The sequence below is a fragment of the Globicephala melas genome, chromosome 1, assembly GCF_963455315.2.
Source record: "Globicephala melas chromosome 1, mGloMel1.2, whole genome shotgun sequence".
NCBI lineage: Eukaryota > Metazoa > Chordata > Mammalia > Artiodactyla > Delphinidae > Globicephala > Globicephala melas.
Genome location: NC_083314.1, coordinates 181,092,763 through 181,159,138, shown reverse-complemented (window position 1 = coordinate 181,159,138; position 66,376 = coordinate 181,092,763). Strand labels below are relative to the sequence as shown.

Genomic DNA, 66,376 nt, shown 5'->3' with positions numbered 1-66,376 from the left:
CACGTGCTCTCTGCAGCCTCCCTGGGCCACCAGCAGATTGAGACATTGCTCTGGGGAGACACACAACTCCAAGTACAAGGTGTGAGGCTGGTGGAGGCTTTGGGATGAGCTAGGCAGGAATCAGACTCAGCGTTGACCCAGCTTCTAGGGACATTTTAATTACATAAAATTAAAACTCACTCACATTTATATTGTGCTTCAAAAGTTACCAAAAGTTCCCACAGACCTTATTGAAAGGCTGAAAATGAAAGTTTCTAATCATCAATTGATATTTTTATAACTTTTATAGAAACTATAAATACTACTGTTTAATCGTATTATTACTTACTGTTAATTTATGATGCTAACTTTTCACTATTACAAACGACACAGAGTAGGAATTTGGATGAATTTAGTTTAAAAACTAAAAAAAAACCAACTAAGACAACAAAATTCCCCCAAACACCAAACACCCAAGGAAAAAAAACACCCAAGGAAAAAAATAAAATGGCTTTAGGTGGTATTAATCTGGGGCTAATGTTATTTCTCTAGATTGTCACTGTGAACACTTTTTAAACTAAATTGCTGTCAACTTTGTTTTCCAAAAGTTTTCTCCTGGGAGCCGCTGAGGATGGAGAACACATCCTCTCCCGGTGAAAGCAGAAAGAATCTGCTTTTTAAACAGCCTTAAAAACAGCTGCTGGTTGTCAGTGGGAAGAAAGTCACCTGGCCGACTGCCCCCCTCAAGGGCAAGGCTGGGTCCCCCGGGAGCAGAAGCTGGGAAGACCACCCCCCTTAGTGGGCCCTGGGATTTCAGAATTCCCAAACTGGTTTCTGTGAGTTCGTGGTTCTCGAGAAAAGTTTTGAGAAAGAAAATATCCCTTAGAAACGGCCCCTTAGCTGTTCCATGGTGTTCTCAGCTGATGTTCCTCTCTCACCAGTGCCAGAAATTTCCCCAAAGGCCTTCTGTGTTAGTGCCATTTTGTGAAAAACTAACTAAAGCAAAGGTGTTTGCGGAGGACGGATTAGAAGGCTGAGCGGACGGGCTGCGTTTGCAGGGAAGCTGCTGCCCTCCAGTGGCCACTCTGAGGATGGCGAGGTCCGTGCCCAGGAGACCTTGGCTATCCCGTCCACCCCTCCCGTCTTTCTTATTGGTAAACTGGGATACACAGGACCCCTAAAGGTCTCCTGTAAGTTACAGGCATGTCAGGGACAAACAACACAATGCATGTTCCTGGACTACCATCCTTTCTCACACAATAAGACGTGGGATTGGTCTGGGCTATGGTCCCTCTTGCCTCTATGTCCTGCTTTTAGAATTTCAAAGCACTGTCACCCTGGATGATAGACACCCAACCGTTCCCATCTACCCTCTTGTCACCTGGGGGGCCACCTCCCCTGCCCCCGCTGAATGGACAAGGCTGGCCACTCAGATGCCCCCTCTCAGGCCTGAGTTAGCGACTTGAGGCCCAGCTCACATGAGGCCGTACTGAGGGGCTCAGGACTGGCACCTGGTAACCCCACACCTCACATAAGTGGATGTTGGAGGAGCAGACACCCTGCCCTCCCAGGGACAGCTGTGTCCAGAGAGAAGGAGGCAGGTGCTGGAGAGCAGCAGAGAAGGACCTCCAGGCCTCAGAGAGGGGGGTCAGCGTGGCTGAGGTGGGGGGTGACGATGACCTGCTGGTGACCACTGGTATGGGCTGTACTTCCTGCCCTTGGAAATCCCGCCCCCCGCCCCCCCCCACCCCCGCCCCAGGTCTTGACTGAGCAAGCATGATTGCATTTTTGTTCTCCACAAACACACAATCCCCAACTAAGACACAACACGTCTTATTTTGTTGGAGCCTCTGAAGCAACCAGGGATGCTGGAGGGCCTGGTTTATCTCCAGTTGAAGAAACTGGGACAAGATAGCGTGCTCTGACACACAGCATCTTAGTAGGGAAGCGCGAACTCGAAGTCCTGGGTTGCAACCACTTTCTTGTTGACCCGTTCGACTGTTGGAACTGACTTAGGGAACAAATCAGGAAGAAGCATGGTGTTCATTTTCCGGGGTGCAGCTCAGAAGCCTCAGCTCCACCAAGGAATACCCCTAGGCTGAGTTTTAGGGTGTCAGGACCCCAGCATCTCCCAGAAACATGGTAAATGTCCAGTTGGCTCCCGCTCCAGAGTTCCCCACCCCACTGCTGATAGCATAACAGGCTCCTGGGGGTGGAAGCTGAGAGAGAGAGAGGCCCCCCACTGCTCCAGGGTGGGCTGCTCAAGCACTGGCCCCTCTTTCAGGGGGGACGTGGGAGAAACCTGCTGATCATATCTTTCTTAGAGGCAGACACACGTGGGCAAACAGAGCCATCATTAGGCCCTGGATCAAAAATACCAGATGGGACCACTAGCCTTTGTCAAGAATGAAAGAACCCACCATCCATGGAAGGGTCCCTTGAGGCAGTGCCCCCTCCTCATGTACAACAAGGAGGGTGTCATATGTGCTTCTCACTCTGTCACCGCCTCTCCACCTGGTGAGCTCCACTTCACCCTTCAGGATGCAGTATTCGTACCCACGAGATAGGGCACCCATATCACGCACGTTTAAGAGCAAGGAACAGAGGTGAGGGGGTTAAGCCATTTGCTCCAGGTGCCTCGGGTACCAGATGGCAGAGCAAGATCTAGAGCCAGGCCTCCTTTTCCTTAGGTTAGTTTTTTTCTACTCATTTCCCACTTGAGGAGAACCACAGGGCTTCTGTCAGAAGTTTATACCATCGGAGATTTAAAATCCTTTATCGTCAACATATTGAATCCCCAAATGTGCTATCGAGCACTTGAAAGGTGGCTGGTGCAAATTGAGATGTCCTGGGGTTTCACTGACTGAGCATAAAAAATGTCAAACTATCTCATTAATAATTATTTTTATGTTGGTTACATGTTGAAATAATGTTTTAGATATGTTGGATTAAACCTAGAATATCATTAAGACTGAAAAAAAAAAACCCCACAAGCTTCTCTTTGAAAATGAAAACACTACGGGGAGTTCAAAGATTAGGCTGTTACCAGTTATTTAAATCTCAGTGTGAATTAAATGGCATAGCTCAAGCCCAGTAAATATTTGCAAGGTGAAGGACTGTGATACTTTTCCCTTGGGTTTAGAATGGTGTTTTGTTTTGTTTTGTTTTGTTTTGCGGTTCGCAGGCCTCTCACTGCTGTGGCCTCTCCCGTTGCAGAGCACAGGCTCCGGACGCGCAGGCTCAGCGGCCATGGCTCACGGGCCCAGCCGCTCCACGGCATGTGGGATCTTCCTGGACCGGGCACGAACCCGCGTCCCCTGCATCGGCAGGCGGACTCCCAACCACTGCGCCACCAGGAAGCCCCAGAATGGTGTTTTCTTCTTTTTTTCTTTTAAAGAGGTTCATAGAATGCATTTTCTAAAAATTAATTAATTAATTTACTTATGGCTGTGTTGGGTCTCCGTTTATGTGCGAGGGCTTTCTCTAGTTGTGGCAAGCGGGGGCCACTCTTCATCGCGGTGCGCGGGCCTCTCACTATCGTGGCCTCTCGTTGCGGAGCACGGGCTCCAGACGCGCAGGCTCAGTAATTGTGGCTCACGAGCCCAGTTGCTCCGCGGCATGTGGGATCCTCCCAGACCAGGGCTCGAACCCGTGTCCCCTGCATTGACAGGCGGACTCTCAACCACTGCGCCACCAGGGAAGCCCCAGAATGGTGGTTTTGATGAGGATGAAGAGGTGGGAGTAATTTGGAGTGTCACAGGCTGCTGGAGGGCTAGGATTGACTGCGTGAGGGCCTGAGGTTGTTGGCTTGAGGGTTCATGGATACAGTGATGAAAGAGGGTCTGGAAGGTGAGAAGGCGCTGGAAACTATTTTCTCTGTGGTGACCCGTGGTCTGTCGTCCAAGCCAAGGGTTTAAAGGGCTTCAGAACTGAGCCAAAGGAACCTCCACCTGAGCCTGGTGGGCCGTGAGGCCACCGTACTGAGCCTCATCTCCTTACTGGGCTCTGGATCTGAATCTAGGAACCTCTGGGGCCACAGAAGAAGGTTTGCTAGGGCATCAGTGGGGCTGTTCCTGGAAGGATGGTGGTGGTAGGGGAGGTACAAAGTGAAATGGATATGAAGACACAGCCAAGGTCAGACAGCTCAGGGGCCAAGCTCTGTGGGCAGAGGCAGGACTGTCTGTGGCTGAGGGGGCATGGCCTGGGACCTCTGAGAGCCCTGAGTGCATGGATAAACCTGTGGATCCCACCCTCCATCACAGGAAGAAGGAACCACACCTGGGATTTTGAGCACCTATATGGGCCTCAGGGGGTCTGTGGGCATTGTTAGTAAAATAAAATTAGGATGCAAGTCTTCCAAATGTGTATATAAAAATAAGCAAAGTTAATCAATATAGCAAAAGAATGGAAATTGAAAAAAGAAAATAGCAAGAACATATAAGAAGCAAAACATAAAATAAGATGCCAAAGAGCAAAACGTTGATTATAACAAATATAAATGGATTAAACTCTGATATTCAAGGGCAAAGACTCTCAGATTAGATCAAAGAACAAAAAAATCTAGAGCATGTCTAAAACATAAGACACAGAGAGGTTAAAAATACAGGGGTGAGTGCTTACATACCAGGCAAATGCAAACAGAAAGCAAGTCTTGGTTGCTTGAATGTAGAATTCAAGATTAAAAAGTATGAAATATAAGTTGAAAGAGTAGCTATAGCGTATATTTGAGATGTTGTGGTGTGATCAAGTTGGTGTTTCAACAGCACTGGCTGAGGGTGCCAGGAATACCCATTCCTGACCCAGAGCCCCCTTCCTTAGAGGTCTCTGTGAGGAGCAGCTAATTCTCTTCTTCCTCCCCAACACTCAGTCCACGCGCTTTGGGTGGGGTGGTCAGTCACGTGCTCCATCCTTGTTGGCCACAAGGATTGTTTTCAGGGATACAGGGTTCCAAGTGGCCCAATCAAAGCCAATCCCAGAATTTGGGGGAACTCAACCACAACATGCACAAAACTAAACTCAGGGTTTTCCTCCACAAAACCCAGTATCCTTCTTGTGACCCCAAACTCTAAATGGTAGCACAATGCACCCAATGAACGATGTAAAACAAAAACAAAACAAAACAGCAAACCTTTTAAACATCTCCCTCTTCCTCACCCACCATCCAATCCACTCCTAAGTCCCATTGACCTTATCTCCTAAATATCTCTTTAACTCTCTCCGGTTACCTCTATTTTCCATTGACCCCTTTCAAGTCCATCATCCCTTCCCTGGGCTACTAAAGCAGCCTCCTCATTAGTCTCCTTATTTCCACACTTGGTTGCTCAATTCCAATCCAGCTGCTGTCAAAACAACCTTTCTAAAGTGGAACGCTGACAGGGTCCAAGGGTGAGACTTGAGTGAGGGCCTTGTGTTAGGTTAGGCTCATCGGGAAGGCTTGTTAAAACACAGATTCCTGGGCTCCACTCCAGAGTTTCTGATTCAGGGGGTCTGGGGGTGGAGGCTAGAATCCGTATTTGTAACAGGCTCCCAGGTCATGCTGACGTAGCACTTGAGAATTGCTAGTGTCGCTTACCTAGTTTACCAGAAGTCTGCATTGGGGTGTGGGTCTGAATCTCCAGCGACCTGTGAAGAATTTCTCTGACTTGCTTTGTTCCTTAAGAAGCTATTTCATTCAGGACTTTTGTTTTCAGAGACAGAAAACCCAAATCAAGCGGGTTTCAGCAACAAAGGAAATCTATTGGTTCACTGAACTGAAAAATTCAGGTGAAGCACAAAAAAATTCAGGCTCGGTGGGATTCCAGCTCACACCATGTCGTCAGAACTAAGTTCATCCTCCCTCAGCCCTGCCCTCCTCCCTCTGGCCTTGTTCTCACGAAAGTGGTCCCTCAAAGTGGGCGCCAGAAGCTCCAGGATTCTGTCCTCTGGGCTCAGCAGCCAAGATGGAGAAGTTCCCAAGATGGAGAACTGGAATAGGGACCCCTATCTAAAGTGGGACCCTGGGGAGAATACCTTCAGCAAAAGGGAGAGCAGGACACAAGTCCACCCAATAGAGGGAGACAGCATCCAGGTCTCAGATCTAGGCGGAGGGTGAGAAGGTGGGCCTTGAGCAAATATTCATAAACACCAGCTGGCCCTTCCCTGGCTTCAGGGTTCAAATTCATATTATCTGTTTGTTAAAAGGACTCAAAAATAAAAACAATAGAAAAACACATACACCCAGCTAAACCAAAAAAATAAAAACCAACTAGAAACTTCAATGGCCCCTCCTGGTGCCTGACAGGAGCACACACAGAAATGTTTTGGGGACAATTGCAGATATTTGAACATGGCAGAAATATTAAATGATATGAAGGGCTTACTGATATTTGAAAAATTTTTATGTGAAATAAAAGTATTTAATAAAAATATGACTTTATTTTTAAAAGATCCATAATGAGGTATTTAGGGATGAAATTCATGATGTCTGTAATTTACTTTAAAATATATCCATGAAGAAGGAGGAGAGGAAATATGGCAAATTTGTAAGTGTTTTTTTTAAAAAAGTCATTACTGGGACGTATCTAGGAGTTTGAGGAGACTGGAGCCTTTCGAGACCTGAGAATGAGGACTAAGGGATTGTGACAGGCAGAGCGGGGAATAAGCACTGGAGTCTGGGACTCTCTTACTTGCTCACATTCTGTGTCCTCACAGGGAAGCAAAGACTCTAATTGCCAAGTCAGGAGAATCAGCAGGAGCCCTGACCCCTGTCCACTCCTGTTTCCAACCTTGGCCAATGGTGTTGACCCGTCCCTCTCAGAAACCAAAGCACACAGATCCTCCCCCATCTGGTGACCTAAGCACAGGGCCAGGGCACCAGCACCCACCAGTCTGTGCACGTACAGACTGCCAGCAAGAAAAGTCTTTCAGCTCAAAGGCCTGGACCACTCTGAAGCTCCCATCAGGATGACGGGAATGATGGTGAAAATGTTCTTGATCAGCGGGGCTCCCTTTCTGGAGCAAGGGCATGACCTAGGGTCAGACTCTGGGGACAGAAGGTGGTTGAGACAGGGGTATCTCTCTTTTTTATAAATATATATTATTTATTTATTTATGTAATGGCCGCACAGGGTCTTAGTTGCAGCATGCAGACTCTTAGTTGCGGCGTGCACGCGGGATCTAGCTCCCCGACCAGGGATCGAACCTGGGCCCCCTGCATTGTAAGTGTGGAGTCTTACCCACTGGACCACCAGGGAAGTCCCAGAGACGGTGGTATCTAACTTTGACATAAAAACGCAACAAACTGAATGACAAGGGGGAATGTAATGGGTGAGCATCCTTACGGAGATGCCGGGAAGGTGTCTATGACAGGACAATGGATGGGACAAACACAAAAGTGAGGACCATGGGGCCCACCTGCAATGAGGAAGGTTTGGGATCAATGTAGGAGGAGTGTTTTATGGCATAAAGCTGCTGACACCAGTTGCTAACATGAATACGCACGCACTTCATGCCGGCCGCTCTGCAAAGTGCTTTCAACATTGGCTTAGTTCGGGTTCCCCAGAAGCAGAGCCTGAGTCAAGGGCAAGGAGTTCATTTGGAAAGTGGAAGAAAACACGGCAAGGGAGTGGAGAAATGATCCTGGGAAGAGCAAGGAGCCCATGAAGGGTGTGTTCTGGGGCCAGCTACCAACAGGCATCTGTTGCTTTAATCCCAGAAGGGACATGAGGAAACATGTAGAACACACTCAGATGGACCTGGCGGGGGCTGTGGAAACCGGAGCATCTACACACAACCTCCATCAGCCAGCGGTGCAGGGCACCCACCACCCAGCTCTTCGGACTCACCTGGGCTCAGAAAAGTGCCTTCAGGTGAAGAGAAGGAAGGCAGACATGGACATAGAGTGTTAGCCAGAGCACGCGGAGGGTGTCTGCCCCCCACACGTTGACACATACAATCCTCTCGACAATCCTACAAGGCAGGTGCGAATACTATTATTATCCCCATTTTTCTGATGGGAAAATGAGACAGAGAAGTTAAGTAACTCACCCGAGTGCAGAGCCCGGAAGTCTGTCTCCAGAGTCCATGCTGGAATGGGCTGTCTTTGGAGGTAGTGAACTGCCTGTCAATGGAGGCATTCAAGAAGAGGTCCGATAACAACTGCAGGGATGTTGAACGAGGGATTCCTACTGGGGACAGGGACTAAGAGACAGCTAAGGCCCCTTTCAGTGTTGAAATCCAAGATCTTATCAAGAGGCAGGGGGAGTACCTGAAAATCTGGTACAGACAGACAACCTAGGAGGCTCTGATGCCAGAAGATGGGGGTGGGTGGGTGGTGGCCTAGAAGAAATCTCTGCTGAGTGGGTTTTCTAGTGGCCACCGGGCTCCACATCTTGAGGAGAACCCTGGGGAACTGCTGGAGCCCAAACCTTGCTAGCCGTGCAACAGCTCTTCCTGATGACCAGGAGCGTGTTTGCCTCAGGCAAACTCCGATCCCACTAGCACAAGGATGGATCCTCCCCACACCTCCTGGGCTCAGGGTCCTCATCTGCAAAATGATGGAGGTGATGGGACCCATCTCTGGTTCCTCTACCACCGAAGTTCTGTGATTCTGGATTCAGACAAGAAAGTGAAGGCCAAGCTTCTAGAACAGTCCAGGCACTCTTGGTGTAGCTGAGAACAGCACAGTGTGAATTACAAAAAAGCCTGGATTATGGCATAATTGCAATATAGTGAATGTTTCCTTCATTCAAGTATACAACGAATGGCAAATTAATTGTTAACCAAGTATCTATGAGAAGAGGTCCTATGAGTCCTGCTTTATACAGAATTAATTTTCAATTGCCAATATTTTCTTTGTTTTTTTGTTTGTTTTTGTTTGTTTGTTTGGCTGAGCCTTGCCATTTGTGGGATCTTAGTTCCCTGACCAGGGATTGAACCCCGGCTCTCGGCAATGAGAGCTCGGGGTCCTAACCACTGGACCACCAGGGAGTTCCCCAGTATTTTCTTTTATGCATGAAAACTGAACTGGTATGGTTCTTTAAGAGCTAGTTTTCTTTAGAGGACTTCCCACTCCTCCCTACAAACTGCCGGCCATGGCACATCAAGTCCAAGTGTAACTGCGAATTCCCAAGAGTGAGATCTGGCCATACGGGATTCCGTGCGACCTCGCCCTGAGAACTTGGCTCACTCCCTTCCTTCCCAGGAACCTTGATCTGGACATCCCTCCTTATCTGCAGAACCACCTCTTGGCAGCAACTGGGCTTACGTGTAAAGATTAGTGAGTCTGTATAAACCAAGCAAAGTACAAGAACTATTCTTCATTCTCAAACAAGACACAAGTCAAGGGCACATGGACTGACTCGGTCTGAACCCCAAAGCTCAGAACAACACGGATGAGGCTGCACGGGGAGAGGCTGCAGCTGTTACAACTTGGAGCCATGGGTCACCTGACCTCGAATCAAACCCAGTCAACAAGCATTTATTGAACACCTGCTAGAAGTGCTGAGTATGGTCAAGACTTTGCTCTCAAAGGCTGATCCATCTCCACGGGGTGGACAACAGAGGGGCTGCTGTTCCCATGCAGCTGACAAGGGGAAGAAATCCCAAGGAATTCAAGGACTTGCTTTAGGGTCAGGATGTCTATGGCAAAGTGGACTTTAGACCTCCCGATTTTCAAGGTCGCACAACTCCCCATCACATGCACAATCTCCAAGAGACAGCATGGTTTACTAATGTGAATTTTGAAAATGTTTTTATTAGCCATTTTATTTCTTATTTAAAATGCACAATCTGATGTTTTGACATCTGTACACATCCATGATATTATCCCCACAGTGAAGATAGTGAACATTTCCATCATTCCAAAATTACTCCCAAGCAACCGCTGATCTGTTTTCTGTCGCTATAGATTAGTTTGCATTTCCTACAATTTTACATAAGTGAAATAATATAGTATATACTTTTTTGTCTGGCTTCTTTCATTCAGCAGAATTACTTTGAGATCCATGCATACTGTAGCATGTGTCAACAGTCATATCTTTTCATTGCTGCATAGTATTTGACTGTATGGATATACCACAGTTTGTTTATCCATTCACCTAGGGATGCACTTTGATACTGTGTCCAGTTTGGGGCCATTACAAATAAACCTGCTTTGCACATTTGTGTACAAGCCTCTGTATGGACATACAGACATATGCTTTAATTTCTTTGGGTAAATACCTAGGAGGGAATGCTGGATCGTATGGTAGATGTATGTTTAACTTTGGAAGAGACTGGCAAACTGTCTTTGAAAGTAGCTGTACCACTTGCATTCCTAACAGCAGTGTACCAGCAAGTTTCTCTACATCCCTGTCAATACTTGATGTAGTTGGTCTTTTTAATTTTAGGCATTCTAAGAGGTAGGTAGAGGTATCTCATTGTGGTTTTAATTTGCATTTCCCTAATTACTAATAATTTAAGCATCTTTTCATGTGCTCACTTACCATCACGTGCCTTCTTTGGGGAAGTGTTTATTCAAAGCTTCTGCCCATTTAAAAACTGGAGTTGTTTGTTTTCTTATTATTCAGTTTTGAGAGTTCTTTATACATTATACTTCTAGATACAAGTCTTTCTCAGAGATATGATTTGCAAATACTTTGTGCCAGTCCACGGCTTGTCTCTTCATTTTCATGACAGTGCCTTACAAATAGCAGAAATTCTTAATTTTGTCCAATTATTATAAATTTGTCCAATTTATCAACATTTTCTTGTACGGATTGTGCTTTGGGTGTTGTTTTGTGCAACTCAAGCTCACAAATATTTATCTCTTATGTTCTATTCTAGAAGTTTAATTTAGTTTCATTTAGGCTTATCATCCATTTTGAGTTCATTTTTATATATGATGTGAAGTATGGATAAAAGTTCTTCTTCTTCTTCTTCTGCTTTTTTGTAGTTGCACCAGAACATTTGTTAGAAATACTATCCTGTCACCATTCAATTGCTTTGGTCAAAAATCAGTTGTCTATATCTAAATCCGTTTTGATTACTGTAGCTTTATAATAATTTTGACATCAGGTAATATGAGTCCTCCAACTTCATTTTTCTCAAAGTTGTTTTGGTAATTCTAGCTTCTTTGCATTTCCACATAAACTGTAGAATCAGCTTGTCAATTTCTATGCCCCTCCCAAGACATCCTGCTGGGATTTTGATTGGAATTGTGTTGAATCTATAGATCAACTTGGGGAGGATTAAGCCAACCTTGCATTCCTAAAATAAATCCCACCTGGACAGGATATATTATTGTCCTTATAACACTTTATTATATTCTATTTAAAGTTGGTTAATAATTTTCCTATCTATGCTTAGGAGGGTGTTGGTCTGTAGTTTTCTGTCTCTAGTTTGGTTTTGGTATCAGAGTAACGATAGTTTCTAAAGTGATTTAAGAAGTATTCCTTCCTCTTAATTTTCTGGAAGAGTTTGTGTCACATTGGTATGATTTCTTCCTTAAATGTTTGGTAGAATTCACCAGTAAGTCCATCTGGGCCTGGAGTTTCCTTTGTGGGGAGGTTTTTAACCATGAGTTCAATTTCTTTAGTTGATGGAGGACTATACAGGTTATCTATTTCTTATTGTGTGGCCTTTGGCACTTAGTATCTTTTGAGGAGCTTGTCTATTTCATCTAAGTTGCCAAATTATTGGCATAAAACTGTTCATAATATTCCCTTCTTATCCCATCACCTTGCTGTATTCTATTGGGTAGAAGCGAGTCACGTTTATCCAGGCTCAGACTATACGTCCACTCCTACCAATGACAAATGCACCAGACCACCTTCTATTTTACTCCAGAGGCAGCTAATGTGTTTGGATGACCCTGGGCTCACTCGGCCAACATTGTGGTGGGTGTCTCCTTTATTGTTTTGCTCTTGCAACCACCAACTGGGCCCATCACCATGAGACCTGGGCTTCCACTTCAGGACAGGCTTATCTGTGGCTCATGGGAAAGGCTGGTGGAGAAGACCTCTAGATGCGGTATGTGATCTAGGAGGGAGGAATCATCATTCTGGGGGAGAATCCTGGTGAGCTCCTGGAATTCCTGTATGAAACACCCAGGCTGGATGAGCCACAGGACCTGCTGGGGCCACATCTTGAACCTCCTGAAGATTCAGTCACTGCCACAGGGCATTGGACACATCCTTGTAAAGAGAACGAGGCCTGCGGGGGGTTGCATTCTGGGATGAGTGTGCTGAGGGGCTCGGCTAACAGATAGGTTATAACAGTAATCATAAAAATAACCCCTGACATTTGTAAAATGCTTCTTAACTTACCCAGCGTTTCCACCTGGTTTATATGAGGCAAGAATGATGAGCCTTAACTCAGGGATGCAGAAACTGAAGCTAAACAAGATTAACTTACTTGACAAAGGACCAGAATAGGCAAAAATGTTGGGGCCCCAAAAAAGATCTTAAGATGGTTTTAAACGATTTCTGTAAATTTTTTGACATGCCTCTGTTCAAAAGTTGCAGTCTGATTCCACCCACCCTCAGTGTGGGCTGGAATTAGTGACTAGTTTCTAAAGAACAGAATGTGGCAGAACTGATGCTATCTATGTGATGTTCAAAGCTAGGGGTGTGAGTGTGTATACCATTTTGTTTCTCTCTCTCCTTCCCCCACACGCAGGAATCCAGCTACCAAGGTATGAGGAAGCCCAGATCATGCGTCAGTTTCAGCCAGCATCAACCATCAGAAATGCGAGTGAACAACTCCTGCAGTTTGTACACGCTGACCAGGATTAGCCCTGCAACCTACAGCTACAGAGAGAGAAGAAGCCACCCCGGGAAGGCGATGGGATCCAGAGCCTTGGTTTCTAGTTCTTCGATTCTCTGACACTTTGATCAGGATTCAGCCTCCATATCAAATGCTGAACTTGAAAATTTTTACTTTAAAAAGGTGTGTGCATCCACCATTTGAGTTTTGATGCTGATGTAGAATTGGAGAATCTATTCTTGCCAATCAATACTCACGTTACCTGCCCGTCCTCCTAGGTCATTCCTCCCAGGGTTAGCGTTGGAAGCTAACTGCTTCTTAACTAAATCAGGGACCCAACTGGAAGACCAAAGTCTTCCATTTGCCACTGGGGGCACGGAAATCTCACAGCAGTCACCCTCCCTCGAGGCCTGGGGCAGGGAGACCCTTCCTCAGAGAAGGAAGCCTTAAATGTGCCACCTGGGGGATGTGTGGAACCACTAAAAGGAAGTCTCCCTGGCAGGCAGAGACGGTATGTGAGGCCCAGCATCTGTGATTTCTTCTTTCTTCTCCAGAAACTCCACTCTGTTTCTCTGGGCAAAAATCCGCTTTATCTCCACAACTGTTCGGCCCTTGGTCTCAGGAATGATCATGTAGATGTAAACAGCAGTGAGGAGGCAGATTCCGGCAAAGATAATGAAGCTGTAGGCACCACTGACCTCCTAGGCCAAGAGACAAGAAAACAGGAGGGGACGGAGGAAGAAAGGAATGCCGGGGACAGCTCTGGGTGAGGGCTTTGTGAGTCACACAGGAGTTTCTCAGTGGCCAGTTCTGCTTTACGCCCAGAGGAGTGGAAGAGCTAGACAACTGGGTCCTGCCCTCACATCAGAAAGGACTCGGCCTTTTAACAACAGGGACAGAATGTCCTCTAGACTTGACTGCACACCTTCAGAAACAGAGGGAGGAGGTGGACGTGGGGGAATCGTTCCCTCACCCTGGCTCTAGCTTGCTTTGCACTTGGCCGACCAGAGCCCCTGCATAATGAACGCGTCACCGCCTGAGTGTGGGACCTGCCTTCAGTGGTGGGAAACTGGCGTACTTACAGTTTGGCTGAAGTGGCGCCCTGTGTGTTTTATGGACCTTGGAGAGTCGCCCCCCCTTGTCGAATTCGCAGATGTTCTTAGCAGACGAGGCACCCCTGCCTATTTCCCGGAGCCCCTTCTGCCTGGGGCGGGGCGGGGGAGGCAAGGTGGAGCAGGAATTGGGGGCAAGGGGCCGCACACACACACCCCCCCGCGCCATGCTCCCCACCGCATGTCCCCCCCACTCACCTGGATGGACGGGAACACGAAGCCCACGATGACGCTGGTGAGCCCGATCATGGCCCCGTCCACTGCGAAGGCGGCCGCGAGGGCTGCAGGAAGATCTCGGTCCTCACCACGGAGGGCACGGGAGCTGGGGGCAGAGAGCGCAGGACCAGGGGAGCGGAGAGGGGCGCGGAGGGCCCTTTAGGGGCACAGTCTGTTCCGGATGGCCGAGGGAGGAAGTTCACATCTCTCCTCCTGGGTGCGCCCATAGCTGAGCTTCGAGCTGAGCCTCTGAGGGCCTCAAGGTCACACCAAGGCCGCTCTTCCCCGTGGTGGTGTCATTTTGAAATTCGCAGACAAGGGGAGGGGGAGCAGAGCTGAATGAGCGCTTGAGCGTGGGACGTGCTGCCCCCTGTGGTAGATCTGGGGAATGGCAGGCACCTTGCCTTGGGGCAGTTTCTCAACCTTTTTTCATTCAGGAGTCTTGTCTAAAATGTCTAAGGCCATTTTTCCCCCTTAATCACCATCCCTCATGAAATTATAATACAACAGATATACTTTATATCCGTTTATATACAGTAGGTCTATCTATGACTTTATATATTCTTTATATATTAACATATTATCTATATTCTTTATTACAAAAATAAGATTCTCTCTCCCCCCAGTTAATTTCCAACCCTTGAAGATGGAGAGGAATTCAGAGCCCCGGAATGAGCTGCCCTTGGGAAGTCAAATGGGAAACTCCTACAACTGGCGAGGAGGGGGCCCCTTCCTCAGGGCTTTGTGCCCTAAAGGGGTAGCAGTGAGGGAAGTTATCGACGCTGCCCTCCCTGGCCTCCTGCCTCCTGCCCCCTGGGGCCGGGCAGCCAAGCAGCCCTTTAGGAGGTAGCTCACATGTCAAATCAGTCCACCATCTGATCCCACATCTGCCGGCACAGCTGATTACTCCTGGTCTTCCAGGAGGAGCCCGAGGCCCAGAGAAGCACAGTGGCTTGCTTTGGGAAACGCACAGGCAGTAAGGGGTGGCATGGCCCAGAACCCAGGTCTCCTGACACAAACACCAGCACTGCTCCCACCAGGCCCTCCTGCCTCCATATTGGAGGTGTGCCGGGAAGGCTTCCTGTTGAAAATCCCACTTAAATATCCTTCAACACGACCGTGTCGGTCTGATTCACAGCTGCATCCCCAGTGCCTGGCACAGCAGGTGTTCCATCAGCGTGTGTTCAGTGGATCAATACCTTTATTTTGGCTTATGGACAGCTCTTTCAAAACCAAGATTCTGCAGGGAATATTCTAGTCTTAGGAGTCAGAGGGGTCTTTCTGCAAGCAGTGGGAACTGCGTTAGATTCTCAGGAGGACACACAGAGGGGGAAGCCTGGAGTCTGGAGGCTGCCCCCAAGGAAGGTGGAAGTGAAGGCCCAAGGCTGCCAGCACATGGACACGGGGATAAAGCAACACAGGACTGTAGCTGTAGGCCAGGGGACCAAAGACAACTGAGCCCCGGGTGGGCTGTGGGCTTGGAGGCTAACGTGGGCATGTAGAGGGTTTGGATGCAAACTGAGGGGCCCCCAGTGGGGTCTGGCTGGCAAGAGCTCCCTCTTTGCAGAGGCTCATCCCGTTCTTGGACACTGGAACTGAAGCTGGGCAACTCTGGGAGCCACAGGAGATTGGGGGGCCCCAGCCTGGCCGTGGCACTGGTTGGAACTTAGTAAATGTTTGTTGAATGAATGAATGAATGAATGTGAGCTGGAATGGCCTTTCAAGAAAAAGGTAAACTGAACTGAGAATTCCAGTGTGGGTGGGGCTTGTGTAGGAACAGGGGAAAAGGTGGAGAGAACATCATGAGAAATACCAGTCAAGGGCATCCATTCATTCAACAAATACCGGGCACCTCCTATGTGCTGGGCCCTGGAAGGAGGTGGGGCATGCAGGTGCTCACTGGGCCCGATGGAATGTCCTGGGATGTCGGATGATGCCAAGGTAAGACAGCTCAGGGACCGTGCTCTGTGGGGAGAGGCAGGGCTGTCTGTGCCTGAGAGGCCCAGGCCTGGGACCTCTAAGAGCCTGAGGCCAAGAGCCCCACATGCGGACAAGCCCACATGCGGGCCTCACCTTCCTGCCACAGGAAGGAACCACACCTGGATTTCTGAGCACCTGCGTGGGCCTCCAGGGCTCTGAGGGCAAGAGAGGGAAGATGAGACCAGGAGTGAACCTAGCATTCTAGTCAACGGGGGCCTCCAGGAGCCGTACCTGATTGAGAGAAACGTTAACAGGAGGAATGCCGACCACTTATTTATTTTCTGCCCTTCACAGATGCTAACCCACTGAATCTTCTTGACACCCCTCTGAGGGAGGATCATACTGTTTCAATCCTACAAATGTGGAATCAGAGCACAGAGAGCCTGAACACAGACAAAGAGGACACTGGGTCCCTCAGGGGTCAAGCAATGGCCCAAGTCAAATGATCAGCAGCAGATGGAGCTGGGACCAGGATTCTGCACTCTCTGCTAGAATCCTTCTAGAAGGCATCAGACCAGGAGAGCTGGCAGACCCCTATCTCTGCTCCCCACTACCAGGGCAACAGATGACACATACTCAGGGTGAACAGACCTCAACCAAACTAAGTATGCAGGTAACGATTTCACTACAGTTATGAAAAACGCTGCGAAGGTGGGGTTCGTGCAGGGCTGGCGGTGGAGGTGAACCAAGGACGACTCCTTCAATGAAGTTGTCTCCAAGGGGCAAGGTGAGAGATGAGCTGGGGGAGGGGCAGCCTCCTAGAATGGATGACTTGGGGATGAAGAGCCAGCCCGGCCGCTGAGCAGAGGCGTGACAAGCTCTGATTCACGCAGGCAGGCAGGGTGGGGTCCATTTCAATATTTGAAGCAAGAGAGGAGTTGGCTGCAGCTGGAAGGGATATCCTGGGTCTGGTGCCACCTGGGCAGCTGCCGGTTACGTTTTCAGGCAGAGCCAACAGGACTTGCCAATGGGTTGGAAGGAGAGAGTGAGAGAAAAAAAGTTGCCGGGGATGCCACCAAGGTCTCCAAAAGGCAACTGGCAACTATCTTTATAGATAATGTCCAGTTTTATTTACTTCTTTTCACCTAAGTCTTTAAATGTTCTAAGAACTTAGATTATTTTCAAATGAGAAAATAAGGTCTTTAAAAAGGAAACTTTGATTAAACCAAAACAGGACTGTAACTAGCTTTTTTAAAAAAATCACTTCCTTTTTTTTTGGTAAAGATTTATTTATTATTTATCTATTTATTTATTTTTGACTCCGTCCGGTCTTAGTTGTAGCACACGGGATATTCGTTGTGGTGCACGAGCTTCCCTCTATCTGTGGCACGCGGGTTCCAGAGCGTGTGGGCTCTGTAGTCTGCGGCACGCTGGCTCTAGTCGAGGTGTGCGGGCTTAGTAGCCCCACAGCATGTGGGATCTTAGTTCTCTGACCAGGGATCGAACCTGCATCCCCTGAATTGTAAGGCAGATTCTTTACCACTGGACCACCAGGGAAGTCCCTGTAACTAGCATTTTCCTCGATAGCTGCATCATCACCCTTCACCTCGCCTGTTCCTCCACAGGCTCCCCTGCCCTGCTGTTCCCTGAACACAGCCAGCTTTGTCCCCCTGAAGGTCCTTGTGCTCACCCAGGAATTAAAAAGGAAGTCATGATGGAGAGGACAGCTTGGCAAAAAAGGCGAAGAATGAAGACATTGTCTCTGAATTACAAGAATAATCTCTTCGCACATTCTCATCCTCACATACGATTGCATTTTCAACTACAGACGGTCCCCTGACTTAAGAAGGTCCAAAATTTTCAACTTTACCATGGTGGGAAAGTGATACACAGTCACTAGAAACTATACTTCAGGGACTTTCCTGGTGGCGCAGTCGTTAAGAATCTGCCTGTTAACGTAGGGGATGCAGGTTTGATCCCTGATTCAAGAAGATCCCACATGCCACGAATGGCCACAACTACTGAGCCTGCGCGCCTAGAGCCCGTACCTGAGTGTAGCAACGAACACCCAACGCAGCCAAAAACAAATAAATTTATAAAAAAAAGTAAGAAACTGTACTTTGAATTTTGATCTTTTCCCCGGGCTATCAATAGGCAGTACGATCCTCTCTTGTGATGCCAGGCAGCTCCCCGTCAGCCACATGATCATGAAGGTCAGTGACAATCACGCTGTTTTTCACTTTCTGTACAGTATTCAATAACTTACATGAGACATTCAACACTTCATTATAAAATAGGCTTTGTGTTAAATGATTTTGCCCAACTGTAGACGAATGCACGTTTTCTAACCACATTAAAGGTAGGCTGGGCTAAGTGATGATGTTTAGTAGGTTAGGTGTATTAAATGCTTTTTTTTTTTTTTTTTTTTTTGCGGTACGCAGGCCTCTCACTGTTGTGGCCTCTCCCGTTGCGGAGCACAGGCTCCGGACGCGCAGGCTCAGCGGCCATGGCTCACGGGCCCAGCCGCTCCGCGGCATGTGGGATCCTCCCGGACGGGGGCACAAACCCATGTCCCCTGCACCGGCAGGCGGACTCTCAACCACTGCGCCACCAGGGAAGCCCCTGCATATAGTTTTAATTGTAAAGGCACAGTTACTGCAAAAGCAACAACAGGGCAGAAACAGCTGAGGATATACAAAATGCTGTCTGCTTTCAGAATATTTCATACTATGGCCATCCTATGTATTTTCAACATTTTTGTATAACACGTATAACAAAAATATGCTAAGAAAATGACAAATTAGAGTGACGTATTTCTTGTTGGGCGGCCTTTTGTGTTTTAATCTCGCTCTGACACTGTTCCCAGTTACTCCATAGCCTCTCATTGCTTCTTTTCCTACTTCTTTCTGATCTGGGCTCCAAGATATTTTTAATGGTAGAGACCGACATGCTTGTTGACACGTGTTAGGATTTCAAGATGAGAGCTCTACCCCATTTTGTACTCGCGGCACACATCAATCAGACCAAGCTCACCTGCCAGCACCTCACCTTCCTTCATGTCCCCCATCCTAACCTTCCGGTTGGCCTGTGAGTGGTGTTCCTACTGCAGTTAAGTATCTTTCTCTTCGTCTTCCCGCATACGAATGCGTTTGGTCCCTGGTCATCACTTATCCTCACGCTAGTGTAGAGTCTGCCGTCCACGCCGACCTCCGTCCTCAGTTTCTTCTGCTTGTTGAATGGAACGACGTCCGATCTTCCGTCTCTTTATTCTACTCTAGATCATTATTGGTGGACATCTTCTAGTGCAGTGCGCTTAAACATTTGCATATTGAAATATATGTTTTATGGAACTTCTTGTTTCTCCTTTACTTCATGGTTAGGACAGTCGATTTAATTATTTATTTGCATGTACATGGGTAGGTAATTGAAGTCACCCACGAACTCTACTTCAGGACGGGGCGTTACATTGCACACGAAGGGGGCGTGGAGTTTGACACGCAGAGTTTGAGATCACTGGCCCTAGCGGTGTGGGTTCTGTTACAGGGACCTCCCACCCCCCCTGTTCATCCTCCCCTGCGTGCTCCGGCCCCCGTCCCACCCCTCTGCGTGCCCCGCCCTCCGCCCCACCCCTCTGCGTGCCCCCGCCCCGTCCCTTCCGGGCAGAAGAGCGAGGTCCGACCTGGAAGCTCAGCGCCGAGACGCGGATGCCGTAGCCGACCAGCAGGAGACGCCGCCTACCCAGCCGCTCGACAGCGCCTGCCTGGAGGGGAAGGACGGGCGATGAGGAGCCTCGACGGCACCAGGCGGGGGGCGCCCGGAATTCTTGGGCCTGGGCCACCACTATCTCCTCAGCCCCTCCTTAAGTGCCCGCTCGCCCCTGCTGCCTGCTCCGTGGAACTTAGGCCCTTATCCCGACGGGAACTTGACGTTCGTGCCGCAGACTCTGCACCACTACTCCTCCCTGTCTCAGGCATCTACAGACCCCGGGTCTAGGCTCCTTGACCACCTCTCCCCCGCCAGCCCCCCGCACTGTAATAACTATGTTTTCTAGTTTCTGCGTCTGATGCTTTGACATCTGGGGGCCTTCCTGACGCTGGAGGGACTGCCCCCCACACACCGTTAGCCGGTTTCTAGAGATAGCAGACCGCTCAGCTGTGCGTGCGCCTTTCACATGGAACCCGCCCGGAGCCGCCCCCACCCCACCCCACCCCACCCCCTGCTCCATCAGGCTCTCACCTGCCCCCGCCGCCCCCAGCCAGCGTCCCTCTGCCTTATCGCCCAGGGCAGGTACCAGACAACCAGGAACAGCCCGGCATTGGTGCCCGGGAACCGCCTGAAATCTTTCAAACTAGGCAGTCCTAAACCTGCTTACCCTGCCTTGCCTGTTCCTTCCCACGGAAACCATAAGAAAGGCTCTTGCCCACGTACTGCTGTCCGCCCCCCCCCGCCAGATGCTTCTCCATGTGGCCTTGTGTGCACCTCTCTCCCTTGGGAACCGTGAGCAACGCTGTCTTTTCAGTGGCAATCATCTCACACCCCCGAGATAATAATAATGCCTACATTTTCACATAACCCCCTCCCATTACCTGCTGCTTCAATTCACGTCGAGGCCGCCCAGAATCTGGCCTCACTTCATGAGGGTCCCTCTCACCCCCAGGTACTTTCTTTTCCACTGCCAGGACACACACCTCCTGATCAGCCGGTACCTTCTCGAATATTCCAAGCTTGGACAATGCTTCGTCCGACCAGCATGCCTGCCTTCCTTCTTGTTCTAATGCCCTTTTCATTCTACTCCATCCTCACCTGTAGCACCCACAGCAGTGCTACCAGCAAGGCATCACTGTCACCCCACGCCAGGCCCTGTACGGTCACTTTACACGTCCCCTCCGTCCTTCCAACAACCCTACAGACGGAGATTATCACTGCCATTCAGTGAGGGCCCAACAGGAGCAAAACGGCAATCCCAGGATTGTATAAACAAGGTAGAGATAAGCCCAACGTCTCCTTCTGTGCTTAGTACCCAGACACCGCTCCTCAGGGAGAGAGAGGGAGGCGCCCCTGTCTTTCTGGCTTGGCTTTCTCCAGGTAGGATGATGGGGAAGAGGGTCCTAGTTATGACGATGTACCCTAGAGGAGGAGGGCTCTGAGGACAGAGGGTGGACCCTGCCCTAGAGGAAGGCGAGGGGCTACGGGAATCCGCTGGAGGAAGGGGTGCACAGACTCCCGGGAGGGTGGAGAATTGGGCCTGGGGGCCTCCCAGCTCCTCCCATTTCCGGCTCTTTTCCTTCACTCGGCCCTCCCCACCATGCTGAATCCTCTGAAGTTTGATTGGGGCTTAAACTGGCTCTGGGGAAAATACAGATAAGTAATAAATAATTTTTTAAAACACTTTTAAACTCCAAGGTAACTCAAGAAACAGGAACTAAAATAATAGTGAGATAACTCGGAAAAGTTCTAGAGAAAGGACCATCATGGTCACTTGACCTTGTAAATGTCTATTCACATTTTTTTTTTTTTTTGGTACACGGGCCTCTCACTGTTGTGGCCTCTCCCATTGCGGAGCACAGGCTCCGGACGCGCAGGCTCAGCGGCCATGGCTCACAGGCCCAGCCGCTCCGCGTGGGATCTTCCCGGACCGGGGCACAAACCCGTGTCCCCTGCATCGGCAGGCGGACTCTCAACCACTGCGCCACCAGGGAAGCCCCTGTCTATTCACTTTTTTAACACAGGCATAAGTGGTTCAGATTTTAAATATAAAACTCTGAAATAATAGTTTTATGCCAACAGTAACAACACGTGCATCAGTATACTGGGTATTTCAATCACCGTAACCATTGTACAAAGGAAGAAACTTGAATTTTAAGGTGTTTAAGTGGCCTGGTTAAGGTCACACAGTGGTAAGTGTGGGCACGTCCGAAAGTCTGTGTCACTCCAGTCACCCCAGGAGCAGTGCCACCAGCAGTGGACCCTGGGGGGCTCTTCTCTGTCTGCGGGGCACCGACTCAGAGATGCCCAATGGGAGGGACGCTTGTGGGTGGCTCACCAAGATGAAGCTCATCCCTGTGTTCACCACGCTGGCACCCACTGTTATGGGGAATGAACCCCTCCATGCCAGCCGAGGGAGGCGTAGATCACGTCCGCGTAGTAGCTGACCTAAAACAAAAGCACAAGGGCTGTGAGGAGAGACCTGAAGGCCCAAGCCGCTGACAACTTTCCTGACTCAGTCAGGACACACAGTCCTGAAAGCCTAGGGGACCCCTTGGACAGGAAGGAGGCAGTAGGTGGGAGAAAAGAGCCGTGACCTGAAGACTTGAGACCTGGGATGGAGGCTGGCTCTGCCGGAGCCCGGGTTATAGCTCTTCCCCTCTCGGGGCCTTGAGTTCTGCATCTGTAAAATGGGACCCCGAGAATTTTCCCTCTGTCGCTTTGTTAGTCTATGATCTCAGGCCCCACAGAATGACCCCTCGCCTCTCATTCCAGGCCTAGGCAGCCCCAGGCTCAAGCTTCTCTCCTGGCCCAGCCCCAAGGATGTGGGCAATGCAGCACTTCCGAAAGCCACCACGTGCCCTGGCTCCTGCCTGAGCTGTGTACCACTCGACGTCTCCCGCTGAGCAGCCGTGAGTCCCCGAGGGCCTGATGCCATCACTTCCTGACACTTTCCTTAAGCACCGTATGGGTTACGCATCCAGTCTCCGACGTTTCTGGAAGCAGCCTCCCAGCCCTGTTTTTGCAGATCTTCACCCTTCGCCTACACCATCAATAGATACAATTATAGCAAAAGAACTGCGCATACCGTGTTGACCCTGCAGAGCTGCTGGCCGGCCATGGGCAAGACGATGGAGACCAGCTGCCAGTGGACAGGCGGACACGTGAAGAGGCTGAGCACAGCCAGTGGCCCTCGGCCCTCTCGGCCTGGTCCTCCACGCGCGTTTCTTCCACCTCGTCCTCCACATCTGCCCAGCCTCTCAGCTTCTGCAGAGCTGCGGGGAGCAGAGCGGTCCCCTCCTGTCGCTGACAGCAGCTGACCCAAGGCTTAGGGAAACACAGGGGCACAGCTCCCCAGGAGCTCGGCCCAGCCCTGGCCACAGGCTCCCCGTTTTCCCAGGGCAGGATGCTCATTGGACCCCAGCTAGGTCCCCAACACCGTGACCGTGTCCCCAGTCACAACCACACCTCCACCTGGGCAAGCTTGCAGAAGTCAAGGCCCACCAGCCATGATGCCGGCTCTCACCATGTTCTCCGCTGGACCACACCTCAGATTTGACCTGGACTCCCCAGTGCCAAGGGCACCTCTGTCCCGTCCCACTGGTGCCTGCGTTGTGGAGTGCATTTCCCCACCCTGCCCCCTGCCCGTTCTCTGCTTCGGGCACTAGGGAGGGATGTTTGGCGGGCACGGGGAGGCGGCTGGGAAGTGAACGTGGTGGGAGGGTCTTGACAGAGCAGCCTGTGTCTCCAGTACCTTGTCGAACTTCTTCATCTCTTTTCTGAATCAGGGTGGACCTGGGGCTCTCGGGGAAGAATGGCAGAGAGGGGAGCCAAAACAGTGCGGGGACCCCCGTGAGTGCCAAGAGCACCGGCCAGCCTGGAAGGACCCAACACGGAGAACAAGAACACCCAACACTGGGGAACCCCTGCCCTTCAGCTGACCTTCCGCATGTCCCAACTCTGTCCTGACTCTCCTCTTACAAACTCACTCACCCACATTGTTCCACCCCTCCGTGAGAGCCAAGGACAGCAGGGACCTAGTCCTTGCCAAGATGTGGCTGCCCAGAACCCACCCACAGCAGGGTTCCACATTTTAAAATGGAGAAAATAATTACAATTTTCAAAAGATCTGCTGTTAACTCATTCTGCAGGAAGAGTATTGCTTTTCTTAGAACAGCATATGATTTAAAAGTGTGAGCCTTGGAAAAGGTGAACCCATGTCTTGCTTCCTAACTTTATGGCTGGAAATGGCATAATCTCTGCCTTGCTGGAGGCTGGGGTCGAGGAGCGTGCTGGAACCAGCACCGTGGCTGTGTGAGCTCCTTCTGGAAGGTCTGGGTTAAGGAGGCAGCACTGAGACTCATCTAAGCCTTACTAGCTATGATGGGAACTGGAAGAGGCATTTTACTTCTCTAGGCCTCAGTTTTCTCATCAGTAAAATAAAGATGATGATGATGATGATGGTGATAAAGTGCCCCCTGAAGAGTGGTGAGGGGTGACAGGCATCGCACACTAGGCATCACTACAAGGCAGCTGTTGGCAGCAACGGGCCCAGCCTGGCTTCCCCTTCAGCTGCACTGGGGTAGTTTGGGAATCGTTAAAACTAATGACCTTTCACTGAGCACGACTGGGTCCTGAGTCTCTTCAAGGTACTCTGGGGAATACAAAGTCATAAGTCCACCCATTAAGGAATTCCTGTGGAATTTAGGTAACTTGAAAATGTTTACGAGGAAAAAAAAATAAAGAAAGAAACCCCACTGTGTTCTTGTGGGCCTTTAATGCTGGCCTGCATTCCAGCCACACTCTCGAGGCCATTCTCTCGCCCACTCCCCCAGAGGGCCATTTCCCCCTTTCTCCTCTGTCCTAAAGCTTCCCTCCTGCTTCCCCAACCCTCCCTCTCAGGCAATGGCCTGGCCACCTTCCACTTGGAGAGTAGAGGCAACCATCCACCCACGTGACAGTGACCGTGGCGGTGTGCCTGCCCCTCCTGCATCATTGCCCTCGCTGCAGGACCACTCGCACAGCGTCCCAGCTGAAAAAACAAAGCGAAACAAAAAACCCTTCTCTCCAGCCTGCTTCCCCTTCCAGCTACCCCCCAACTTCTCTCCTTCCTTTACAGCAAAACTCCCAAGAGTCGTGTGTGCCCCTTGTCTCCGATCTCCTCCCAGCCCCACGCACAATTTGTCCCCATCGCTCACCCAAAATGCTCTCGTCAAGGCCACCCGTCTCCAAACAAGCCACACGTTGCCCAACCCAAAGGGCACCTCTTGGCCTCACCTCACTTGATCCGCCAGACACACGGGCACAGCCGAGCCCCATGTGTCCAGACCCCGCCCCCTCGGCCCCCCCATAGCTCCCATGCTCCCTCTCACCACCACCCCCGGACCTTGGTGAGCCCCAGGTACCTGTAGGGTTGCCCAGGATGGCTTGCAGGCCGAAGATCTGTGCCAGGAAGATTCCCACGATGACAAACACCTCCGTCATTGTTCCCAGAGCACCCCTCAGGTTCTTGGGAGCTAACTCTCCCAGCTACACGGGAAGGGCACTGTAGGAGGTGCCTGGATCTAGCAAAACAAAAACCAGGGGAGGAGAAAAGAAACAGTCCCAGTCTCCTGGGGCCCCGGAAACCTGAGATTTAATTAATCTCATAGTCCCTGAGTTTCTCTGTGGCATCAGCACCACTGACAGGCAGCCTGTACGCCCCCCACCTCCCCTCCACGGCGATGGAAATTGGCCACGTGGACTTAGTTCGCACTAAGAAGGAAACCTTTCCAGAATCCTCAGACTCCCAGGGGACACGGCAGGATGTCCTCTCCTTCCTAGCTGCGGAGCTGGGGCCACCTGTTACAGGCGAGACTGTGTTCCTGGGATGTGGGACTGAAAGATAGGTCTTTTGCTTGGGATTATTTTCTGATTTTTCTGAAGCACAGGTTACTTGTATCACTTTTGTTTTTTTAATAGAAGAAACCACCCTAGTTAAGAAACCTCGGTCCCCTGCTGACAGTCCCCAAATTCTGTGCTCTTTTGCTTGAAGCTTCTCACCCTCCGCGTGAACTAGACACCTTCCTTGGAAGATACCTTGTAAAGCCTTATCAGTTTGTACTTCAAGGTAAAAGTGTGTTTTTAAAGATCTTCCCCTGATAGAGTTTGTTAAATAAGGGGAAGGGGAGAGAGAACATGAGGTTTTCGAGAGTCTGGGGATGGAGACAAGAGGATGCCCCCAAAGGGAAAAGAGCCATTCAGAACCAGGAAGACCCTGCTGCCCCTGCTTCCCGCCTTGGCCAGTGTGTCTGACTCAGACCCTTCTCCCCACAGCTGACCCTGAGCATGGGCTTGGGGCTTCAGCCATCACTGTAGGTACCTGCACAGAATCCCAGTGCCACTCGAGAAAAGATGATCAGCTCGGAAGGTTTGGTCACTTTGCTGACTCCCTTCGGGATGGCGGGATGGCAGGGATGGCGAAGTCTTTGTTGATCAGCAGTGTTCCCTTTCTGCAAGGACAGCAGAGCCCAGAGGGCATGGGGGCTGAGGCAGCAGAAGCTCTCCTGACACCAACTCCTATTCTCCAGGGCAGCCGTTACAGGAGTGCCGGAACGTGCCTGAGAAAGGCTGATGGCTGGGAAGCGCGGAAAGCAAGGACCAGTGGGCAGAGGCCCCAGGAAGGGAGGTTTGGGGTCAGCAGGGGTGGCGGGAGGAGCGCGAGCATGCTAACCATTGGAGCTGACTGAAGACAGTGAGGAAGGAGGAAGGAATGGGCCTGCCTCTGCAAGGAGGGAGCTTCCTGTCACTGGTGGTATTCAAGCAGAGAGTAGGCCGGATGAAGACTGTCAAGAATGGTGAACAGGGGAACCCCACAACAGGTGGGAGACAGAGCTGGATTAGATGATCGCTAAGATTCCTCCCAAGGCTGAAAAACCATGAGTCTACGAAGTGGGGGGAGGGAGTGTCTGAAGAATAGAACACGCTGGATGCCCCTGCCTGTCTCCCAGGATCCATAGCTACATTCCAGACTGTGTTCTGTGCCCCATGCTGACTGGCATCGTGGCTCCCTTGCCCCCCTCATCCCCACATGTGGCTTGGATTTTGCCAAAGGAGAAAACAGCAGTGGATCAGGAAGGAAGATGGTGGCCCAGCTATAGGGTGGCTGCTGGCTGCACCACCCTTGGTGATCTCTCCACACGCTGCCCACGTTCGAGGACCATCAGGGCCCTGAGTGACACAGGTGCATCATCTCTGAGGCCAGGAGTGGAGGAGGGGGATCTCTAAACAGAAACCCAGACACCCCTCCTGGGGGGACAGTCATAAGAGTTCTACGAAAGTCCCCTTCTAGGCAACACTGAGGACTCATCAGATACACAGACTGGTTTTCTCAGGCCACTTTTCTCTTCCTGGGGTGGCCATACCTCTGAGAGAACTGCCATCCAAGCCCAAACTCAGAGCAGAGGATCAGCCAGCCCAGAGGCTGCAGGTCAGGAGAGAACAAACAGCCCACACGAACCCCTTCCTGGTGACCAGGAAGCCTTAGCTTAGCTCAGGGCTGGTCCTGACCCCACTAGGGCAAGGCCAGCTCCACCGCACCAGCTGGTCTCAGGGTCCTCATCTGCAAAATGAAGGCAATGATGAAACCATCTCTGAGGTCCCAAGTTCTGTAACTCTGGGTTCAGACAAGGAGGTGGGGGCCAAGCTGCTAGAACAGTTCAGGCACTCTTGGTGTAGCTGAGAACAGCACAGTGTGAATTACAAAAAAGCCTGGATTATGGCATAATTGCAATATAGTGAATATTTCCTTCATTCAAGTATACAACGAATGGCAAATTAATTGTTAACCAAGTATCTATGAGAAGAGGTCCTATGAGTCCTGCTTTATACAGAATTAATTTTCAATTGCCAATATTTTCTTTGTTTTTTTGTTTGTTTTTGTTTGTTTGTTTGGCTGGGCCTTGCCATTTGTGGGATCTTAGTTCCCTGACGAGGGATTGAACCCCGGCTCTCGGCAATGAGAGCTCGGGGTCCTAACCACTGGACCACCAGGGAGTTCCCCAGTATTTTCCTTTATGCATGAATACTGAACTGGTATGGTTCTTTAAGAGCTAGTTTTCTTTAGAGGACTCCCCACTCCTCCCTACAAACTGCCGGCCATGGCACATCAAGTCCAAGTGTAACTGCGAATTCCCAAGAGTGAGATCTGGCCATACGGGATTCCGTGCGGCCTCGCCCTGAGGACTTGGCTCACTCCCTTCCTTCCCGGGAACCTTGATCTGGGCATCCCTCCTTATCTGCAGAACCACGTCTTGGCAGCAACTGGGCTTACGTGTAAAGATTAGTGAGTCTGTATAAACCAAGCAAAGTACAAGAACTATTCTTCATTCTCAAACAAGACACAAGTCAGGGGCACATGGACTGACTCGGTCTGAACCCCAAAGCTCAGAACAACACGGATGAGGCTGCACGGGGAGAGGCTGCAGCTGTTACAACTTGGAGCCATGGGTCACCTGACCTCGAATCAAACCCAGTCAACAAGCATTTATTGAACACCTGCTAGAAGTGCTGAGTATGGTCAAGACTTTGCTCTCAAAGGCTGATCCATCTCCACGGGGTGGACAACAGAGGGGTTGCTGTTCCCATGCAGCTGACAAGGGGAAGAAATCCCAAGGAATTCAAGGACTTGCTTTAGGGTCAGGATGTCTATGGCAAAGTGGGGGCTGGACTTCAGGCCTCCTGCTTTTCAAGGTCGCACAACTCCCCACCACGTGCACAAGTGCCAAGAGACAACATGCTTTACTAATGTGAATTTTGAGGGACAACAGCACCCTTCTTCTTTACCTGCCTCATTTGTCAACCAGCAGGCCAATAAGCAGGGACCCCACCAAGACGCCCAGAGGAAACATGGACATGGTGCAGGACCACAGCAGCAGCATGACTTTCTTGTCCATGAAGGCTCCGTGTCGCTCAAAGTAGGTTTCATTATAAAAGGACTTCAAGACCTGGAAGACATTGCCCCATCCATAGACAATCAGGTAACTCGTGAGAGACCAAGAAGTAATGTTCTCAGTTGCCCCTGGTCATTGTCCTGAAGGATGTGTCTATCAATAGGCTCAGGACACAATTGATTCTCTGTTGTTACCTGGAGATTAAAAAAAAAAAGCCTACAGTATGATGGGGTGAGATGAGGAACCAGGCTGCTCAAAATGTTAAAAATTCACTGTTGGGAATTCCCTGATGGTCCAGCAGTTAGGACTCCAAGTTTCTACGCCAGGGGGTGCAGGTTTGATCCCTGGTTGGGGAACTAAGAACCCACATGCTGAGCGACATGGCAACAACAAAAAAATTCACTTTGCAGAAACTTGCTGTGCAAGAGGCAACATAAGAAATATTGTTACTTCAAGACAGTATAGTACTGGCACAAAAACAGAATCATAGATCAATGGAACAAGATAGAAGCCCAGAGATAAACCCACGCACCTATGGTCAACTAATCTATGACAAAGGAGGCAAGGATATACAATGGAGAAAAGACAGTCTCTTCAATAAGTGGTGCTGGGAAAACTGGACAGCCACATGTAAAAGAATGAAATTAGAACACTCCCTAACATCATACACAAAAATAAACTCAAAATGGATTAAAGACCTAAATGTAAGGTCAGACACTATACAACTTTTAGAGGAAAACATAGGCAGAACACCCCATGACATAAATCACAGCAAGATTCTTTTTGACCCACCTCCTAGAGGAATGGAAATAAAAACAAAAATAAACAAGTGGGAGCTAATGAAACTTAAAAGCTTTTGCACAACAAAGGAAACCATGAACAAGACGAAAAGACAACCCTCAGAGTGGGAGAAAATATTTGCAAACAAAGCAACTGACAAAGGATTAATCTCCAAAATATACAAGCCCCTCTTGCAGCTCAATATCAAAAAAACAAACAACCCAATCCAAAAATGGGCAGAAGACCTAAATAGACATTTCACCAAAGAAAATATACAGATTGCCAGGAAACCCATGAAAGGATGCTCAACATCACTAATCATGAGAGAAATGCAAATCAAAACTACAATGAGGTATCACCTCACACCGGTCATAATGGCCAGCATCAAAAAGTCTACAAACAATAAATGCTGGAGAGGGTGTGGAGAAAAGGGAACCCTCTTACACTGTTGGTGGGAATGTAAATTGATACAGCCACTATGGAGAACAGTATGGAGGTTCCTTAAAAAAACTAAAAACAGAACAACCATATGACCCAGCAATCCCACTACTGGGCATATATCCTGAGAAAACCATAATTCAGAAAGAGTCAGGTACCACAATGTTCATTGCAGCTCTATTTACAATAGCCAGGACATGGAATCAACCTAAATGTCCATCGACAGATGAATGGATACAGAAGATATGGCACATATATACACTGGAATATTACTCAGCTATAAAAACAAAACAAAACAATATTGAGTTATTTGTAGTGAGGTGGATGGACCTAGAGTCTGTCATACAGAGTGAAGTAAGTCAGAAAGAGAAAAACAAATACCGTATGCTAACACATATATATGGAATCTAAAAAAAAAAAAAGTTCTGAAGAACCTTGGGGCAGGACAGGAATAAAGACGCAGATGTAGAGAATGGACTTGAGGACACGGGGAGGGGGAAGGGTAAGCTGGGACAAAGTGAGAGAGTGGCACTGACATATATACACTACCAAGTGTAAAACAGATAGCTAGTGGGAAGCAGCCGCATAGCACAGGGAGATCAGCTCGGTGCTTTGTGTCCACCTAGAGGGGTGGGATAGGGAGGGTGGGAGGGAGACGCAAGAGGGAGGAGATATGGGGATATACGTATATGTATAGCTGATTCACTTTGTTATACAGCAGAAACTAACACACCATTGTAAAGCAATTTTACTCCAATAAAGATGCTAAAAAAACAAAAAAGAAATATTGTTGCTAATTGTATGACTTTGGGCAAGTTCTACCTCTGTAAGTCTTAGTTTCCTCCTTAGTTATAGAAATAATATATATCCAATAGAGAATTTAAGAGCTTCACTGTGATATAGTGATGGTACATTGCTTGACTGAGAAAAAAATGTTCCTTCAATGGTGATAATGATAAGTATATTAATATAAGCCATGAGCAACTACTGCAGTACCTCCTATAAAGCAGAATTAAGTGTAGCTATAAAGTAATGAGTGATTTTTTTTTTTTTTTTTTTTTGCGGTACTCGGGCCTCTCACTGTTGTGGCCACTCCTGTTGCTGAGCACAGGCTCCGGACGCGCAGGCTCAGCGGCCATGGCTTACGGGCCCAGCCGCTCCGCGGCATGTGGGATCTTCCCAGACCGGGGCACGAACCCGTGTCCCCTGCATCGGCAGGCGGACTCTCAACCACTGCGCCACCAGGGAAGCCCAATGACAGTGATTTTTAAAAGTAGAGCAGGACTCATACACCCAAATGCATGGGAACAGACACTGGGTCCTGTCCTTGCCCTTTCAGGGACCTTCTTCCTGTAACTATTCCCTGTCTGTCCTGCATCACTGGTTCCTTTATTTTTTTGGCCACGCGGCATGGCTTGTGGGATTGAAGCTTGTGGACCCAGGTTCAGTCCCTGACCTGGGCCCTTCACAGTGAAAGCACCAAGTCCTAACCACTGGACCACCAGAGAATTCCCAATACACCTTTCTTTATTGCATCCTTCTCGTCACAATACAAACATGACTCTTGCCCTATAAAACCCTAACACAACCCCCCTTCTCCCTCCACTAAGCTTCATTTTTTGTTCCCCTGTACAGCAAAACTCCTTAAAAAGCTGTCTCTCCTCCACTCTGCCCATTCTCCCCGAACCCACTCCAGTCAAGCTTTTGTCTCAACTCAGCTGCTCTTGTCAAGGTCACGCATGCCCTCCATGAGGTCAAAGCCAGTGGTCAACTCTCACGCTTCATCTTTACTCGTCATCAGGGCCTGTCCCTCCCTCCTGACTCACATGCTTTACTAGGCCTTTGGGAGACTCTTTTTCCTTTGCTTCCCCTCACCCCAATCCTAACCCCTAAGGGTTTAGTCCTTGACTCCATCCTCTTTGTCATCTGCAAGTGGTCTTCCCAGGGGAAAGGCAGTGAGACTAAGGCCCAAAGCTACTGGGCAGGGAATCCAAGCCCATCTCCTCCCACCCTCTTCCCAATGTGCCTGGAAAGGATGACATTGTGGGGCGGGGCGGGGGGGGTGTGTGTGTGTGGGGGGGAGGGGAATAGCCCACAGCTCTAGTCATTCCCTGGTCTGCAGAGGCCGCCTCCCAGGACTACTAGAGGAAGGCAGCTGCTTCCGGAAGAAAGCTGGTGGCTTCCGGAAGAAAGATGGCGGCCTCCACAGGGCAAAATGGCCACCTTCTCCTGCCCACCTCTTGCCCACCCACCTTGTGCGGTGTGTTAACCACAGCGATGTTGCAGCCGTATTGGAAGGCCTGGCCAAAGGCTGTGCTCGGCGTGGCCAGCACCAGCGTGGATTAGAGGCACTGCGGGAGAGGAGGTTTACGGTCAGGGACTGGGAGGTTAGTCCTCGGACTTCCGGAAGTGGGGCCGAGGCTGGGCTGGAAGTGGGGGTGGAGGACCCCAGGCTATGTCCAGGGGAGTGGGGGAGGTGCCGGAGGTTGGGGGGAGTGGATGGCATCATTTCCTGTTCCTTGAACGAATCCCCCTCCTTAAAGATACAGCTATGCGTCTCCTCTGGGCCTGGCCCTGGATGAAGTAGGGGAAGCTTCAGGAAAAAGGTCCAGCATACTGTGCCCTTGAGGAGCTTATATTCTAGTGAGGGGAGGCCAAGGAAACAAAACAAAAACACAGACAAGTACAAGACCTCCAAATAACGATAACGCTATGAGGACAATAAAACAGGTAATGGGGTAGAAGCCAATGGGGGACAGAGAAGCGGGCTCTCTGAACAGGTGCCTTTAAGCTGAAACCTGAAAGGATGAGGTGGGCCTGTGAGCTGCTGCGGGAGGAGTTTTCAGACAGAGGAAGCAGCAAACAGAGGCATGGCTTGCTTTTCACTCCTGGACAGGCCCTGGGGAAAACCAAGGCAATCACGTTTCCATGGCTGCCGCAGCACCCAAGGTAGTTCCCGGGAACTGACCCCCGGGGCCAAAGTCTGAGGAGGGGCCAGCAGAACTGGGGCAGGGTCTGTGGCTGCCTGAGTCGGTGCCACCCAGGGCTCCAAGAAGCCAGCTGGTGCAGAGCCGTGGCCCCAGACCATCCCCCCCTCTCTGCTTGCCTGTTACCTGTACCTCTGACCCCCACCCCCACTATCTGCCTGACTGCCGACAGCCCTCAGCCCTGTGCAGCCAGCAAACCGGCCAGGCAGACAAAAGCAGGATTTGGGCAACTTCAGAGGCTGAGGGAACGGGACGGGGACAGGGGTCTCCCACACTTCCCTAGAGCTGGACTCAACCCCTCCTCTCTTGTGTCTGAACTGGGATGTTTGGGGAAGCTGCTTCCCCCCCACTGCTCTCCCAGGGCTGGTGGCTCCCCAGGAAAGGCAGGGGCAGTGTTGTCCTCTCCTTGCTAGAAGCATTTCAGGGGTCTTCCTCTCCCTCCACAGTCCCCTCACCTGGTGGCAAAGGAACAGTGGCAGTGACAGTTTCCTAGACTTGGCACTTACCCCTTCCCTGGGGTGGGGTGGGTGGAGGAGTCCCTGCCCCTTTTTTTCTCCGTCCTTGTTCAGCTGAGAAAGAGGTGTGCTCTGCCTCCCAAGTGACACCTGGGTCCTGCTCTGTGTTGACAGCCTGGGGCCTGTGAGACTTTATTACCCTTTTGGTCTCTGGACCCTGCTGACTTTCCCCAGGAGAATATTTTTCTTGGACGTGTTGATAAGATAAAGATTCACACTCAGCGTGAATTTTGTCTTTGTCTCCATCAAGTCTCAAACCAGAAACTCTCTGGTTGCACCAAGGAGAAGAAAAACACCACCTGCCCTGGGTCCCTAGAAATGAGGTGTCTTGGAAACCAAGTCGGGCCTGATTGCCAGGATCATTTATGCATCTCCTGTGTTATCTCTCCATCTGTGCTTCCTCTTACGAATTTGGACTAATTGTCCATTTGGGGGAAAGAGCAAACTAAATGCTTTTAAAGAGCTACAACTTAGTTATTTCTACTTACACTTATTAGTATTAAATAAGTCAATAAAATATTGAACAAAAAAAGTGCTTATTTCAGAATTATCACTATTAGAAAGAGAAATATCATATGATATCACTTATATGTGGAATCCAAAAAGAAGTGATACAGATGAACTTATTTACAAAACAGAAACAGACTCAGAGACTTAGAGAATGAACTTATGGCTACCAGGGGGGAAGGGTGGGGGAAAGGGATAGTTAGGGAGTTTGGGATTGACATGTACACACTATTATATTTAAAATGGATAACTGCTGATCTATATTTCTATTTTTGTGCCAGTACCATACTGCCTTGATTACTGTAGCTTTGTAGTATAGTCTGAAGTCAGGGACAGATGAATGGATAAAGAAGATGTGGTATGTGTATATAATGGAATATTACTCAGCCATAAAAAATGAAATTGGTCATTTGTAGAGATGTGGATGGACCTAGAGTCTTTCATATACAGTGAAGTAAGTCAGAAAGAGAATAACAAATTTTGTATGTTAACACATATATGTGGAATCTAGAAAAATGGTACAGATGAAGTTATTTGCAGGGCAGGAATAGAAAGGCAGATGTAGAGAACGGACGTGTGGACATGGGGGAAGGGCAGGGTGGGATGAATTGGGAGATTAGGTTTGACATAAATCCACTACCATGTGGAGAACAGTTAGCTAGTGGGAACCTGCAGTATAGAGCACAGGGAGCTTAGCTCGGTGCTCTGTGATGGCCTAGTTGGATGGGACAAGGTGGGGGGAGGGAGGTCCAAGAGGGAGGGGATGTGTGTATGCATATGGCTGATTCACTTCGCTGTATGGCAGAAACAAACACAGCATTGTAAAGCAATTATACTCTAATAATAAATAAAAATAAAATAAAATGGATAACCAACAAGGACCTACTGTATAGCACAGGGAACTCTGCTCAATGATACGTGGCAGACTGGATGGGAGGGGAGTTTGGGGGGAAATGGATACATGTCCATGTATGGCTGAGTCCCTCTGCTATGCACCTGAAACTATCACAACATTGTTAATCGGCTATACTCCAATATAGAATAAAAAGTTAAAATAAAGTAAAAAAAAAAAAAAAGGAATGATCTATATTAGCAAAACAAAAACGTAGGGAATAACTGGATAAATTATGACAAATCAACTGGAATGCCAGGCTGCCATTTCAAGGGATAATTATGAAAATTACTTAGGGACGTGGAGATATGTTATGAGCGTCATGTTAGGTGACTAAAGCAAAGTACACTTGTGTGCCTGGGTAAAAACGTGTTGGCACGTGGACAGCAGCGTGACGGCACATGGACAGCACATGACGGCCACCGGGTTAAGAGAACATGCGGGCCTTATTTCTCCTAACGGTCTGCTCATGACAATTTAGGTATTCTCCCAAGGGCTACATGTTTTGTCTGCTGTGCCCCCCATCCCTTCTGAGGCCTTGCTAGCAGAGTGTTAACTCTTGGGAAAGGCCTGGGCCCGGGACACTTCCCTATCAAGACATGAAGAGCCCTCACGGCCTGTGCTGGGCTTTTCACTCTGGGAGGGACTATCTTTCCGTTTCAGGCTCAGTGTGCACTCCAGGGTTCTGCTTAAAGCACGTTCAGCAGTGGCCAAAGGCAGGCCCCCAGCTTCTGTATTTCAGCCCTCACGGGGTGGGGCGGGGAGAAGGTGGGGTCCTCCCACGCAGCACAAAGTGGGGCGTGTGCAGCCTCCAGGTCTGCGCATCCACTGGCTGGGGGGTGGCGGATGCTTGGCCGGGAGCTGGATTTGGCACGTGCTCTCTCTCCTCTTTTGCAGTAAGTAGACGCTGTACCCCTTGAGCATGGTGTGTGAGTGCTCTGTCCTCAGCAACCTTGAATCATGCACTCATCTCTCCCCTGGGGGGCACCTCCCTGCCTTTTCACCTTGGCTGCACAGCCTGGTCCCCAGTGAGCAGTGAAATCTTAACATTTCTATTTCTACCACGTCTGTCCAAGCCCATCTAGGCTTTTTCTATCACGTCCCTGAAAGTTCTTCCAGCCTCTTTCCATTGCCCCACGCCAAAGCCACGTCCATATTTTTAGGTATTTGTTACAGCTTCCCCTGCTTCTCAGCACCAAGATCTGTATGAGTTTCCTGTGGCGACTGTAACAAATTACCACACATTTAGTGGGTTAAAACCACACAAATGTATTACCTGACAGTTCTGGAGGTCATAAGTCTGACAGGGGTCTCAGTGGGCTTAAATCAAGGTGTCGCCTTTCTGGAGGCTGTAAGGAAAGGCCATTTCTCTGCCTTTTCCAGCTGCTAGAAGCCTTCCTCCATCTTCAAGGCCAACAATATCAGACTGAGTCTTTCTCATGCTGCTGTCTTTCTGGTTCTTCCTGCCCCCTGTGATTACGCTAGTCCCACTTGAATAATCCACTGCAGTCTCCCATCTCAGGGTTAGCAGACCACAGTTATCTCTCAGTTTGTTCCTAAGGACTCTCGAATGCTAGCCCACTCCATCTTTCCACTTTATCAGCCGAATTCTGTATCCTTTTGGCAGAAATCACAATACCTAGTCACAATGCTTACAGTCTAATAACATTGATTCAACACTGTATGCCTCCCCTCCTTTCTCTGAGTCAACCGCAGCAACAAAGTCAAGCTGATGGCAAAACCAAGCTCCTTCCTGCTGTTCCTTCCGCTTGAAACATTCCTCCCCCAGGTCTCAGGTCAAATGTCACCTCCTTGGGGAGGTCCTCACTAGCACCACCCTTTTGAAAGTAATCCACACCCCTCACCCGGCGCTCTCCACCGCTTTGCCCTGAGCACTATCTGAAATGACCTCCAGTATTTGCTTACTTGTATTTTTGGCCATTGGATCCATTACATCCACTGGCTGGCACATAGTAGGTGCTCAACAAATATTTGTTGAATGAGTGAATGTCCTTGATTCATGATGCTCCCTCCCCCACTACCCTCCAAACACCTTATCCTCCCTTGCTATGCAAATCTCACCCATTCTTAGAGGCTCAGCTCACCACATTTTCCTTGAAGACCACTCCAGGTCACGTCCATTCAGTCAACGTTTACTAAGTGCCAACAAGTGTCAAGCTCCCAATCAGCTATCGGAGCTGCTCAGATGGTTAAGACAAGGCTCAGAGCAGACTCAAAACTAGACACAACAGTCTTCTGTCGATTCTCATTGCCCCATAATTCCCATTTGCATGTGGTTTGCATCTTCCTGCCTAGACTGTAAATTCCTTGAAGACAGCAGATGCCACATAGGCAACTCTGCCGTGTCCCAGTGCTGAGCTGGATGTTGGGTGACTGGAGAGCCCTCAGCAGCACTTGATCAGCTGGTTAAGGAATAACAGGGGAGGGGAGGAAGAGGAACCATCCACGGGTAAGAGAACCAAATCACCAAGCACTTTTACGATGAAACCCATGCAAGTGAGGGTCAGAACGGCAGCCACCTGCCGCCTCATTCTTCCTCTGGGAACTGAGGAACCAGCCCTCGAGGAAGCTGATTGAAGATGGCAAGACTGTCACTTTCATTCCAAAGTGGGACTTCAGACTCTGCCCTCCAAGCTCTTCCATAACAAACATCGCCAGCGCTGCAGCCCTCCCATTCCTGAAGTCTGTCTGCTGCTGGTTAAGTGACATCAGGACAGAGGGCAATGTCGTGAGGTTTCCATGAAGAAAAATCTATTCGATTTAGAGGACTGAAATTTATTCTGTGGTCACATCCTCCCTATATAGTAAAATGTCCTTTCTTTTAAATCACCTACTTCTCATTATGATAGTAGTTGAGAGTTATCATTATTATTTTAGGTTTTTTTTTTTTTTTTTTGGCCACACCACACAGTGTGGGATCTTAGTTCCCTGACCAGGGATTGAACCCACGCCCTCAGTAGTGAAAGCACGGAGTCCTAACCACTGGACCACCAGGGAATTCCCTATTTTAGGTTTTTACTTACAAAATAAAAAGTAGGCAGCCCAGCGCTAGTTCACCCAGTTTTGGTCTGTGAAATCCAGAAGTGTGGAAACCACTGGTGAAAGCTACCTGCCTCATGGGGTTATGAACGTGTTGCCTTGCGGCTGGCAACTCCTCCAATTATGCTCTCCCTACATCATCTCAGCCTCTCGCTGCTCTGCTCTCGCTCTTAAAATCCTCCCGGCCAAGACTCATCGATTCAAAACAACACCCTGCTGCGTGCTCTCGGCACCGTGGATACACAGCAGCGAACAAACAGGGTCTGTAGCCCCTCACCGCCATCCCTCAGGGCTAACTGCCCTGACCTTGACTGACCTTGAACGGCATCCACGGACCTCCCATCTCCCCACATTTTCTAATGGAGTGGCTCTTTAAATTGCAAATCGGATCAGAATTGTCTGACTCAAGTCAGCCAGTGACTTCCCCTCCCGTTCAGAATAAAATCCCCAATCCTCCCGGTGGCCTGCTGAGTCTCTGCCAGCTACCTCCTTCCTTTCCCTTTCTGCTGCAGCCGTTCCACCGACCTCTCGTCACTCCCGAGCTGCGGCCAGCCCTCTCTCACTTCAGGACGTTTGCACCAGGCCGGTGCCTGAGCAGATTCTCTTGTGGCTGCCCCCTCCCTCCCTCAGGGAGGCCTTCCTCCCCCTCCCTGGAGAACAGCCGTTCTCCACCTGTCACCCTCACGCTACCCGATCTTTCTTGATCGCACCTCTCACTCAGCGACATGGTTTTCTTCACTGTTGCAGCCCCAGTGCCTGGAACACAGTAGATGCTTGATAAGTATGTGTGTTTCCCCCAAATCTACATGCTTGCTCTTCCGGCTTCAGAGCCATACGGTCAACTTCCTTCTAGATGTCTGCTGTGTGTTCCGTGAGCTCCCCCATCTCAACAGGTCCAAAACTGTTAGTCTTCTCCCAAAACCTGCCGCTCAGCTCCCCAAACCATTCGCCATTGGCCCCTGTTAGAAACCTGGCACGTATGCCAGATGCCTCACCTGCAGTGGCCGAGGGCCCCTAACTCCCACCCAGTCTCTCTGAATTCTCCCTCACTTCTCAGCCTCACCACTGCTGGCTTGGCAGGGCCCTTATTATTTCTCACCAATTGGTCTCCCTCCCCAAGTCCTGCCTGGTCTTGTTACTGCAGCCACACTCTCTGAAAGTCAACGGTCACGTACCACCAGGTTTATCTTTTTTTTTGGCTGCGTTGGGTCTTTGTTGCTGCACACGGGCTTTCTCTAGTTGCGGTGAGTGAGCAGGGGCTACTCCTCGTTATGGTGCGTGGGCTTCTCATTGCGGTGGCTTCTCTTGTTGCGGAGCACGGGCTCTAGGCAGGCGGGCTTCAGTAGTTGTGGCACGTGGGCTCAGTAGTTGTGGCGCACGGGCTTAGTTGCTCCACCATGTGGGATCTTCCCGGACCTGGGATCAAACCTGTGTCACCTGCATTGGCAGGCGGATTCTTAACCACTGCACCACCAGGGAAGTCCCGCCACCTTTATCTTGAGGACAAGGTTCAGGCTCAGTGTGGCTCACAGAGACCTACAGAATCTAGTTCGGGCTTTCTGGCTTCACAAAGCTACCTGGCGTTCCCCTCAAACCCTCTCATCTCTCTGTGCTGTTCCTCGCCTGGAATGACCATTCTTCTCTTTCCTACTGCATTTTCTCGTGGAGAAATCCTTTTTGTCTTTCCTAATTCCCCATCTTCCTTCTGTGCAACCACAGCACCAGGCCCATCTTTTTCTCCTCCTGTTGTATTTTACCAACGCATGTAAGTCCACATATCTATAAATATTTCTGTGTGTAGCCACCTGTGTCTCTATTCAGCTGAACAATATCTCCAACTCTAGTCTATTACCACATGGATCATTCTAGACTCTCTCTCTTGGCTTATCTGTAATTTCCCACTGCAAGAGTGAGATGGTTCCCAGCATCTGCCATCCGCTTACTTGTTTAATCCCAGTATTCATGCAGAGTGGGGTCTCTCACTGTATTTTACCTGTGTGTTTATTTGTCTACAAGATCAACATCCCAAGCGCTTAAAAATAACTAAGTGCTTAATACACGCCAGGCACTGATCTAAAAGCTACAAGCATAGAATTTAATTCTCATAACCAACCATGTGAGGCCTTTACTATTAGCTCAACCAAAAAGGAAACTGAGGTACAGAAAAACCAAATAAGTTGCCCAAGTCGCTCAATTACTAAGTGGCAGAACCGTGGTTGACCCCAGAGAATAGACCCGCAGAATCGTGAGCTCCAGAGCCTCCCCTGGGTTAGAGGTGCTGCAGGTAACATGAGCGGAATTAATAACGCCACAGTCCCTTAATTCTGACGTTCTGGCCTTACTGTTTCTCAGCACTGCGAGCTGCCATCTATGGTTGTTTTCTGTGCCCCCTCACACTGTAGGTCCCTGTGGCAGAAGGTAAGGAGGGTTCAACCACAGGATCGTCTAGGCCTTCACTATATTTGTAAGTCATGGAATTCACCACCTGGGGAGTCCCCATTCCACCCCCAAGAACGCTGCTCCCAACCCCACCTCTGTCCCACCGGCCCCTGGCCTCTGCCTCCCTAACTCCCGGGAGAAGATTTCACATCCTGTCAGAAGCCTTTCAGCAGGCGGTCCCTCCACTTCCCTTCCTACGCCTCAGTTTTCTCCACCTTTTTGTACACACCCTCTTCACACACACCCCGCCCCCCTACGAAAGCCTCTAGCTCTGCTGTGTGTGTGTAGGGGGCACTGCCTCTTTCTCCCGACACCCTTTCCTGTCCACCTTCAGGGCCCCTCGGTGTTCGCTATGCACCTGAACACATGCAGAGGCTTCCCCAACCTTAAATCTTAAAAATCTCAACTTTGCGACCACCTCATCGCTCACTCCTCCCCTTCTTTCAGCAAATATTGTCTGAGCGGCCTCCTCCATGCCAGGCTCTTCTAGGCAGTGGGGATTCCGGGATAAACAGAACTGGCCAAACCCCTGCGCTAAGGGGCTGACACTCCAGTGCAGGCAAGCTGTTTGAAGGAGCAGGGAATGCCCCTCGCCTTCCACCGGCTCACAGAAAAGCAGCACGTCTTGGTGAAAAGTGATCATATTTGTTTTATTGAGTATACAAAGGCAATTCTATTGTCCTCTAATAATATAATTTGGGAACAATAATCTCTGACTTGGTTAAAGTCTCCATAGGGACCTGCTTCCCAGATTCCTAGACTTCATGACTCACGACATCATACTTTTCAAAACTAGTGTTTCTGGAGATGGATCTGACAAGAGGATGGATTCCACCCTGAACACGGGCCCGTGGGTCCCGGAAGACTACGGGATTGGAGAAGAACTAGTTTCTTTGGCCACGTTTGAGTCCTTCCATCTCAACACCATGGTAATGGCTTTCATTATAAGAGCCGGTGTTGCCAGGAGCCACACAATGGCTGACCCAGCATGGCTGAGGGACAGCTGCCCGGCATGCCTTGGGGTTGGTGATGGGTCAACCTGGAAAGAGACAGCCTGGCTTTAAGAACTGCACAGAAGCCCTTACGACAGTCTCATCAGGGCCTGCCTTCCACACCGGACTTGTCCTAGTTCTGGATTCATAGCCCAGGAGGGAAGCTCCACGCAGACCTGATTCACAGGCTCCTCCTCTCGAGTTACTGCCCCGCAGTAGAGGGCGGAAAGTCCTTTAGCTCCTCCTTTTCTGGGTGCACCTCTGACATTTTGTTCATCTTGGTGAAGATCTCATTGATTTCTATGAAGGTCTTGGACTTGGTCTCGGGGACAACCAGGAAGGTGTAGATGGTGGTGAGAACACATATCATGGCAAAAATGATAAAGCTGTAAGCTCCGAGGCCCACCTGTGGGAGGGGAGAGGGTTCGCGTTCTTGAAAAGGTTCTCGATTTACTGCTTGGGTATTTTGGGCCTCTGGGGCCCCTGGGTGGCACTTACTTGAATGAATGGGAAGATCAAGCCCACAGTGAAGTTGGAGAGCCAGTGGACACTGCCCCCCACCATGTAGGCGGCCGGCCGGGAGGACTGCAGGAAGATCTCGGTGATGAGCAGTGCGGGGATAGGACCTGGGGAAGAAGAGGAAGAGCTGTCTTCCCTGCCGGGCAAGCAAGCCCACAGAGGGTCCTGGAGCCCCTGCCCGTGCAAGGTTCCAGAGGCATCCGGCCCAAGGCGGGGCAGTGTGTCTCCAGGACTCCTGGTCTCGTGGAGAAGCAGTGTGAGAAGGCACCTAGCAAGAGTGGGGCACAACAGGCGACATCCTGTGATGTCCCCAAAGGGGGCCCATGACCACCTGTAAGGCTCTCTGTGCCGACCACACGGGCACCGTGCTCCAGCCTACACAGGCTGCTTTCCTGTCCTCGCTCAAAGCCCTCTGCCACAAGAACACAGGCAGAGAAGCCATTTGGGCCGAATTCGCCCCTCCCTGGAGCCTCTCTAAGGAGCTCAGGCCAGCAGTTTCTAGGGCTGGTGGTACAGGAGGGGGCAGTGAAACCACAGAACCAGCTCTGGGGTACATACTGGGCCCAAGGGCATGTCCTATGACATAGGAGATGACGCAGGCGATGCTGACGTAGGGCATCCAGGATATTGTGTCCTGTGGGGAGAAAACAGAGTTGGATCACACCTGGCAAAGCAGAGACAACCTGGGACGGGAGCGTCAGGACTCTCGGTTCCCGGAGGGCCAGTAGCTCTGCCTGGGTTGGGAAGGCGGGCGCCAGGCACCTCCTTCTACAAGCAGCGCCACCTGGATGCCCCTGGAATACCGGCTGGAAGTGGGAAGTGCGCTGCTGGGGCGGGGATCGGGGCTGCACGGGATCCCCAAGCAGCGGACTCGCGCATGCGCACGAGGGTGCAAGGCCCCCCCCCCCACCTCAGGCGCCCCCTTCCTCACCTGCAGAGCCAGGGCGGCCGTCAGCACGCAGCAGGCGGTGAAGCAGATGGAGAAGCCTAGGAGGAGCAGGAATCTCCTCCCCAGGAGCTCCACCACGAAAACCTGGAGGGAAAGGGCGAGGAAACGTGGGAGGCTCAGCAGGCCCACCTCCCCTGTGCGCCCACCCGCCCGTGTGTGTGTGTGTGTGTGTGTGTGTGTGTGTGTCCTTGAATGGCCAGCGGGCCTCCGCACTGCGCAGTCCAGGGGCCCCATTTGTCACACGGTGGCCCTGGCACAGGTAGTGGTCCCCAGTGTGAGACGTTGGAGAAGAGCCACCTCTCACGGCGGTAGCTTCCGGAGTGGACGGTGGGGACGGGCCTCCATCTTTGGGGCCACAGGCTACCGCCCCCCCCCCCCCCAAGAGACAGGCTGGCATCTGAGGACAGCCCAGAGGCTAGAGAGGAGGGACCGAGGGGCACGTCGCCACTGAGCTCCGGGCTCCTTCCTGGGCCAAGACTCCCCACTCTCAAGGTGCCCTCCATCCTTGGTGGCGGACAGGGACTCGGCTCCCGGGGGCACTCACGGCGCAGACGGTCATCAGCACGTTCACTGCGCCTGTGCCCGCCGTCACGTACTGGACATCCTGTGCCCTCACCCCGGCGCTCAGGTAGATCTGGTCTGCGTAGTAGTATATCTGGAAGGCCACCCCCGAGGCTGGTGAGGCCGGCCGGGCAGCCTGGACCCCTCGGCGGATCCCTCCCCGACCCCGACCCCGTGCCTGCCCGCTGCCCCGGCCCCGGCTGCCTTGGTACCGCGTTCACTCCCGACAGCTGCTGGCCGCCCATGAGGACGACGATGGAGATGACCTGCCACCTCAGGGACCTCATTCTCAGCAGCTTCAGCACGGAGATGAAGCCCGCGGCCTTCTCGGCCCTGTCCTCCTCCCAGATCTCCTGTGTCTCGGCGTCCACGTCGTCCCAGCCTCGCAGTTCCCTCAGCGCTGGGGGAGGGAGCAGAGAGGGCGCTGGGGGCTGAATCACGCAACCCCCCGCCCCCCAGCAAAGATGCCACAACCTGCGTCGTTTCTTCCGGTCTCCGGGGAAAGCCTTACCGTTTTTGGCAGCCACGTCATCTTTCTTCTGAATGAGCAGGTACCTGGGGCTCTCGGGGAAGAAGGGCAACAGAAGGAGCTGCAGTGCCGCGGGGATCCCGGTCACGCCGAGGAGGATGGGCCAGCCTGCAAGGAAACCAGTCCTACGTGAGAACTGGCGCCCAGCCTCCTCTCCTGCTTCTCTCCGCCTCCAGCCCCACGGAGCCGCTCTGGCCCATTATCCTGATTGGTTTTCTCTGGAGCTGGAGTTTCTTTCTTCTCTTCCGTCCCCAGCACCTAGGATGGCGCCTAACCAAGAGCGGACACTCTAAATACTTAGAGAATGGATGCTGACGAATAGCCACTACCCGCCTATCAGACGGACAAAGTGAAAACTTCTGACAACACCAAGCACTGACGAGAATGTGGGCAGGTGGGAAGTGTCCACACCGCTGTGTGGACACGTGGCATCTTTAGGGGACAGTCTGGCAGGAGCTAGTGATGCTGGACACCCACGTGCTCTAACCCAGCAGTCCCACTCAGGAACGCACGCCTGGGCCACCAGGACACCGGAAGGACAAGGGCAGAGCAGCACTGATAATAGAAACAAAACCCAGAAACAAGGCGAATGTCCACACAGTAGAATGGACGCATACATCTTGGTTCATTCGTAAGATGGAATTTTATACTGTGGTGAAAATGAAGCAAGTCAGGACAGGAGCCAATCCCACCAATGTGATGTTGGGTGCAATGTGGTTCCACACGATGTGGTTCCACAGTATTAAGTCCGGAAACAGGGAAAATTAACTCTGTCTTCTAGAAAAGTGGTGAAACTCTTCTAGGGAAGAGTGAGGATGCGATGATCATAAATGTTGGCACAGTGGCTCCCTTTGGGGGCGGGAAGGCTGTGATTGAGGGGCGCACAGGGGGCCGGCGTGGTTCTAGTTCTGGGCCCTTATGTATGTTACATCACTCAATAAAAACGGTTAAATAAGTGAATGAGTGGTTCAGGCTCCTTCTAGGAGCTGTGAATGCCCGACTCACCCCCTTTTCTCCTATGCAGGAGGTGATAACTGCAGACATCTGCGTGCCAGGCACTAGAGTCTAACGGCTTTTCACATGTAGCCCACTTCCCCATCATAGCAATGTCTGGAGGCAGGTACCAGGATCAACCCCATGTTACACCTGCAAACACTGAGGCATGGAGGGCATGTAGCTCCCTTGCCCGAGATCAGTTATTTAGGAGCAAAGCCGAGATTCGAACTCAGGCACATCGAACCCTGAATCCCCATCCTCCCAACCTTCTCCCACCTCTTGGCTCTGAATCCAGGGCCTAGCTGATCCGGGTCCCGCTTCTATCACCCTTGCACGGACTACAGCGAGTATGGACGTGCCAGCCATTCGGGCCGTTGCCATCTGCCCTCTGGCCCCCACCCCGCCCCCGACACTGAAACTCTTCTCATGAGATCTCAGTGACCGCTAACTGCCAAACCCAGACACCCTGTTCCAATCTTGACCCCCGTGACTTCTCTGCAGTCTTTGTGCTGTGACTGCCCACTCGCTTCCAAGAACTCTGACTATTCTCTCTGGCCTGCCTTCCTTCTTCACTGAGTACCTAGAATGTGCCATGAATTGCGCCGGAGATTCAAAGATGAGGAAGGCCAAGCCCTGCCCTCCACACTCTTGTCTAGAGGAGGGTACCGAGGGCTGGTTAGTCACCATAAAGGATGGAGGGACAAAGTGAGAGTCCACCACCACACCTGCAGCTCCCTGCATGCACAAAGAACTTTATGCTTCCATCCCCTCTGCCCACATCTGGAATGCTGGTCCTACCCGGCCCCCCAAGCCCAGGCCCTCTCTGAGACCCCCTCCCTGGGTGGAACCATGGCTGCCTCCCACACACCACAGAGCACTTCGCAGGCGCCAGGGATCCGTGGCTGTTTCTGGGTGCAGCTGGTTGGTTACGTGCTATCAGCGGGGGACAGGAACCTAGCTCCTCCACTCCTGGGCCCAGCTCTTTACAAGGGCGATTGAAAGGTGGGAGAGCTGGTAGTTAAACTCGGACTCAGGCCTGCACTGCCTGCATTTGTGTCCTAAGGAGACATTGCACATGTGATCCAACTTCTCTATGCCTCAGGTTCTGCACCTGTAAAATGGGTATAGTAATAGTACATGCTTCATAGGTTGTTTGGAGGATTAAATGGCTTATGTAAAAGACATCGTGTCTGGCCCATATGTTTTGACTGGTGCTTTGTTAGTGGTGATTTCCCTTTCAGAGGTTCGAGACCCAAGACGAAGAAAAGGGAGGTCATGCAAGAACAACGCCAGTTATGAGTTGCTGTGCACCTACTGTGTGCCAGGCCCCAGCCTCTTGGGGTGGGGGGATGTGCGGCTCTGAAGTCTGGGTCTGGTGTGGATACCAGCCCTGAGACTCACCACCTCACCCACGGAGGCTGGGTCTTGTGACCCTCTTTCCTGGTCTGTGATGGGATGATCACGGGCCCCTGGGCAGCTGCATTGCTGGGAGGCTCCAGTGCAATGGTGCCGGAGGCCTTAAGCACAGAGCCTGGCACCCTGGTGGCCGTCATAACCACGCCCCGGGTCCCTGTGTGACAGCCACCAAGCAACAAGAGAAAGAGAGCAGCACCTCCTGCGCCCTCACAACTCCCTCATCCGTGTCCCAAGAGGGACTAGAGAACGTCAGTCTGTCCCCACCAGCTTGTTCAGGCCCGCTCTGGGCAACCTCCAGCTCAGCACCGTGGGGTCAGGGCTGTGCAGGGGCCCCGTCGCTTAGAGAGAAAAGACCAGCTCATAGGAACGGGCTGGGGGTCTGAGGTGTCCTGAGCTCACCTGCTTCGTTTGCGAGGAGACTCCGAAGACCCAAGATCTGGGCCGCAAGGATGCCGACGGTGATGAAGAGCTGGGGCACCACCCCCAGGGCCCCCCGCAGGTTCTTAGGGGCCAGCTCCCCTAAGTACATAGGGACGACATTGGAAGACAGACCTGGGAGGGAGGGTGAAATAAAGACACCGTCAGGAAACATTAGTCTGGCAGGGATGAGCTCTGTCTTCAAACACATTTATTCTTCCTCAGCAATCGCATTAGTTGGGCTGAAACTGTCTCAAAACTGCAGGACTAAGCAAACCACCCCTCTTGCAATTCTTAGGCCTTTTAACTTTAAGAGAAAATAGTCTGAGCAAAGAAGTTCATGGACAGTGCGTTTGCTTCCAGACTGGTGTCACCTGGGGACACAGGCCACCCGGACCTCAGGTCTTCCCTCCTGATTGGCTTGGTCTCGGAGAGGAAGAGCCCCGGTGTGGTTAGACTCTCTCTCCTCTCTTGCTCCTTCGGGGGGAAACCTGTTACTAAAAGGCCAAGGACCCCTGCCCACCAGCTTTACCTTCTGAGACTGTATATTACATAATAAGCTGATGCACAGACATCGAAGCACAAGCTTTATTTGTCAGTAAGCACTGAAAACTTAAATATATATTGTAGACTAACTGCATTCTGGGATTTGTGTAATGACTGAACTACTTCTGACTCCTCAGTGTTTGAACTTGTTGGTTTTCCCATCTTACTGATACCTGACCCCCTTATGAATAGGTGAAACAATTTAATAGGCTCTAAAGTATTTTCACAGATATTATCCCATTTAGTTCTCCTCAAAGTCCAATGAAAGGTTGGGGGTCTGGGAGGAAGGTCAGATGGGTTGTTACTGGTCCAAGTGTCGCACGTGGAGCCAGAGGCTAGCTGGTGCTCAGAGAGACGTGGGGTCTGAGAGGGAGGCTGTGGCCAAGGGCAGACCAAGGGAGACAGTGTGGGGTGAGGGGAGGCTGGAGCCGCTGGTGATGGGAGGGTATTTTATAGCACTGAGATAAGAGGAAACTGACGGCCAAGTTTTCAGCTCTGCAATTCTGCTCAAGGGCATCTCTGCTTAGTATTTTATTATTATTATTTTTGGCTTTTTTTTTTAACATCTTTATTGGAGTCTGATTGCTTTACAATGTTGTGTTAGTTTCTGCTGTATAACAAAGTGAATCAGCTATACATATACATATATCCCTATATCTCCTCCCTCTTGCGTCTCCCTCCCACCCTCCCTATCCCACCCCACTAGGTGGTTGAAAAGCACTGAGCTGATCTCCCTGTGCTATGTGACTGCTTCCCACTAGCTAGCTATTTTACATTTGGTAGTGTATGTATGTCCATGCCACTTTCTCACTTCGTCCCAGCTTACCCTTCCCCCTCCCTGTGTCCTCAAGTCCATTCTCTATGTCTGCGTCTTTATTCCTGTCCTGCCCCTAGGTTCTTCAGAACCTTTTTTTTTTTTTAAGATTCCGTATATATGTGTTAGCATACGGTATTTGTTTTTCTCCTTCTGATTTATTTGACTCTGTATGACAGACTCTATCTAGGTCAATCCACCTCACTACAAATAACTCAATTTCGTTTCTTTTTATGGCTGAGTAATATTCCATTGTATATATGTGCCACATCTTCTTTATCCATTCATCTGTCGATGGACACTTAGGTTGCTTCCATGTCCTGGCTATTGTAAATAGAGCTGCAATGAACACTGTGGTACCTGACTCTTTCTGAATTATGGTTTTCTCAGGATATATGCTCAGTAGTGGGATTCTGCTTAATATTTTAAAAGGGGCATCACAGTTCATTAATTAATACCAATTCTTTCTGATTTTCAGACAAAGACAGACAGTCTTTAGAGCAGCTTTTAGGTGTCTTGTGTGGTGGATGGGCGGGACACTGCAGGCCCAGTGCCCAAAGGGCTATGGAGAAAGCGAGGCCCTCATGTTGCCCGGTCACCATTCAGGCCCTGGTGGTCGCTTCTCAAGTCTAAGTGCTTCTGAACTTAGTTAATAGCAACACTGGAGAGACAAACACCAGGAGGTTTGTGAAGAGATGGGATTCCCTTCATGTCGGTGGAGAACAGTCTCATTCTGTCTTAAAAACAACTCCACGGGGCAACCCCCGGCCAGCCTGTTCTGACACCAAAGCCAGAGAAGCAGCTTTTAAAGTTTAAATTCCGTTAGTGAAAGTCTGAAGCGATCTTACCAAAGATGTTGACTAACAGCAAACCAGCAAACTGAGCATCTGGGGGTCCAAGCTGCATTGACCCTGAGCCCCCTTGGTCAGAGTGGCCGTTTACTTCGTTTTTAGGGTGTCTAAGTACCACGGGGCTTGATGACACCCTTTCCTGACTTTTCAGGAAATACGTGAAGGAATGAACAGCAAATAGATTAGGCTTCTGCTGGAGTTCTTCAAGTATGACCTGAAGACACAGGGGGTTCCTGACACCTTTCAGGGGGTCTGTGAGATCAAAACTGTTTTCAGAACCGTCCTGAGATGTTACTTGTCCTTTTCATTCTCGTTCCCTGACCAGTTTTCCAGAGATCACACGCCCTCTGACGTCACACCAACAGAACACAGAAGCAGGTTTGAGAACCTGGCTGTCTTCTGTTAAGTCAGACACTCAAGAGATTTGCAAAAATGTAAAGCAATACCACTAAATTTTTTTGTTTTAGAAACTAGAATTATTTTCATAAAGACATGTAATGGGCTTCTTAGTGCTATCTTAAAACGAATTAATACCTTTCTTGGTTGCAATTTCTAACATGGTAAATATTGATCAGTATAACCCATACGAGCTCCTTAGAAGCCTCAATAATTTTAAGAGTGTAAAGGGGTCCTGAGGCCAAAAAGTTTGAGAACTGTTGACCAGAAGTCATGCTTATTTAAAAGCAAAGGTTGGCTGGGAATTCCCTGGCGGTCCAGTGGTTAGGACTCCGTGCTTTCACTGCCGAGGGCCTGGGTTCAATCCCTGGCTGGGGAATTAAGATCCGGAAAGCTGTGTGGCATGGCCAAAAAAAAAAGCAAAGGTTGGAATGTTAAACTGTGATTTTTCTATTGGAGCCTAACATTTCTTTTTTGGAACCAGCTCTGAATTGTTGGCTGGCAATAGAAACGTCACAGCACCTGTCCGCTGCTGACAACTTCCAGGAATCGTCCATTTTTCATAACGCTGAGCCCGGCTGCAGGGAAAAAGTGCAGGAGCAGGGCCAGGCACCTCGGGACTCCTGGCCAGATGGTAGATGAATGTCCGGTGCTCTCAGGGAAAGCTAGAATGAATGAAGTTTGCCAGGGGGCCCATCAGTCCCTCCTTGAGGTGACCTCTTCTGTCTTCGGGAATCTTGTTTTCCTCTTCATCTCCCCAGCCCTGCAATCCCTCGCCACTTCCCCCAATACCAGGCTCCTTGCTGCCTCCTCTATTGTCAGTAAACTCCAGGGAAGGGGTTTACTGACATCCAGCCAAATTATCCCTTCTTCATCCCCATCCCTGTGTTTGGAAGGAGAACGAGTCACTTGAAAATGCCACAGCCTGGTGGGGGGCGAGTGAAGTGTCCAGGGTGCAGCATTTCCAGGGGCGCTTACCCTTGGGGGCCCACCCTGCAGTGCACGGCCCCGAGAGTGGGCACCTCGCTTGCCTCGACGGCCCTGGCCCTTCTGCCTACAGAGGAAGCCAACCTGAAGGAAGGCCACGGCATGGCTGAACCATGTCTCTTCAGTCTGAAGCCATCATGGGGGAACTTTCTATAACCAGGGAAACCCGGCCTAGGCAGAATGGCTTTGGAGAGGTTACTACCATTAACTCTTTTCTGGTAGAGGGATTCATGCATCTGATAATTTCTCAAGCTTTTTGGACCACAACTCATGGTGCAAAATACAGAAATACATTTTACATCCAACTTGGTTCTCACATATGTATAAAGATAAAGAACTGAAACAACGTTTCAAAAGACAATCCTTGGGCTTCCCTGGTGGCGCAGTGGTTGGGAGTCCGCCTGCCAATGCAGGGGGCGTGGGTTCATGCCCTGGTCCGGGAAGATCCCACATGCTGTGGAGCGGCTGGGCCGAGAGGCCCGCGTACCACACACAAAAAAAGACAATCCTTATCTTTACTACATGTGACACAGTCTACCCTAGTTAAAAGCAAAAAAAAAGAAAATACTGTTTGCTGATCCACCAACTGATCCTGAGACAGGCTGGGATCTGGGACCCTTTGCTGCAGTGTTTGCACCTGGACAAACATCTCCTTGAGCAACAAGCTGCAGAGAAACTATAAGGGACTAAAAATAACTGTGTGCATGTGTAGTTGGGGCAAATTATGGACAAAAAGACCAAAGAAAACCCAACTGTCACCTCTGAAGAGCCAGGGGAAAACACTGGATGTCTTGAGCAGAAGCAGTGTACCGCGCATGCCCCTGCACGCAACAGCACAAAGGGGTGGGCAAAACACCCAAGCCACCCCTCTGGCCTGATGCCTGGACACACCTCTTCCCTCACCCCATATAAGGAACGAGCTCGCCCCCCACCTCGGGGAGTGAGCAAGGGAACCTGTTACTTGTTTTTGCTCCCTCCTGCGGCTGCAGGGACCCCAGCAAAGCCTTGCCTGTATTTCTTGTCTGGCCTCTAGCCAATTTCTGTTGATTGGGGAAGGCCAAGAACCCTGGTCAGTATCAGTCCCAGCCTGCAGTTTAGAAAACATTGAGATAAAGGACTGGTTGGAAGGACCAGTCCTGTCCTAAGATTCTGTATCTCAGTCTTTCAAAGAACAGCTTTCTTCACAGGAAACTCCACAGTGAAGATCTGCCCGCGGTCCACACACACCCCTATCACGCAGGGGCTTAAGCGTCTACCCACAGCAGAGGTGTAGGGACAGCGTGACCCTATATGCTTCAGAGACCCCAGACTGGTTCAGACACCAGGTGCCTGTTCTCCCTCCCTCTGACCATCCCGAATCACAGAATGGTTTACCTGCACATATTCCCACCAAAAGTCTGGCCACAATTATCATCTCAAATGACTTGGCAACTTCACTGCATCCCATTAAGATCGCAGGCACGATGGAAAAGATGTTGTTGAACAGCAAGGTTCCTTTTCTGCAGAGGACAAAATACCAGTCGGTTTGGTTTAAGGATCTGCCACTCCTTTAACAAATGTTTGCCGAGCACCTACTCAGTTGCAGCAGTTGCTGTTGTGTTGTTCGATTTGCTGTTGACCTAAGATGGATACAGGTCCAGTGCATGGCCTGGTGTGGGAATATTCTCTGTGGGAGCAGATGTAAATGACCCAATGCAGAGGGCATCAGTAGTGAGGAGCAGAGGGAAAGGCTCCCATATCACAATACAGTAAAGGGTTCTGCAACCATAAACTAACATGATTTTAGTGTAATCTTGAAACCCAGACTGGATGAGGACATTAAAGGAAAGGTTTAGGCCAATCTCACCTATCAACATAGATGTGAAAATCCTAAATGAAATATTAGCCAATTGAATTCAACAGCATATATAGGACTCTTGCAAGGTTAAAAACACCATATTAAAGATTGTACTGGGGAAAAATATAGGATTATCAATTGAAGTAGCAAAACAAGTCAATAAAATTTGATATCTATCATGATTTAAAAGAAAACCTTAACAAACTATAAAAATGAGGGAACTTATGTAAGCTGATAAAGGGTATCTCCTGAAAACCTATAAAAAAATCAAACTTAATAAAACTTACAAAACAGTCCAATTTAAGTCAAGACTGGAGTAGGACTTGGGCCCTGGAGAGCCAGACAAAGGCAAAGGGAAAGCTTCTCTGGAGAAGCCCCTCCCATTGGGCTCCCCAGGAGTCCCCCAGCCAGGGACCCCCACCCCCTGAGATGACGCGTCACCATTACAGGACACACAAGACAATCCAACACCTGCAAGAGGCCGCACATACAAACAGCACAGCTTCAGACAACAGGATTAGATAGAAGCCATCAAATATGTTTTAAATGAGTGGTGTCATAAAATAAGGAATCAAAAGCGTACTATAGAAAGAACAAGAACATGCATAAAGCAGAACTACCCAAAACAATAGCAAAAAAGATAGATTTTAAAAGCAAATGAATAAAACTTAGAAATGAAAAATATAGTCATTGAAATAAAAACGTAGTAGGTGAATTGCAGCTGAGGAAAGAATTAATGAATAGGAAGGCAGACCTGAGGAAGTTACATAGAAAGCAACAGAGAGAGAGAGAGAGAAGATGGGAAGTATGACCTATTAAGATAGGGAGGATTATAATATCACTAGTCACAGTAGCCAGAAGGTGGAAGCAACCCAGATGTCCATCGACAGATGAATGGATAAACTAAATGTAGTATATTCATACAACAGTATTATTCAGCCTTAAAAAGGAAAGAGATTCTGAATGCACCTTGAGGGCATTAGGCTAAGTGAGATAACCCAGTCACAAAAGGACAAATCTCGTAGGATTCATTCATATAAGGTCCTTAGAGTAGTCAAATGCACAGAGACAGAAAGTTGATTGGTGACTTGTGGGAAGATAAGAAAGGGGAGTTATTGTTTAATGGGTACATGGTGTCCGTTTTTGTAAGATGAAAATTATAGAGATGGGTGGTGGTGATGGGTGCAGAACAGTGTGAATGTATTTAATGCCAAAAACCTGTACACTGGACTTCCCTGGTGGCGCAGTGGTTAAGAAGCCACCTGCCAATGCAGGGGACACGGGTTCGATCCCTGGTCCGGGAAGATCCCACATGCTGCGGAGCAACTAAGCCCATGCGCCACAACTACTGAGCCTGCGCTCTAGAGCCTGCAGGCCACAACTGCCGAGCCCGCGTGCCACAACTACTGAGCTCGTGTGCCTAGAGCCCATGCTCCACAACAAGAGAAGTCACAGCAGTGAGAAGCCCGCGCACCGCAACAAGAGTAGCCCCCACTCGCCGCAACTAGAGAAAGCCCGCGTGCAGGAATGAAGACCCAAAAAGCCAAGGAAATAAATAAAATAAATAAATTAAATAATAATAAATAAATAAGGCAACGGATTGAGAAGACATGTGCCGGATACAAGAGTACAGTGTGGACATTACTTGCACAATGTGCTCAGAAGTGAAATTTCCTCCCAGCACCCTCTGTGCCTCCTTTTCCCATGTGTGACGAGGGGATGGGGCTTTTGTAAGGATTAGTGTAATTAGTATCCCCTAAAAGCACTTAGGATAGAGGCTGGCAAGTAGGAACCCATCAATTAATTGTTAGCTGCTACTGATATTTAAATAACACTGATAAATCTTTAAGAAAACCACAAACAACTGAATAGCATTTATCACATTTTCAATTGGACTAGCAACTGTCAGCTCCATCTTCAGACCAGACGGCTAGTCCTTCACTCAGGAGAAGCATCCTGCAGATCTGTGACTTGACTGACGCTCTGCCCACCGGTGGTCCACAGGGAGAACTGTGCGTTCAACACCAACCTCCCAGCAAGACTTCAGGACCTTAGATCCTGAACCACAGCTTGTATGTTTCTATTCTCAGATTCTTTTTAAAAAAGACCGGAGAAGGGACCAAGGTCTGGGGTCTGGCCTTGAGCTCACTAGATCTGGGGCTGAGAACGGGCACTTTACCTCAACCCGCCTCCGCGTGCCCATCCTCGAAGGGAGGGGCCTGGAGGGGAAGAACTCTTAAATACTGTTCATAACAAGGCTGCTTGCTCTCTCACGCCCAATTTACCAGGGGGGTGGGAGGGCTTAAGGACCTTTCTTGGAATCAAATACAGAATCTCTGATGCTTCTAGAATTAGGGGCAAAGATTTAAGCTCTGCTCTTGCCACTGATGACACTCACAGTGAGGGTCGCCCTGGGACCACACGGTCTCACACTGAAGGGCTTGACATTAATCTCAGCCATTTCAGAGTTTCACAGGAATTTAATTTGGGCTGCATTTTGCCTGTAACTGGATTCCAAGGTGAAAGAACAGAGCAGTTAGCTTGTGTTCATTTAAGAAGCAGAGCTCAGGAGCACCAGTCTATGGTCTGAACTGGGCCTGATGTCTTGGCCATGCCATCTGGCATTTGACTCTTCTAAAGGCCAAAAGGAAGTTTTGGAAAGGACGATTTCAAGGCAAGAGAGGGTAAGAGCGGGAGTGAGTCCTGATCTCTGAAGCACTCTCTGCTCTTTCCATGCCCACCCCAGACCCTGAGACCCATCACCCCCACCCAACTCCAGCCCTGAGACCTTCATTGCCTAAGTCCCCAAACACTTGGTCAATGTCTGGTCTTCTTAACCACATTAGGAAACAACCACCAGGGAAGCCCAGGAAACAAAAATCATCGCAGCAATCATTACCTGGTTTTAGGATAATGATTTCTGCTTTAGGCCCAGGTTTTAAACTCTGATGCAGTCTATGAGTTTCAGGGAGTTGAACATTCACCTTGCCTTACCTGCCTAATGTATTCACCAAGGGGCCGACCATGAGGGAGCCGAGGAGGCCTCCAAAGGGAAACATGGACACAGAAATTGACCACAGCAAGGTCAAGGAGAATTCGTTTATGTATTCACCGATTCTGTCATAGTAGGTCTCGTTATAAAATGCTTTCATGAGCTGGAGAGCAAAGCAAAACAGAACACCAAAATAATTTGAGCTGGTTTTGCAGAAAGAACAGTGTAAGTTGTTGGGCCACCTGATGGGATGAGCTGGGCATGTTGGAACATCAACACGATTAAGTGGAGGAGAGGAATGAAGATTAACAGCAATTAGCAGGGGGCACCCACGCCGGGGCGGGTGGCTGGGAGGCCTCTGATGGGCAAGCTGCTGGGGATGTTTCTTTTTTTTTTCTTTAAAGAATTTGGTTGGTTCTCTTTATTATTTATTTATTGATTTGGCCACGCCCCGCAGCATGTGGGATCTTAGTTTCCCAACAAGGGATCCAACCCGCGCCCCCTGCAATGGACGCTTGGAGTCTTAACCACTGGACTGCCAGGGAAGTCCCTGCCCAGGATGTTTCTAACCCCAGAAAGGAATGACTCCAGGCTTCCAATCACGGAATCAGTGCTGGATGAGCCTGGCCCCTCCAGACTCTGCTGTGGATTACGAGGCTGCGGAAGATCAGAGTGCCCCCAAACCTACCCCCCACCCCTGGAGGCCAGCCCACCATGTGTCCAGCCAGGCCTGGCTCTCCACAAGAACCTGGTGCGTCCCCATGACCCTGTGCCTGTGCAAGTCCCTTGGGCTTGCGCTGTTTATTTCATGGGTTTCCTCCACCCTTCACTTGAGGTCCCACTGTGTGCCCTCAGCGTCTGTACAGTCCCACCCTAGTGGCCACCCGGGGAACCGGCTACTCCAAACCCACCTCCCCGTTCCCGGGGGGCTGCGTCTCGCCCACCATAGCGACCTACCTCGGCAGGGGAGTTAATAGCGGCCACGTTGTACCCATACTGGAAGGATGACCCAAAGGCAGCTATCAGCGTCGCCAGGGCAAGCACTGGTGTCAGCCTCTGCAGGAGGAGAGATCACGGCTTTAGGTAAGGAAGCAACCCGGGGCTCCAGGGAGCTCCTGATTTACTCAGAGTCTTGCAGAAAGATGGATGTAATGGGATCTGAAGACCCGTGGTCTTTCAACCACTCCGTGTCTGGAAACCTACCCTCCACGCACCTTGGGTGGAGCAGGTTTCTTTGACCGTAGCACTTAAGCCTGGATAATCCTTTGTTGTGGGAGGCTGTCCTGTGTGCACTGTAGAGACACACCTCACCCCATCTGGGACAACCTAAATGTCTCCAGACATGGCTAAATGTCCCTGGGGGCAGGTGGGGAATCACCCCTGGTTGAGAATCACTGGGTCTCAACAAAACCGAAGGGTCACCCCCTCCAACACACCACCTAATGACTGAGCTGCTCCTGCGACATTCCTGCGCAGGACTGCCTCTGCTGATTGCAGCAGATGCACTCAGGCACTGCTGCAAACACAAACCCCCAAAAAGTCAGAGAGAAAATGTGAGAATTTTTAATTTTTTAGGGCCACTGATTAACTTCCTTTAGCCTCTGGACTGTTGCTCTAAGAGGCAGAAGGCACGGTGAAAGAAATATTTAAATATAGACTTCTGGGGACTCTTAAGCACACACATCCTGTGACGATACCCCCTTTGACACCTGGGTAACTGAACACTCATTTAAGACAATCTTTAATGACACATGGGAATTCATTAGTAAAAGAATGAAAATTGGGAGAAAAATAAAAGTGGAAAGAGCTTTGCTCTTAGAATCTATGGATCTCAGTTTGAATTTGCTCACTGCCACTTTCTGGCTTAATTTCTGTGATCTTCAGTTTCCTCATCTTTAGTGTTAGGATAATAACATCTCTTGGAGTTATTGCAAAGATTCATTATGGAAGCGTCTAGCTGTGGAGGTGAATCCACTGACTGGGGTGGGCCTGGGCTCTCTGAACCCACCATTGACGCCCTTCGTCCTGTACTACAACCGAGGTCCCCATCACATGAGACTCAGCCCCTCTGGTGGCGAGCTGAGGTCCTCATGTCTCCCCTGGGCAGCATCCCCCCGAATCTAAGGGGGAACCTCTTGAGAGAGGCAAGTAGGAGCAGGACAGGCAGAGAAACAGTGGGCACCTGGGCCTCGCCTCATGCCCGGCGGGGACTGCTGAGCTAGTGGCCCCCTCCCCGACCCCACAGAGCAGGTGCAGGACCCGCAGGAGTCCTGGTCAAGAGCAGAACCGCAAGTGAAACTTTGCCCGTCTCGCCTCTTCCACCAAATAATTAACAAATGCTTAATTCACAGGAAGTTTCTGGTAAAGATGATAAGAGCCACAGACAAGGCAGCCTATCAAGGAGCAGCCGGCTCTGGTTTCCAGTCTCTCCTCAGGCCCCACCACCCCCTCGGGCCAGGGGGGCAGCAGGTGACAGAAGTGGGGGGAGCAGGGGATGGTGCCCAGGCGGGGAGGCGGGTTCCAGGGCTGTTGCTACACCGTGTTTTCTAAAGGCAGGGGGTACACAAGTAGGCATACCCACCCCACCCCCAAAACCCCACCCAGGAGGTAGCATGGGGCCAACCATGTTACACTTCACCTTCTGAAGTGCTCTAGGTATTCATTCATTCATTCATTCATTCATTCACACATTGAGCATCCTCTGTGAGCCAGCCATGGTTCTAGGTTCTAGCTACTAGGGATATAGTGGAGAAGAAAACAAAGATCCCTGCCCTATAGCTGTCCTATTGCTTGATTTGGTGGAAGGGAGGAAGGAAGGAGGGGAGGGAAGGAGGCGAGGAAGGAAAAAAAATGTTGATTAAAATTTCTCCTCTTCTAATTCCCTTCCCAGTAAATGATAAACTATAAATGCACCAGGCTTCATTCATACTGCAGGTGCAACTCCAACATTCTGCTTTGATGGGTCCTAAGGTTTGAAGTCCTTAGCAAAGCTCAGTGGGGGAGCTGGCTGGTGTCCCAGGCCTCATGCCCCAGACTGGGGGGATCCTGCCAGGTACGTGGATAGCCAGCTCTCTGACTGCTTTTATGGGATTCTAGCAAAAATTATCAGAGACCTCACGCTGTAGAGTGTCTAAGCCTAGAGCACATAATTCAACTTCTATTCCTTGGCTTCCTCCTTGAATTCAAGCCATAGGCACATTCTAAGAACCCGTAGGAATCAGGGCTCACCCTCTGTGGAAATAGCAAAGACATTCTGGGTAAGTTCTCAAGTTCTTACCGACCTTGCTGGTCCAAATGTCTTCATTCTTATGAAACAAAATTATTTTAAAGGCAGGAAAAGAAAAATTTAGCATAAAATGTTCTCTGCCATTTAAGCTACTATCCCCTCCCCTTTAGTGTGCATTAAGCATATGCATTACACATTAACTAGATCCCCTTAGAAGACACAGGAATGCCTACTCACACAAAAAAAGAAAAGAAAAACAACAACAAACAATACCCTCCTGGCACCAGCAAGCTAAATCCTTAGGAGATAACATTCCTTTCCCAATCCTGTAAGGGGCCACAATAACTCACTACTCATCTTGTTAGACTATGTAAACTGTCATATGTTACTTTGATGTATAACACTTCGTCTCAAAAATTATATAACTGTGCTCTGACTTCTAACAGGAAGAACAGTCCTCAGAGCTTTCTTTTTTTTTTTTTTTTTGCGGTACGCGGGCCTCTCACTGTTGTGGCCTCTCCCGTTGAGGAGCACAGGCTCCGGACGCTCAGGCCCAGCGGCCATGGCTCACGGGCCCAGCCGCTCCGCGGCATGTGGGATCTTCCCGGACCGGGGCACGAACCCGCGTCCCCTGCATCAGCAGGCGGACTCTCAACCACTGCGCCACCAGGGAAGCCCCCTCAGAGCTTTCTGAAAGACTGGCTGCCAGGTTATAATCCTCAGGTTGGGTCGAATAAAAATTTCCTTTCTTTCTTAGATTGACCGTTGATTAATTTTTTTTCATGGACGATGCAATAAACATTGCATTGCATATTTACTGACAGCTGTCTATGATCTGTGTACCATGCTGTAGTCCAGTGAGCAAAACAGCTGCCCTCAAGAAGACTGTGGTCCAATGGGAAAGACAGACATGTTTTTAAAACTTCGTAATAATTTAATAATGAAACTAGAACTGGAGTAAGTTTTGTGAAGAAAATCCACAGAAGTGGTTAAAGAGGGGAGTCAGGAAAGTGACTGAGAGAGGATGGGGGCCCGGGTAGGGGAGTGGCTGAGGCAGGAGAGCAAGAGGTACCCGCTTTGAGGACTATTTAGGAAGTAAAATCAAGGGATTCGGTACCCCTTGAGAAAAATGGAAATCAAAACCACAACGTGATACCACTTCTCACTCATTAGGATGGTTAAAACCAACAAGACAGGTAAATGTGCTTACGAGGATGTTGAGAAAATTGGGACCCTCTCACGTTGCTTATGGGATTGTAGAATGGTGCAGCCACTTCGGAAAAGAGGCCGGCAGTTCCTCAAAAAGTTAAACACAGCGTAAACATATGACCCAGCAATTCCACTCCTAGGTATATACCCAAGAGAATGAAAACACATATTCATGCAAACTTGATCACAAATGTTCATAGCAGCATTTTCATCATAACCAAAAAGCGGAAACAACCCAAATGTCTATGAGCTGATGAACTGATAAGCAAAATGTGGGCTATTCATGCAATGGAGTATTATTTGGCCATGAAAAGGAATGAAGCACTGATACTCGCTACAAAGTGGATGCACCTTGAACACAAGCTACGTGAAAGAAGCCAGTCACAGAAGACCACCCGGTTCCATCGATGTGAAATGTCCACAATAGGCAGATCCACAGAGACAGAGATAAATCAGTGATTGCCCAGGGCTGGGGGAGAAGAGGAGGAGATGGGGGGAAATGCGGAGTGACTGTCAGTGGGTAGGGGGTTTCTTTTAGGGGTGATGAAAATGTTCTAAAATCGATTGTGGTGATGGATACACAACTCTGTGAATAGATATTGAATTATATACTTTAAATGGGTGAATTGTATGGTCTGGGAGTTATAGTCTCAATAAAGTTACTATATAAAAAAGGCATGTAAGAAATTCAGGGCTTAAGCTTTCTTTTTCTTTCTCCTCTTTTCCTTTTCTTTCCTTTCCAAGAGGGGAAAAAAAAGAATTTGGTACCGGGCAGGATTAGGGCATGAGGGAGGATGTCCAGGTCTCCGACCATCTTATTGAAAATGACAAATGGCTCAGTGTCCTCAAGACACGAGAGGGGACCCTCCTCAGAGGCCAAGGGAAGCCGGGACTGTGAACTGTGCTTTTGAGAAAAACTAGGAACCAAATCCCTCATGCCCAAGGTAAACTGGCTTCCTGTTTTTCAAAATGCTGAGAACATTCTGAGACTTCAGTGAAGCAGCCACCTTCAGGGCTAGCCCTCTGACAGGGTGTGATTCAAGCTCTCTGGGAAGAAACCCCACCCAAACCATTTCTCTCTTAGGAATTTGTCTCCAATTTCTCTCTCTACCACCAGAGAGACACTCTCAGTCTCAGACTTTTCTTTGTCAGGCGTCTCCAGTCAGAATGCAAATATGCCTGGAAAAGTGAGTCCCTATGAATTATTAACACTGTAATTCACTCTATCACACTATGGAATGGACCCAAAGTTTCACAAACATTCCTTGAGGTCCGAGTGACGAGGGGAGAGAGGAGAGACAAACGTCATAACATTTTAGAGCTGGAGGGGTCAGGTGTTGTCGCTGCAGGGGGTTTACAGCGTGGCCACTGCAGCCCAAGAGCAAGGGGTTGCATCCTGCCTCTCCTGCTGCTGGCTGTGTGGCCTAGGGCCGGCTACTAAACCTCTCTGTGTCTTGGCTCCTTCATCTGTACAATGGGGACAATGATACTGCCTTCCTCACAGGACTGATATGGGGAATAAGTGAGTTCATATATGTGAAACAGGCCCGCAGCTGGCTCGTGGTGGTACACACTCCAAGCATTACACACTATATCACGGTTTGCTATCAATATTAATTATTAACAGTGAGGACCCAGACGGGAAGTTAGTAGCTCAACGACACTCAACTAGTTGGTGGTGGAGACACTCCACGAAAAATTCTGTTTTCACTTTCCAAAGCATTTTGGCATGTTTTTCTAATCATCTTATTTGTTTCTTTCAGGCCAAGAGTCCTTTTTCACGGCGGAAAGTCCCTGATGCACACCAGATTCATGTCTTTTCTCTTTACATATGAGGAACCCAAAGTCCAGTGAGGCCGTGGTCACACAACCACCAGGGCACAGCCAGCCAGGCCCTCCCCACCAGCCCTGAGCGGCCCCCGGCAGCCCAGCCTCTGTGGCCTGAGCTGCCCCCCCGCTTCCACTCAGCTCCCAAATCCCTCCTTGGCTTCACTTTGTGGTTTGAAGGTTCTTTTACAGTCACCACTGGAATAGTTCTGTTTTCACGTCTCCTGGGACACCCGGCGTATATTCACCCAAAGGGCCAGGTCTGCCCTCAGGCACCTGGGAAGGGGCAGCCTGCATCCCCCTGGATGGATCCCTGGAGGAGGCCCCCTTCCTTGGGGGACTGCAGGAGCAGGTGGCTGTGATCAGCCCATATCTTTTGCATGTGACCGTTTACTCATCTCCTTTCCAAATGTATCGTGCGTTTTCAGGGACCACCACGCAGGGTGTTTCTGTTCTTTTGCAGCCCCACCTGGGGGCACACCTGGGCGGTGCACCTCTTTCTTTTGAAGAGACGGCACAGACCAGACCAGGGCCCCCCTGACCCCCAAATCCCTGAGTTCTTATTACCTCACAGCTCGTTTTCTATAACATAGAGGCGATAACATTTGACCTAACACGTTCTTGTTGTCATGAAGTCCACAAGACAATCCCTGTGGAGTGACGCAGTAATCTCTAAAGCAGGCAATCTCGTGGGCGAGAGTGCTACTGGCATCTCGTGAGTAGACACCAGGGGTGCTGCTCGACATTCTACAACACCCAGGCCAGCCCCCCATGGCCAAGAACTATCCGGCCCCCAAAGTCAGTAGTGCTCTGCTCTAAAGGATGGTCACAAAATAATAACACTTACGGGGGATCCACTCTGTGCCAGGTAATTTACCACACATGGTCTCATTTACTTGTTCCAGCCTCCCTCTGAGGTGGTATGGTTATTATTCCCATTTTATAGGTGAGAAAACCAAGGCACAGAGCAGTTAAATAACTTGCCCAAGTTCCCACAGCTAGAATAGGATGGAGCAGGAATGGATCCCAGGTACTTCCACCTCTCAGACCTGTCCTTAATCTGTGAGCTACAGAGCATGGACCCAACCTGTCTATGGCAAGGCTCTCCTGTCCACGACTGAATAAATAATAATTTGCACAAATAAGTACCTCCCCCATCAATATAAGCAGATGCTGTTGTGATGAATAAAATGCAAATTTCTTAAAAGTGTTAATAAATTTATGTTACCTTTCTGTCCTTATGCACTTTCCTCAATCAAAAGACTCTAGGACTTCCCTGGTGGCGCAGTGGTTAAGAATCCGCCTGCCAATGCAGGGGACACCGGTTTGAGCCCTGGTCCGGGAAGATCCCACATGCCGTGGAGCAACTAAGCCCGTGTGCCACAACTACTGAGCCTGCATGCTGCAACTACTGAAGCCCACACGCCTAGAGCCCGTGCTCTGCAACAAGAGAAGCCACTGCAATGAGAAGCCCGCGCAGCGCAATGAAGAGTAGCCCCCGCTCGCCGCAACTAGAGAAAGCCCGTGCGCAGCAACGAAGACCCAACGCAGCAAAAAAATAAATAAATAAAATATTTTAAAATTTATTTAAAAAAAGACTCTAAAAGTACAACAGCAATTATATGGAGGGCAAGGGTGGGTGGGAAGAGGTGCAGAAAAATCTTTCGTCTCTAAAAGAAAAGGATTCTGATTATCTAAAAGGGAGGGAACCTCTGCTACAGATCTGAGTTCAATTCAAATCCTGCAACATCTTTTCTATCTTCTTTTCGTACTGGCTTAGTTCTTCACCTGCTGAAAAGGTTAGTGAAAATGCCCTGAAGTGAAAATCAAAACAAATCAAAAAACTCTCACAGGCTCTATTGTAAGGATTTTGTTGCTGGTTTCCGAAGCCCTTCACCTCAAGTTCTTACGGTGAGGGAAGTTGTGACAAACTCTTCCTTTGAGTCTCATCATTTCGGTTCCAGCCCAAAGAACCTCTAAATCTCAATGTGTCTAAATGTCTCCTCTCTCTAGTGCCTGTAAAAGTCCAGCTGCTGGGTGAGCTCTGAGGGGCAGGTGCCCCAGTGGTCCTCGCCGTGCACAGAGCTCCGAAGGGCATCCCCAGCAACGCCGAACAGGCCCTGCCGTGGGGCTGCCGCTTGCTGTCTGGACAGCAAACTTACCCCTTCCCTCCTGACTGCGTCCTCTTGCTCCATCTTTGCTCTGGAAGCGCAGGGTCCTGCTTATTTCCTTTCAGCCCAAATAACAAATGCACTGAATGGCGAGAGAAGACATTCTGGCTGTACTTTGGCCAAGCCAGGTAACAGCCAATAGCATTTTTATAGGCGGGCTAAGGCAGAATAACCCTTTCGGGAACCCAGAGGTTTGTCTCGTTTTCGCTTCTTCTTTTAAGGGAGATGTCTGGGGTCTAACTCAGCAAGTGGGCACCCCCCAGGGACTGCAGGCGCAGTGCCTTCCCGATTGGGACAGTCTGCGGTATTTCCTTACTGCGAAAGTCAGGCTCGTGGTGAGTGACTGGAAGGGTTATTTCCGTCACAAACACATGGAAAGCAGCAGGTTCCAGTGACCCTACAACACAGCAGGTAACATGGGGGCAGGAGATGGGGTCATTAGAGGCTTCTCAGGAGTGGTCCCTGGCAGGAAGCCTGCAGCCAAATCTCTCCACTAGGAAGTCGGCTTTTGCCCAAACTACCACGCAACACTTTTCTCAGAAAGTTTATTTTCCTTTTTAAGGAACTCAGAGTCGCCTAGAGATGAGATTTTCCGTGTAATCATCACTATTGCAAAAGCAGTAAATATTTCAAATCCCTTTATCTGCAGGGCAGGGAAAGTGAGTCACAGCTGCTCGTCTGGGTCCTCCATGCGTGGCCAGGCCCCTGTCGGCCCCCTGTGCTCAGCACGTGTGCGGCTGCCATGCGGCCACCACACCAGGTCAAGTGGCCAAAATCCAGGGCAGGCTCGCAAAGCCGATGGGCTTTCATCTTTCCAGGGCACGTTCCCTGTTTTATTTGCTGTGGCGCAAATGCAGTTAATGTAGTCACATCTTCCCCTGTTCACCTTCAAATGACAGTTAACTGGGGGTCCACTGTGTGTCGGGCACTGGTCTTGGCATCAGTGGCAAACTCGGGAATTGTCATCAGGTGTCTCTGTGTGGGAGGCTGAGAGGAAGGTGACAGCGTGTGTGTGTGTGTGTGTGTGTGTGTGTGTGTGTGTGTGCGCGCGTGTGTGTGTTAGTCCGTGCTTCCCCATTCACGTGGGGGGGGGGTTTGGGGGGATAGGGAGGTGTTGGGAGCAGTGGGGGTCAGGACTGACCATTTCCTTTCTCTAACTTCATTTCCTGTCCTTTTTCTCCTGGGTCACAGCCCTAATACCATGATTTCCCACTGAGGTTTGGCAAGACCAGAGGTTCCCAATTATTTCAAAGAGTTTTGAAAAATTCTGCAAAGAAAATGCACTTTAGTTGCGGGGCGGCGGGCTGGAGAGGGGTGGGGGGGTGAAGGGAAGGGGACAGGTTGGGAAAGCAAAAAGAGCTGTCAGAAGTTTGCCACCATGGGTCATTGCCAGTTCCAGAGGAAATCAAGAGAACCACTTCTAGGCCCAGAGCTTCCACTTCGCTCCCTGGGGAGCTGAAAGCTGAGAGATGGGGCTGGTGTCGGCCGATGCAGACCTCCCCTCCCCCGGCCTCGACCTCCCACCTGGAGTGGAGGTGGTGGGAGGAGCCGGTGGCCCGGCCTGGGCCGGAGGGGGCTCTCCTGTCCCTCGGAGGGGAGGGGAGGGGAGGGAGGGGGAGGGGGAGGGGAGGGGAGGGAGGGGGAGGGGGAGGGGGAGGGGAGGGGAGGGAGGGGGAGGGGGAGGGGAGGGGAGGGGAGGGAGGGGGAGGGGGAGGGGAGGGGGGAGCCGCAGTACCTGGCTCGGCGGCCCCGGGGCAGCACAGGTACAGCCTCGGCGTCACCAACGCCTCAGCGGCGGGAGCGCAGCGCGAGCGGAGAGAACGCGGCGGGGAGGCCGCCGGGATGCTGGGCCGTGGGGCGCTGTCCCCTCGCCCCTGCCCCGGGTTCCCCTCCACCCTGCCCGCGGCCTCCTCAGCCCGGGACCCTCGAGCCCCGCGGGGGCCAGTAGACACCGAAGGAGGGCACCTGGGGGCCAGGGAGGGCACCTGGGGGCCCCGGAGGGCCGGGAACGGTCGGGAGTGGGCCCAGAGCTCGGGGACTGTCCCCACCCAAGTCCTCTGTGTCCCCTGCCCGGTCCTTCCAGGCCCCGGGACCCGGGCACAGCAGCCTCGGGGTCTCAGGCCGCCTTTAGGCCCTTGGGGGAAGGGGGTCCTTTGGGCGCCCAGGGATCTGGGGGCTCAGAATAGGGAGTGGCCCACTGGTCCGAGGCAGGGACTGTCCCTGCTGGGGTCTTGCAGGACCCTAGCGTCAGGCCGACCTGAGGTGTGTGGGCCGGGCTCGCCCACTGCAAGTGTCTTTTTGGTTTTGTGCACTTTCCACGTTTACTTCTTACCCGCGGGAGCCGAAAACGGGGGCGGGGAGGAACAGGGTGTCCCATCTCTGGCCCTGGCCCTCCCCACCCTGCCCTTGTCTCTGTCCTGCCTGCACTAGGAAGGGGACCTGCCAGTTGAAACCTATTTTTGCCTTGGGGTTTAAAATGACAATAATAAACAACACTGATTAACCCAAGGATATTTTGGTTAATTGCACATAGCAGGCCAAGGTGTGTCACAGGAACACGTACTAATGTTTCCAAGAAACGGACCTGTGCTTGAAACTACCTCTGTTGAGAGCCAAAGAATCACTTTTAAAGTCAAAGGAAAGTGACCAGACCCGCGTTCTGCCAGGGCCTTCCTCACTTTCTCTTTCCCATCTTCCATACAGTTTGATTCATTACAGGGAAATTATATTAGGATTTTATCGTTGAGGGAGAAAAGGACCCAAAGCTAGTTTTCCTCTTTCTTCGAGGGCTGTGTGTTAGGTCCACCCTAACCTGTCACAGTGGGGAAAGTGCTTGCTAAGATCCTTGCTTGTCAAGGATTCTGACGTGAAGATCTGGGTCCCAGATCTCAATTCCCAAATCATTATTATTAACATATATTATTACTATTAAACGTTA

At 50.1% G+C, this 66,376-nt stretch overlaps 2 protein-coding genes and 1 non-coding gene across 3 annotated transcripts; all 3 read right to left on the bottom strand.

Moving 5' to 3' along the window:
• Nucleotides 1–7,138: 7,138 nt before the first annotated feature.
• On the bottom strand, nt 7,139–7,211 carry TRNAV-UAC (transfer RNA valine (anticodon UAC)). The gene has a single exon. It is a non-coding gene; the product is annotated as a tRNA-Val (tRNA).
• A 5,970-nt stretch (nt 7,212–13,181) lies between these two features.
• SLC2A7 (solute carrier family 2 member 7) lies at nt 13,182–32,145 on the bottom strand (the record flags this gene model as incomplete). Its single annotated transcript, XM_030865200.1, is given in 16 exon segments — nt 13,182–13,403; nt 14,013–14,086; nt 14,089–14,136; nt 15,931–15,959; nt 15,961–15,995; nt 19,630–19,710; nt 21,994–22,043; nt 22,046–22,103; nt 22,744–22,841; nt 22,844–22,930; nt 23,410–23,532; nt 25,061–25,213; nt 26,017–26,107; nt 26,110–26,146; nt 28,479–28,639; nt 32,056–32,145. Coding segments are annotated over 16 exon segments (1,437 nt in total), but the record flags the coding sequence as incomplete, so codon positions are not given.
• Nucleotides 32,146–40,860: 8,715 nt separating this feature from the next.
• Nucleotides 40,861–63,612, bottom strand: SLC2A5 (solute carrier family 2 member 5). The gene is made up of 12 exons (XM_060289450.1): nt 63,430–63,612; nt 55,963–56,061; nt 55,008–55,168; nt 51,551–51,675; nt 46,565–46,717; nt 43,736–43,861; nt 43,437–43,624; nt 43,208–43,318; nt 42,646–42,747; nt 42,273–42,348; nt 41,694–41,821; nt 40,861–41,601 (listed from the first exon to the last, which is right to left on the bottom strand). Exons 1-12 carry the CDS (start codon nt 63,460–63,462, stop codon nt 41,398–41,400), a joined length of 1,506 nt encoding a protein of 501 aa, XP_060145433.1. The 5' UTR covers nt 63,463–63,612; the 3' UTR covers nt 40,861–41,397.
• Between the last annotated feature and the right edge of the window lie 2,764 nt (nt 63,613–66,376).

Bases quoted from the DNA above. Each gene is read 5' to 3' on its own strand.
- SLC2A5 (XM_060289450.1), bottom strand. From the start codon at position 63,462: ATGGAGCAAGAGGACGCAGTCAGGAGGGAAGGG. The intron at 55,169-55,962 runs GTAGGTCGCTAT...TTTGCTCTCCAG, and splicing joins CTATTAACTCCCCTGCCGAG to CTCATGAAAGCATTTTATAA. The intron at 42,349-42,645 runs GTGAGGAAGGGG...TTCTCCCCACAG, and splicing joins CGGCCGCCCTGGCTCTGCAG to GACACAATATCCTGGATGCC.